We start from the raw sequence: 72,089 nt of genomic DNA, 5'->3' as shown, positions 1-72,089 counted from the left end.
AGTGATGTCAGAAGAATTGCTAATGATCGCAAAATGATGCGACAGTGATGTAGTAAGAATTGCTAATGAACTCAAAATGATGCTAACAGTAATGTAGTGATAGTTGCTAATTAACTCAGTGATGCTTACAGTAATGTAGTAAGTGTTTCGAAAAACCTCAAAGTGATGCTGACAGTCATGTAGTAAGAGTTGCTACGAACCTCAAAATATTGCGAGAGTGATGTCGGAAGAATTGCTAATGAACTCAAAATGATGCTAACAGTAATGTAGTGATAGTTGCTCATTAACTCAGTGATGCTTACAGTAATGTAGTAAGAGTTTCGAACAACCTCAAAGTGATGCTGACAGTCATGTAGTAAGAGTTGCTACGAACCTTAAAATAATGCAACAGTGATGTTGGAAGCATTGCTAATCATCTCAAAATGATGCGACAGTGATGGAGTAAGAATTGCTAATACACTTAAAATGATGCTAACAGTAATGTAGTGATAGTTGCTAATGATTTCAAAGTGATGCTGTCAGTAATGTAGTAAGTGTTTCGAACAACCTCAAAGTGATGCTAACAGTCATGTAGTAAGAGTTGCTAATAAACTCAAAATGATGCTAACAGTAATGTCGGAAGAGTTGAAACTCACCTCAAAATGATGCTACAGTGATGTAGTAAGAATTGCTAATGATCTCAAAATGATGCGACAGTGATGTCGTAAGAATTGCTAATGAACTCAAATTGATGCTAACAGTAATGTAGTGATAGTTGCTATAAACTCAAGTGATGTTTACAGAAATGTAGTAAATGTTTCAAACAACCTCAAGGTGATGCTGACAGTCGTGTGGTAAGAGTTGCTACTTACCACAAAATAATACTACAGTGATGTCGGAAGAATTGCGAATGAACTCAAAATGATGCTAAGAGTAATGTAGTGATAGTTGCTAATGATCTCAAAGTGATGCGACAACGATGGAGTAAGAATTGCAAATGAACTCAAAATGATGCTAAGAGTAAAGTAGTGATAGTTGCTAATGATCTCAAAGTGATGCTGACAGTCATGCAGTAAGAGTTGCTTCGAACCTCAAAATAATGCGACAGTGATTGCAGAAGAATTGCTAATGATCTCAAACTGATGCGACAGTGATGGAGTAAGAATTGCTAATGAACTCAAAATGATGCTAACAGTAAAGTAGTGATAGTTGCTAATAAACTCAAAGTGATGCTGACAGTCATGTAGTAAGAGTTGCTACGAACCTCAGTTTAATGCTACAGTGATGTCGTAAGAATTGCTAATAAACTCAAAATGATGCTAGCAGTAATGGAGTGATAGTTGCTAATAAACTCAAAGTGATGCTGACAGTCATGTAGTAAGAGTTGCTACGAACCTCAGTTTAATGCTACAGTGATGTCGTAAGAATTGCTAATAAACTCAAAATGATGCTAGCAGTAATGTAGTGATAGTTGCTAATAAACTCAAAGTGATGCTGACAGTCATGTAGCAAGAGTTGCTACGAACCTCAGTTTAATGCTACAGTGATGTCGTAAGAATTGCTAATAAACTCAAAATGATGCTAGCAGTAATGTAGTGATAGTTGCTAATAAACTCAAAGTGATGCTGACAGTCATGTAGTAAGAGTTGCTACGAACCTCAAAATAATGCGACAGTGATGTCAGAAGAACTGCTAAAGATCTCAAATTGATGCAACAGTGATTTAGTAAGAATTGCTAATGAACTCAAAATGGTGCTAACAGAAATGGAGTGAAAGTTTCGAATAACCTCAAAGTGATGCTGACAGTCATGTAGTAAGTGTTGCTACGAACTTCAAAATAATGCGACAGTAATGTAGTAAAAGTTGCTACGAACCTCAAAACATTGCGACAGTGATGTCGGAAGAATTTCTAATGAACTCAAAATGATGCCAACAGTAATGTAGTGATAGTTGCTAATTAACTCAGTGATGCTTACAGTAATGTAGTCAGTATTTCGAACAACCTCAAAGTGATGCTGACAGTCATGTAGTAAGAGTTGCTTCTAACCTCAAAATGAGGCTAACAGTAATGTAGTGATAGATGCTAAAAAACTCAGTGATGCTGACAGCAATGTGGTTTGAGTTGCGAGTAAATTAAAAATGATGCTGACAGTAATGTAGTAAGTGTTGCTACTAACCTCATAATGATGCAAACAGTAATGTAGTGATAGTTGCTAATGAACTCAAAGTGATGCTGACAGTAATGTAGTGATAGTTGCTAATGATCTCAAAGTGATGCTGACAGTAATGTAGTAAGTGTTTCGAACAACTTCAAAGTGATCCTGATAGTCATGTAGTAAGAGTTGCAATTGACCTCAATTTAATGCGACAGTGATGTCGTGAGAATTGGTAATAAACTAAAAATGATGCTAACAGTAATGTAGTGATAGTTGCTAATTAACTCAGTGATGCTTTCAGTAATGTAGTAAGTGTTTCGAACAACCTCAAAGTGATGCTGACAGTCATGTAGTAACAGTTGCTTCTAACCTCAAAATGATGCTAACAATAATGTAGTGATAGTTGCTAATAAACTCAGTGATGCTTAAAGTAATGTAGTAAGAGTTTCGAATAACCGCAAAGTGATTCTGACAGTCATGTAGTAATGGTTGCTACGAACCTAAAAATAATGCAACAGTAAAGTAGTAAGAGTTGCTTCGAACCTCAAAATAATGCGACAGTGATGTCAGAAGAATTGATAATGATCTCAAACTGATGGGACATTGATGTCGTAAGAATTGCTAATGAACTCAAAATGACGCTAACAGTAATGTAGTGATAGTTGCTAATCAACTCAGTGATGCTTACAGTAATGTAGTAAGTGTTTCGAACAACCTCAAAGTGATGCTGACAGTCATGTACTAAGAGTTGCTACGAACCTCAAATAATGCGACAGTGATGTCAGAAGAATTTCTAAAGATCTCAAAATGATGCGTAAGTGATTAAGTAAGAATTGCTAATGAACTCAAAATGATGCTAACAGTAATGGAGTGAACGTTTCGAATAACCTCAAAGTGATTCTGACAATCATGTAGTAAGAGTTGCTACGAACCTCAAAATAATGCGACAGTGATGTCGGAAGAATTGCTAATGATCTCAAAATGATGCGACAGTGAAGTCGGAAGAATTGCTAATGAACTCAAAATGATGCTAACAGTAATGCAGTGATAGTTGCTAATTAACTCAGTGATGCTTACGGTAATGTAGTAAGTGTTTGGAACAACCTCAAAGTGATGCTGACAGTCATGTGGTAAGAGTTGCTACTAACCTCATAATGATGCTAACAGTAATTTAGTGATAGTTGCTAATGAACTCAAAATGATGCTAACAGTAATATAGTGATAGTTGGTAAAAAACTCAGTGATGCTTACAGTAATGTAGTAAGAGTTTCGAACAACCTCAAAGTGATGCTGACAGTCATGAAGTAAGAGTTGCTACTAACCTCAATTTAATGCTGCAGTGATGTAGTAAGAATTGCTAATGAACTCAAAATGATGCTAACAGTAATGGAGTGAAACTTTCGAATAACCTCAAAGTGATGCTTACAGTCATGTAGTAAGTGTTGCTACGAACCTCAAAATAATGCGACAGTAATGTAGTAAAAGTTGCTACGAACCTCAAAATATTGCGACAGTGATGTCGGAAGAATTGCTAATGAACTTAAAATGATGCGACAGTAATGTAGTGGTAGTTGGTAATCAAGTCAGTGATGCATACAGTAATGTAGTAAGTGTTTCGAATAACCTCAAAGTGATGGTGACAGTCATGTACTAAGAGGTGCTACGAACCTCAAAATAATGCTACAGTGATGTCAGAAAAATTGCGAATGATCTCAAAATGATGCGAACAGTAATGGAGTGAACGTTTCGAATAACCTCAAAGTGATGCTGAAAGTCATGTACTAAGAGTTGCTACGAATCTCAAAATAATGCGACAGTAATGTCATAAAAGTTGCCACAAACCTCAAAATATTGCGACAGTGATGTTGGAAGAATTGCTAATGAACTCAAGATGATATCACATCGACATCACTGTCGCATTATTTTGAGGTTCGTCGCAACTCTTACTACATGACTGTCAGCATCACTTTGAGGTTGTTCGAAACACTTACTACATTACTGTAAGCATCACTAAGTTTATTAGCAACTATCACTACATTACTGTTAGCATCATTTTGAGTTCATTAGCAATTCTTCCGACATCACTGTCGCAATATTTTGAGGTTCGTAGCAACTTTTACTACATTACTGTCGCATTATTTTAAGGTTCGTAGCAACTCTTACTACATGACTGTCAGCATCACTTTGAGGTTATTCGGAACACTTACTACATTACTGTAAGCATCACTGACTTGATGAGCAACTATCACTACATTACTGTTAGCATCATTTTGAGTTCATTAGCAATTCTTCCGACATCACTGTCGCAATATTTTTGAGGTTCGTAGCAACTTTTACTACATTACTGTCGCATTATTTTGAGGTTCGTAGCAACTCTTACTACATGACTGTCAGCATCACTTTGAGGTTATTCGAAACACTGACTACATTACTGTAAGCATCACTGAGTTGATTAGCAAGTATCACTACATTACTGTTAGCATCAGTTTGAGTTCATTAGCAATTCTTCCGACATCACTGTCGCAATATTTTGAGGTTCGTCGCAACACTTACTACATGACTGTCAGCATCACTTTGAGGTTATTCGAAAGTTTCACTCCATTACTGTTAGCATCATTTTGAGTTGTTGAGCAATTCTCACGACATCACTGTAGCATTAAATTTAGTTCATTAGCAACTCTTACTAAATGACTGTCAGCATCACTTTGAGGTTATTCGAAAGTTTCACTCCATTACTGTTAGCATGATTTTGAGTTCATTAGCAATTCTTACTACATCACTGTCGCATCATTTTGAGATCATTAGCAATTCTTTTGACATCACTGTTGCATTATTTTGAGGTTCGTAGCAACTCTTGCTACATGACTGTCACCATCACTTTGAGGTTATTCGAAACACTTACTACATGACTGTAAGCATCACTGAGTTGATTAGCAACTATCACTACATTACTGTTAGCATCATTTCAAGTTCATTAGCAATTCTTCCGACATCACTGTCGCAATATTTTGAGGTTCGTAGCGACTTTTACTACATTACTGTCGCATTATATTGAGTTTCGTAGCAACTCTTACTACATGACTGTCAGCATCACTTTGAGGTTATTTGAAACACTTACCACATTACTTTAAGCATCACTGAGTTGATTACCAACTATCACTACATTACTGTTAGCATCATTTTGAGTTCATTAGCAATTCTTCCGACATCACTGTCGCAATATTTTGAGGTTCGTAGCAACTTTTACTACATTACTGTCGCATTATTTTGAGGTTCGTAGCAACACTTACTACATGACTGTCAGCATCACTTTGAGGTTATTCGAAAGTTTCACTCCATTACTGTTAGCATCATTTTGAGTTCATTAGCAATTCTTACTACATCACTGTCGCATCATTTTGAGATCATAAGCAATTCTTCTGACATCACTGTCACATTATTTTGAGGTTCGTAGCAACTCTTTCTACATTACTGTCAGTATCACTTTGAGTTTTTAGCAACTATCACTACATTGCTGTTGGCATCATTTTGAGTTGTTGAGCAATTCTCACGACATCACTGTGGCATTAAATTGAGTTCATTCGCAACTCTTACTAAATGGCTGTCAGCATCAATTTGAGGTTGTTCGAAACTCTTTCTACATTACTTCAAGCATCACTGAGTTTCTTAGCAACTATCACTACATTACTGTTAGCATCATTTTAAGTTCATTAGCAATTCTTCCGACATCACTGTCGCAATATTTTGAGGTTCGTAGCAACTTTTACTACATTCCCGAGCAATATTTTGAGGTTCATAGCAACTCTTACTACATGACTGTCAGCATCACTTTGAGGTTCTTCGAAACACTTACTACATTACTGAAAGCATTACTGACTTGATTAGCAACTATCACTACATTACTTTTAGCATCATTTTGAGTTCATTAGCAATTCTTCCGACATCACTGTCGCAATATTTTGAGGTTCCTTGCAACTTTTACTACATTACTGTCGCATTATTTTGAGGTTCGAAGCAACTCTTACTACATGACTGTCAGCATCTCTTTGAGGTTATTCGAAACTTTCACTCCATTACTGTTAGCATTATTTTGAGTTCACTAGCAATTCTTACTACATCACTGTCGCATCATTTTCAGATCATTAACAATTCTTCTGACATCACTGTCACATTATTTTGAGGTTCGTAGCAACTCTTACTACATGACTGTCAGCATCACTTTGAGGTTGTTCGAAACTTTCACTCCATTACTGTTAGCATCATCTTGAGTTCATTTGCAATTCTTCCGACATCACTGTCGCAATATTTTGAGGTTCGTTGCAACTTTTACTACATTACTGTCGCATTATTTTGAGGTTCGTAGCAACTCTTAGTACATGACTGTCAGCATCACTTTGAGGTTATTCGAAACGTTCACTCCATTACTGTTAGCATGATTTTGAGTTCATTAGCAATTCTTACTACATCACTGTCGCATCATTTTGAGATCATTAGCAATTCTTTTGACATCACTGTTGCATTATTTTGAGGTTCGTAGCAACTCTTGCTACATGACTGTCACCATCACTTTGAGGTTATTCGAAACACTTACTACATGACTGTAAGCATCACTGAGTTGATTAGCAACTATCACTACATTACTGTTAGCATCATTTCAAGTTCATGAGCAATTCTTCCGACATCACTGTCGCAATATTTTGAGGTTCGTAGCGACTTTTACTACATTACTGTCGCATTATATTGAGTTTCGTAGCAACTCTTACTACATGACTGTCAGCATCACTTTGAGGTTATTTGAAACACTTACCACATTACTGTAAGCATCACTGACTTGATTACCAACTATCACTACATTACTGTTAGCATCATTTTGAGTTCATTAGCAATTCTTCCGACATCACTCTCGCAATATTTTGAGGTTCGTAGCAACTTTTACTACATTACTGTCGCATTATTTTAAGGTTCGTAGCAACTCTTACTACATGACTGTCAGCATCACTTTGAGGTTATTCGGAACACTTACTACATTACTGTAAGCATCACTGACTTGATGAGCAACTATCACTACATTACTGTTAGCATCATTTTGAGTTCATTAGCAATTCTTCCGACATCACTGTCGCAATATTTTGAGGTTCGTAGCAACTTTTACTACATTACTGTCGCATTATTTTGAGGTTCGTAGCAACACTTACTACATGACTGTCAGCATCACTTTGAGGTTATTCGAAAGTTTCACTCCATTACTGTTAGCATCATTTTGAGTTCATTAGCAATTCTTACTACATCACTGTCGCATCATTTTGAGATCATAAGCAATTCTTCTGACATCACTGTCACATTATTTTGAGGTTCGTAGCAACTCTTTCTACATTACTGTCAGTATCACTTTGAGTTTTTAGCAACTATCACTACATTGCTGTTGGCATCATTTTGAGTTGTTGAGCAATTCTCACGACATCACTGTGGCATTAAATTGAGTTCATTCGCAACTCTTACTAAATGACTGTCAGCATCAATTTGAGGTTGTTCGAAACTCTTTCTACATTACTTCAAGCATCACTGAGTTTCTGAGCAACTATCACTACATTACTGTTAGCATCATTTTAAGTTCATTAGCAATTCTTCCGACATCACTGTCGCAATATTTTGAGGTTCGTAGCAACTTTTACTACATTCCCGTACAATATTTTGAGGTTCTTAGCAACTCTTACTACATGACTGTCAGCATCACTTTGAGGTTCTTCGAAACACTTACTACATTACTGAAAGCATTACTGACTTGATTAGCAACTATCACTACATTACTTTTAGCATCATTTTGAGTTCATTAGCAATTCTTCCGACATCACTGTCGCAATATTTTGAGGTTCCTTGCAACTTTTACTACATTACTGTCGCATTATTTTGAGGTTCGAAGCAACTCTTACTACATGACTGTCAGCATCTCTTTGAGGTTATTCGAAACTTTCACTCCATTACTGTTAGCATTATTTTGAGTTCACTAGCAATTCTTACTACATCACTGTCGCATCATTTTCAGATCATTAACAATTCTTCTGACATCACTGTCACATTATTTTGAGGTTCGTAGCAACTCTTACTACATGACTGTCAGCATCACTTTGAGGTTGTTCGAAACTTTCACTCCATTACTGTTAGCATCATCTTGAGTTCATTTGCAATTCTTCCGACATCACTGTCGCAATATTTTGAGGTTCGTTGCAACTTTTACTACATTACTGTCGCATTATTTTGAGGTTCGTAGCAACTCTTAGTACATGACTGTCAGCATCACTTTGAGGTTATTCGAAACGTTCACTCCATTACTGTTAGCATCATTTTGAGTTCATTAGCAATTCTGACTAAATCACTGTCGCATCATTTTTAGATCTTTAGGATTTCTTCTGACATCACTGTCGCATTATTTTGAGGTTCGTAGCAACTCTTACTACATGACTGTCAGCATCACTTTGAGGTTGTTCGAAACACTTACTACATCACTGTCAGCAACAATGAGTTGATTAGCAACTATCACTACATTACTGTTAGCATCATTTTGAGTTCATTAGCAATTCTTCCGACATCACTGTCGCAATATTTTGAGGTTCGTAGCAACTTTTACTACATTACTGTCGCATTATTTTGAGGTTCGTAGCAACTCTTACTACATGACTGTCAGCATCTCTTTGAGGTTATTCGAAACTTTCACTCCATTACTGTTAGCATCATTTTGAGTTCACTAGCAATTCTTACTACATCACTGTCGCATCATTTTCAGATCATTAACAATTCTTCTGACATCACTGTCACATTATTTTGAGGTTCGTAGCAACTCTTACTACATGACTGTCAGCATCACTTTGAGGTTGTTCGAAACACTTAATACATTACTGTCAGCATCACTGAGTTGATTAGCAACTATCACTTCATTACTGTTAGCATCATTTTGAGTTCATTAGCAGTTCTTCCGACATCACTGTCGCAATATTTTGAGGTTCGTATTAACTTTTACTACATGACTGTCGCAATATTTTGAGGTTCGTAGCAACTTTTACTACATTATTGTTGCATTATTTTGAGGTTCGTAGCAACTTTTACTACATTATTGTCAGCATCACTTTGAGTTTTTTAGCAACTATCACTACATCACTGTTAGCATCATTTTGAGTTCATTAGCAATTCTTACTGCATCACTGTCGCATCATTTTCAGATCATTAACAATTCTGATGACATCACTGTCGCATCATTTTCAGATCATTAGCAACTCTTACTACATTATTGTTGCATTATTTTAAGGTTCGTAGCAACTCTTACTACATGACTGTCAGCATCACTTTGAGTTTATTAGCAACTATCACTACATTACTGTTCGCATCATTTTGAGTTTATGAGCAATTCTCACGACATCACTGTAGCATTGAATTGAGTGCATTAGCAACTCTTACTACATTATTGTTGCATTATTTTAAGGTTCGTAGCAACTCTTACTACATTACTGTCAGCATCACTTTGAGTTTATTAGCAACTATCACTACATTACTGTTCGCATTATTTTGAGTTTATGAGCAATTCTCACGACATCACTGTAGCATTGAATTGAGTTCATTAGCAACTCTTACTAAATGACTGTCAGCATCACTTTGAGGTTGTTCGAAACTCTTACTACATTACTGTAAGCATCACTGAGTTTCTGAGCAACTTTCACTACATTACTGTTAGCATCATCTTGAGTTCATTAGCGATTCTTCCGACATCACGGTCGCAATATTTTGAGGTTCGTAGCAACTTTTACTACATTACTGTCGCATTATTTTGAGGTTTGTAGCAACACTTACTCCATGACTGTCAGCATCATTTTGAGGTTTTTCGAAAGTATCACTCCATTACTGTTAGCATCATTTTGAGTTCATTAGCAATTCTTACTACATCACTGTCGCATCATTTTGAGATCATTAGCAATTCTTCCGACATCACTGTCGCATTATTTTGAGGTTCGTAGCAACTCTTTGTACAAGACTGTCAGCATCACTTTGAGGTTATTCGAAACGTTCACTCCATTACTGTTAGCATCATTTTGAGTTCATGAGCACTTTTTTTCTAAATCACTGTCGCATCATTTTGAGATCTTTAGCAATTCTTCCGACATCACTGTCGCATTATTTTGAGGTTCGTAGCAACTCTTAGTACATGACTGTCAGCATCACTTTGAGGATATTCGAAAGTTTCACTCCATTACTGTTAGCATCATCTTGAGTTCATTCGCAGTTCTTCCGACATCACTGTCGCAATATTTTGAGGTCCGTAGCAACTCTTACTACATTACTGCAAGCATCACTGAGTTTCTTAGCAACTATCACTACATTACTGTTTGCATCATTTTGAGTTAATGAGCAATTCTCACGACATCACTGTAGCAATATTTTGAGGTTCGTAGCAACTCTTACTACATTACTGTCAGCATAACTTTGAGTTCATTAGAAACTATCACTACATTACTGTTAGCATCATTTTCAGTTCATGATTAATTCTCACGACATCACTGTAGCATTAAATTGAGTTCATTAGCAACTCTTACTAAATGACTGTCGGCATCACTTTGAGGTTGTTCGAAACTCTTACTACATTACTGTAATCATCACTGAGTTTCTTAGCAACTATCACTACATTACTGTTAGCATCATCTTGAGTTCATGAGCAATTCTTACTATATCACTGTCGCATCATTTTAAGATCTTCAGCAATTCTTCTGACATCACTGTCTCATTATTTTGAGGTTCGTAGCAACTCTTACTAAATGACTGTCAGCATCACTTTGAGGTTATTCGAAACACTTACTACATTACTGTAAGCATCACTGACTTGATTAGCAACTATCACTACATTACTGTTAGCATCATTTTGAGTTCATTAGCAATTCTTCCGACATCACTGTCGCAATATTTTGAGGTTCGTAGCAACTTTTACTACATTACTGTTGCATTATTTTGAGGTTCGTAGCAACTCTTACTACATGACTGTCAGCATCACTTTGAGGTTATTGGAAACTTTCACTCCATTACTTTTAGCATCATTTTGAGTTCATTAGCAATTCTTACTAAATCACTGTCGCATCATTTTGAGATCATTAGCAATTCTTCTGACATCACTGTCACATTATTTTGAGGTTCGTAGCAACTCTAACTACATTACTTTTGCTTTATTTAAAGGTTCGTAGCAACTCTTACTACATTACTGTCAGCATTACTTTGAGTTTATTAGCAACTATCACTACATTACTTTTAGCATCATTTTGAGTTCATGAGCGATTCTCACGACATCACTGTAGCATTGATTTGAGTTCATTAGCAACTCTTATTAAATGACTGTCAGCATCACTTTGAGGTTGTTCGAATCTCTTACTACATTACTGTAAGCATGACTGAGTTGATTAGCAACTATCACTACATTACTGTTCGCATCATTTTGAGTTCATAAGCAATTCTTCCGACATCACTGTTGCAATATTTTGAGGTTCGTAGCAACTTTTACTCCATGACTGTCGCATTATTTTGAGGTTCGTAGCAACACTTACTACATGACTGTCAGCATCACTTTGAGGTTGTTCGAAACTCTTACTACATTACTGTAAGCATCACTGACTTGATTAGCAACTACCACAACATTACTGTTAGCATCATCTTGAGTTCGATAGCAATTCTTCCGACATCACTGTCGCAGTATTTTGAGGTTCGTAGCAACTTTTACTACATTACTGTCGCATTATTTTGAGATTCGTAGCAACTCTTTGTACATGACTGTCAGCATCACTTTGAGGTTATTCGAAACACTTCCTACATTACTGTAAGCATCACTGACTTGATTAGCAACTATCACTACATTAATGTTAGCAATATTTTGAGTTCATTAGCAATTCTTCCGACATCACTGTCACATTATTTTGAGGTTCGTAGCAACTCTTACTACATGACTGTTGCTTTATTTAAAGGTTCGTTGCAACTCTTACTACATTACTGTCAGCATTACTTTGAGTTTATTAGCAACTATCACTACATTACTGTTAGCATCATTTTGAGTTCATGAGCAATTCTCACGACATCACTGTAGCATTGAACTGAGTTCATTAGCAACTCTGACTAAATGACTGTCAGCATCACTTTGAGGTTATTCGAAACTCTTACTACATTACTGTAAGCATCACTGAGTTTCTTAGCAACTATCACTACATTGCTGTTAGCATTATCTTGAGTTCATGAACAATTCTTCCGACATCACTGTCGCAATATTTTGAGGTTCGTAGCAACTTTTACTACATTACTTTCGCATTATTTTGAGGTTTGTAGCAACACTTACTACATGACTGTCAGCATCACTTTGAGGTTATTCGAAAGTTTGACTCCATTACTGTTAGCATCATTTTGAGTTCATTTGCAATTCTTAATACATCACTGTCGCATCATTTTGAGATCATTAGCAATTCTTCCGACATCACTGTCGCAATATTTTGAGGTTCGTAGCAACTTTACTACATTACTTTCGCATTATTTTGAGGTTTGTAGCAACACTTACAACATTACTGTCAGCATCACTTTGAGTTAATGAGCAATTCTCACGACATCACTGTAGCATTAAATTGAGTTCATTAGCAACTGTTACTAAATGACTGTCAGCATCACTTTGAGGTTGTTTGAAACTCTTACTACATTACTGTAAGCATCAATGAGTTTCTTAGCAACTATCACTACATTACTGTTAGCATCATCTTGAGTTCATTAGCAATTCTTACTAAATCACTGTCGCATCATTTTAAGATCTTTAGCAATTCTTCTGACATCACTGTCGCATTATTTTGAGGTTCGTAGCAACTCTTACTACATGACTGTCAGCATCACTTTGAGGTTATTCGAAACACTTACTACATTACTGTAAGCATCACTGACTTGATTAGCAACTATCACTACATTACTGTTAGCATCATTTTGAGTTCATTAGCAATTCTTCTGACATCACTGTCGCAATATTTTGAGGTTCGTAGCAACTTTTACTACATTACTGTCGCATTGTTTTGAGGTTCGTAGCAACTCTCACTACATGACTGTCAGCATCACTTTGAGGTTATTGGAAACTTTCACTCCATTACTTTTAGCATCATTTTGAGTTCATGAGCAATTCTTACTACATCACTGTCGCATCATTTTGAGATCATGAGCAATTCTTCTGACATCACTGTCACATTATTTTGAGGTTCGTAGCAACTCTAACTACATTACTGTTGCTTTATTTAAAGGTTCGTAGCAACTCTTACTACATTACTGTCAGCATTACTTTGATTTTATTAGCAATTCTCACGACATCACTGTAGCATTGAATTGAGTTCATTAGCAACTCTGACTAAATGACTGTCAGCATCACTTTGAGGTTGTTCGAAACTCTGACTACATTACTGTAAGCATCACTGAGTTTCTTAGCAACTATCACTACATTACTGTTAGCATCATTTTGAGTTTATTAGCAATTCTTCCGACATCACTGTCCCATTATTTTAAGGTTCGTAGCAACTCTTACTACATCACTGTCAGCATCACTTTGAGGTTGTTCGAAACTCTTACTACATTACTGTTAGCATCACTGACTTGATTAGCAACTACCACTACATTACTCTTAGCATCATCTTGAGTTCATTAGCAATTCTTCCGACATCACTGTCGCAATATTTTGAGGTTCGTAGCAACTTTTCCTACATTACTTTCGCGTTATTTTGAGGTTCGTATAAACTCCTACTACATGACTGTCAGCATCACTTTGAGGTTATTTGAAAGTTTCACTGCATTACTGTTAGCATCACTGACTTGATTAGCAACTACCACTACATTACTGTTTGCATCATTTTGAGTTCATGAGCAATTCTTCTGACATCACTGTCACATTATTTTGAGGTTCGTAGCAACTCTTAGTACGTGACTGTCAGCATCACTTTGAGGTTATTCGAAACGTTCACTCCATTACTGTTAGCATCATTTTGAGTTCATTAGCAATTCTTACTAAATCACTGTCGCATCATTTTGAGATCATTAGCAATTCTTCTGACATCACTGTCACATTATTTTGAGGTTCGTAGCAAGTCTTACTACATTATTGTTGCATTATTTTAAGGTTCGTAGCAACTCTTACTACATTACTGTCAGCATCACTTTGAGTTTATTAGCAACTATCACTACATTACTGTGAGCATCATTTTGAGTTCATGAGCAATTCTCACGACATCACTGTAGCATTGAATTGAGTTCATTAGCAACTCTTACTAAATGACTGTCAGCATCACTTTGAGGTTGTTCGAAACTCTGACTACATTACTGTAAGCATCACTGAGTTTCTTAGCAACTATCACTACATGACTGTTAGCATCATCTTGAGTTCATTAGCAATTCTTTCGACATCACTGTCGTATTTATTTTTAGGTTCGTAGCAACTTTAACTACATTACTGTCTTATTATTTTGAGGTTCGTAGCAACTCTTAGTACATGACTGTCAGCATCACTTTGAGGTTGTTCGAAACTCTTACTACATTACTGTAAGCATCACTGAGTTTCTTAGCAACTATCACTACCTTACTGTTAGCATCATCTTGAGTTCATTAGCAATTCTTCCGACATCACTGTCGCAATATTTTGACGTTCGTAGCAACTCTTACTACATGACTGTCAGCATCACTTTGAGGTTATTCGAAACACTCACTACATTACTGTAAGCATCACTGAGTTGATTAGCAAGTATCACTACATTACTGTTAGCATCATTTTGAGTTCATTAGCAATTCTTCCGACATCACTGTCGCGATATTTTGAGGTTCGTAGCAACACTTACTACATGACTGTCAGCATCACTTTGAGGTTATTCGAAAGTTTCACTCCATTACTGTTAGCATCATTTTGAGTTCATTAGCAATTCTTTCTACATCACTGTCGCATCATTTTGAGACCATTAGCAATTCTTCCGACATCACTGTCGCAATATTTTGAGGTTCGTAGCAACTCTTACTACATTACTGTTGCATTATTTGAGGTTCGTAGCAACTCTTACTACATTAATGTTGCATTATTTTTAGGTTCGTAGCAACTCTTACTACATTACTGTCAGCATCACTTTGAGTTTATTAGCAACTATCACTACATTACTGTTAGCATCATTTTGAGTTGTTGAGAAATTCTCACGACATCACTGTAGCATTAAATTGAGTTCATTAGCAACTCTTACTAAAAGGCTGTCAGCATCACTTTGAGGTTATTCGAAAGTTTCACTCCATTACTGTTAGCATCATCTTGAGTTCATTAGCAATTCTTCCGACATCACTGTCGCAATATTTTGAGGTTCGTAGCAACTTTTACTACATTACTGTCGCATTATTTTTAGATTCGTAGCAACTCTTAGTACATGACTGTCAGCATGACTTTGAGGTTATTCGAAACTTTCACTCCATCACTGTCGCATCATTTTGAGATCTTTAGCAATTCTTCCGACATCACTGTAGTATTATTTTGTGGTAAGTAGCAACTCTTACTACATGACTGTCAGCATCACTTTGAGGTTGTTCGAAACACTTACTACATTTCTGTCAGCATCACTTTGAGATCATGAGCAACTATCACTACATTACTTTTAGCATCATTTTGAGTTTATTAGCAATTCTTACTCCATCACTGTCGCAACATTTTGAGATCATTAGCAATTCTTCCAACATCACTGTCGCATTATTCACGTTCGAAGCAACCCTCACTACATGACTGTCAGCATCACTGATTTTATTAGCAACTATCACTACATTACTCTTAGCATCATTTTGAGTTCATTAGCAATTCTTATGACATCACTGTAGCATCATTTTGAGATCATTAGCAATTCTTCCGACATTACTTTCGCATTATTTTGAGTTCATTAGCAATTCCTACGACATCACTGTAGCATTATTTTGAGGTTATTAGCAACTCTTACTACATTACTGTCAGCATCACTGAGTTTATTAGCAACTCTCACTACATTACTGTTAGCATCATTTTGAGTTCATTAGCAATTCTTCCGACATCACTGTCGCAATATTTTGAGGTTCGTAGCAACACTTACTACATGACTGTCAGCATCACTTTGAGGTTATTCGAAAGTTTCACTCCATTACTGTTAGCATCATTTTGAGTTCATTAGCAATTCTTACTACATCACTGTCGCATCATTTTGAGACCATTAGCAATTCTTCCGACATCACTGTCGCAATATTTTGAGGTTCGTAGCAACTCTTACTACATTACTGTTGCATTATTTTGAGGTTCGTAGCAACTCTTACTACATTACTGTTGCATTATTTTGAGGTTCGTAGCAACTCTTATTACATTACTGTCAGCATCACTTTGAGTTTATTAGCAACTATCACTACATTACTGTTAGCATCATTTTGAGTTGTTGAGAAATTCTCACGACATCACTGTAGCATTAAATTGAGTTCATTAGCAATTCTTACTAAAAGGCTGTCAGCATCACTTTGAGGTTATTCGAAAGTTTCACTCCATTACTGTTAGCATCATCTTGAGTTCATTAGCAATTCTTTCGACATCACTGTCGTATTTATTTTTAGGTTCGGAGCAACTTTAACTACATTACTGTCGCATTATTTTGAGGTTCGTAGCAACTCTTAGTACATGACTGTCAGCATCACTTTGAGGTTATTCGAAACGTTCACTCCATTACTGTTAGCATCATTTTGAGTTCATTAGCAATTCTTACTAAATCACTGTCGCATCATTTTGAGATCATTAGCAATTCTTCTGACATCACCGTCAAATTATTTTGAGGTTCGTAGCAAGTCTTACTACATTATTGTTGCATTATTTTAAGGTTCGTAGCAACTCTTACTACATTACTGTAAGCATCACTGAGTTTCTTAGCAACTATCACTACATGACTGTTAGCATCATCTTGAGTTCATTAGCAATTCTTCCGACATCACTGTCGTATTTATTTTTAGGTTCGTAGCAACTTTAACTACATTACTGTCTTATTATTTTGAGGTTCGTAGCAACTCTTAGTACATGACTGTCAGCATCACTTTGAGGTTGTTCGAAACTCTTACTACATTACTGTAAGCATCACTGAGTTTCTTAGCAACTATCACTACCTTACTGTTAGCATCATTTTGAGTTCATTAGCAATTCTTCCGACATCACTGTCGCAATATTTTGAGGTTCGTAGCAACTCTTACTACATGACTGTCAGCATCACTTTGAGGTTATTCGAAACACTCACTACATTACTGTAAGCATCACTGAGTTGATTAGCAAGTATCACTACATTACTGTTAGCATCAGTTTGAGTTCATTAGCAATTCTTCCGACATCACTGTCGCAATATTTTGAGGTTCGTCGCAACACTTACTACATGACTGTCAGCATCACTTTGAGGTTATTCGAAAGTTTCACTCCATTACTGTTAGCATCATTTTGAGTTCATTAGCAATTCTTTCCACATCACTGTCGCATCATTTTGAGACCATTAGCAATTCTTCCGACATCACTGTCGCAATATTTTGAGGTTCGTAGCAACTCTTTCTACATTACTGTTGCATTATTTTGAGGTTCGTAGCAACTCTTACTACATTACTGTTGCATTATTTTGAGGTTCGTAGCAACTCTTACTACATTACTGTCAGCATCACTTTGAGTTTTTTAGCAACTATCACTACATTACTATTAGCATCATTTTGAGTTGTTGAGAAATTCTCACGACATCACTGTAGCATTAAATTGAGTTCATTAGCAACTCTTACTAAAAGGCTGTCAGCATCACTTTGAGGTTATTCGAAAGTTTCACTCCATTACTGTTAGCATCATCTTGAGTTCATGAGCAATTCTTCCGACATCACTGTCGCAATATTTTGAGGTTCGTAGCAACTTTTACTACATTACTGTCGCATTATTTTTAGATTCGTAGCAACTCTTAGTACATGACTGTCAGCATGACTTTGAGGTTATTCGAAACTTTCACTCCATCACTGTCGCATCATTTTGAGATCTTTAGCAATTCTTCCGACATCACTGTAGTATTATTTTGTGGTAAGTAGCAACTCTTACTACATGACTGTCAGCATCACTTTGAGGTTGTTCGAAACACTTACTACATTTCTGTCAGCATCACTTTGAGATCATGAGCAACTATCACTACATTACTTTTAGCATCATTTTGAGTTTATTAGCAATTCTTACTCCATCACTGTCGCAACATTTTGAGATCATTAGCAATTCTTCCAACATCACTGTCGCATTATTTACGTTCGAAGCAACTCTCACTACATGACTGTCAGCATCACTGATTTTATTAGCAACTATCACTACATTACTCTTAGCATCATTTTGAGTTCATTAGCAATTCTTATGACATCACTGTAGCATCATTTTGAGATCATTAGCAATTCTTCCGACATTACTTTCGCATTATTTTGAGTTCATTAGCAATTCGTACGACATCACTGTAGCATTATTTTGAGGTTATTAGTAACTCTTACTACATTACTGTCAGCATCACTGAGTTTATTAGCAACTCTCACTACATTACCGTTAGCATCATTTTGAGTTCATTAGCAATTCTTCCAACATCACTGTCGCAATATTTTGAGGTTCGTAGCAACACTTACTACATGACTGTCAGCATCACTTTGAGGTTATTCGAAAGTTTCACTCCATTACTGTTAGCATCATTTTGAGATCATTAGCAATTCTTCCGACATTACTTTCGCATTATTTTGAGTTCATTAGCAATTCCTACGACATCACTGTAGCATTATTTTGAGGTTATTAGTAACTCTTACTACATTACTGTCAGCATCACTGAGTTTATTAGCAACTCTCACTACATTACTGTTAGCATCATTTTGAGTTCATTAGCAATTCTTCCGACATCACTGTCGCAATATTTTGAGGTTCGTAGCAACTCTTACTACATTACTGTTGCATTATTTTGAGGTTCGTAGCAACTCTTACTACATTACTGTTGCATTATTTTGAGGTTCGTAGCAACTCTTACTACATTACTGTCAGCATCACTTTGAGTTTATTAGCAACTATCACTACATTACTGTTAGCATCATTTTGAGTTGTTGAGAAATTCTCACGACATCACTGTAGCATTAAATTGAGTTCATTAGCAACTCTTACTAAAAGGCTGTCAGCATCACTTTGAGGTTATTCGAAAGTTTCACTCCATTACTGTTAGCATCATCTTGAGTTCATTAGCAATTCTTCCGACATCACTGTCGCAATATTTTGAGGTTCGTAGCAACTTTTACTACATTACTGTCGCATTATTTTTAGATTCGTAGCAACTCTTAGTACATGACTGTCAGCATGACTTTGAGGTTATTCGAAACTTTCACTCCATCACTGTCGCATCATCTTGAGTTCATTAGCAATTCTTTCGACATCACTGTCGTATTTATTTTTAGGTTCGTAGCAACTTTAACTACATTACTGTCGCATTATTTTTCGGTTCGTAGCAACTCTTAGTACATGACTGTCAGCATCACTTTGAGGTTATTCGAAACGTTCACTCCATTACTGTTAGCATCATTTTGAGTTCATTAGCAATTCTTACTAAATCACTGTCGCATCATTTTGAGATCATTAGCAATTCTTCTGACATCACTGTCACATTATTTTGAGGTTCGTAGCAACTCTTACTACATTACTGTTGCATTATTTTAAGGTTCGTAGCAACTCTTACTACATTACTGTAAGCATCACTGAGTTTCTTAGCAACTATCACTACATGACTGTTAGCATCATCTTGAGTTCATTAGCAATTCTTCCGACATCACTGTCGTATTTATTTTTAGGTTCGTAGCAACTTTAACTACATTACTGTCTCATTATTTTGAGGTTCGTAGCAACTCTTAGTACATGACTGTCAGCATCACTTTGAGGTTGTTCGAAACTCTTACTACATTACTGTAAGCATCACTGAGTTTCTTAGCAACTATCACTAACTTACTGTTAGCATCATCTTGAGTTCATTAGCAATTCTTCCGACATCACTGTCGCAATATTTTGAGGTTCGTAGCAACTCTTACTACATGACTGTCAGCATCACTTTGAGGTTATTCGAAACACTCACTACATTACTGTAAGCATCACTGAGTTGATTAGCAAGTATCACTACATTACTGTTAGCATCATTTTGAGTTCATTAGCAATTCTTCCGACATCACTGTCGCAATATTTTGAGGTTCGTCGCAACTCTTACTACATTACTGTTGCATTATTTTAAGGTTCGTAGCAACTCTTACTACATTACTGTAAGCATCACTGAGTTTCTTAGCAACTATCACTACATGACTGTTAGCATCATCTTGAGTTCATTAGCAATTCTTCCGACATCACTGTCGCAATATTTTGAGGTTCGTAGCAACTCTTACTACAAGACTGTCAGCATCACTTTGAGGTTATTCGAAACACTCACTACATTACTGTAAGCATCACTGAGTTGATTAGCAAGTATCACTACATTACTGTTAGCATCATTTTGAGTTCATTAGCAATTCTTCCGACATCACTGTCGCAATATTTTGAGGTTCGTCGCAACACTTACTACATGACTGTCAGCATCACTTTGAGGTTATTCGAAAGTTTCACTCCATTACTGTTAGCATCATTATGAGTTCATTAGCAATTCTTTCTACATCACTGTCGCATCATTTTGAGACCATTAGCAATTCTTCCGACATCACTGTCGCAATATTTTGAGGTTCGTAGCAACTCTTACTACATTACTGTTGCATTATTTTGAGGTTCGTAGCAACTCTTACTACATTACTGTCAGCATCACTTTGAGTTTATTAGCAACTATCACTACATTACTGTTAGCATCATTTTGAGTTGTTGAGGAATTCTCACGACATCACTGTAGCATTAAATTGAGTTCATTAGCAACTCTTACTAAAAGGCTGTCAGCATCACTTTGAGGTTATTCGAAAGTTTCACTCCATTACTGTTAGCATCATCTTGAGTTCATTAGCAATTCTTCCGACATCACTGTCGCAATATTTTGAGGTTCGTAGCAACTTTTACTACATTACTGTCGCATTATTTTTAGATTCGTAGCAACTCTTAGTACATGACTGTCAGCATGACTTTGAGGTTATTCGAAACTTTCACTCCATCACTGTCGCATCATTTTGAGATCTTTAGCAATTCTTCCGACATCACTGTAGTATTATTTTGTGGTAAGTAGCAACTCTTACTACATGACTGTCAGCATCACTTTGAGGTTGTTCGAAACACTTACTACATTTCTGTCAGCATCACTTTGAGATCATGAGCAACTATCACTACATTACTGTTAGCATCATTTTGAGTTTATTAGCAATTCTTACTCCATCACTGTCGCAACATTTTGAGATCATTAGCAATTCTTCCAACATCACTGTCGCATTATTTACGTTCGAAGCAACTCTCACTACATGACTGTCAGCATCACTGATTTTATTAGCAACTATCACTACATTACTCTTAGCATCATTTTGAGTTCATTAGCAATTCTTATGACATCACTGTAGCATCATTTTGAGTTCATTAGCAATTCTTCCGACATTACTTTCGCATTATTTTGAGTTCATTAGCAATTCCTACGACATCACTGTAGCATTATTTTGAGGTTATTAGTAACTCTTACTACATTACTGTCAGCATCACTGAGTTTATTAGCAACTCTCACTACATTACTGTTAGCATCATTTTGAGTTCATTAGCAATTCTTCCGACATCACTGTCGCAATATTTTGAGGTTCGTAGCAACACTTACTACATGACTGTCAGCATCACTTTGAGGTTATTCGAAAGTTTCACTCCATTACTGTTAGCATCATTTTGAGTTCATTAGCAATTCTTTCTACATCACTGTCGCATCATTTTGAGACCATTAGCAATTCTTCCGACATCACTGTCGCAATATTTTGAGGTTCGTAGCAACTCTTACTACATTACTGTTGCATTATTTTGAGGTTCGTAGCAACTCTTACTACATTACTGTCAGCATCACTTTGAGTTTATTAGCAACTATCACTACATTACTGTTAGCATCATTTTGAGTTGTTGAGAAATTCTCACGACATCACTGTAGCATTAAATTGAGTTCATTATCAACTCTTACTAAAAGGCTGTCAGCATCACTTTGAGGTTATTCGAAAGTTTCACTCCATTACTGTTAGCATCATCTTGAGTTCATTAGCAATTCTTCCGACATCACTGTCGCAATATTTTGAGGTTCGTAGCAACTTTTACTACATTACTGTCGCATTATTTTTAGATTCGTAGCAACTCTTAGTACATGACTGTCAGCATGACTTTGAGGTTATTCGAAACTTTCACTCCATCACTGTCGCATCATTTTGAGATCTTTAGCAATTCTTCCGACATCACTGTAGTATTATTTTGTGGTAAGTAGCAACTCTTACTACATGACTGTCAGCATCACTTATAGGTTGTTCGAAACACTTACTACATTTCTGTCAGCATCACTTTGAGATCATGAGCAACTATCACTACATTACTGTTAGCATCATTTTGAGTTTATTCGCAATTCTTACTCCATCACTGTCGCAACATTTTGAGATCATTAGCAATTCTTCCAACATCACTGTCGCATTATTTACGTTCGAAGCAACTCTCACTACATGACTGTCAGCATCACTGATTTTATTAGCAACTATCACTACATTACTCTTAGCATCATTTTGAGTTCATTAGCAATTCTTATGACATCACTGTAGCATCATTTTGAGATCATTAGCAATTCTTCCGACATTACTTTCGCATTATTTTGAGTTCATTAGCAATTCCTACGACATCACTGTAGCATTATTTTGAGGTTATTAGTAACTCTTACTACATTACTGTCAGCATCACTGAGTTTATTAGCAACTCTCACTACATTACTGTTAGCATCATTTTGAGTTCATTTGCAATTCTTCCGACATCACTGTCGCAATATTTTGAGTTTCGTAGCAACACTTACTACATGAATGTCAACATCACTTTGAGGTTATTCGAAAGTTTCACTCCATTACTGTTAGCATCATTTTGAGTTCATTAGCAATTCTTACTACATCACTGTCGCATCATTTTGAGATCATTAGCAATTCTTCCGACATCACTGTCGCAATATTTTGAGGTTCGTAGCAACTCTTACTACATTACTGTTGCATTATTTTAAGGTTCGTAGCAACTCTTACTACATTACTGTCAGCATCACTTTGAGTTTATTAGCAACTATCACTACATTACTGTTAGCATAATTTTGAGTTGTTGAGCAATTCTCACAACATCACTGTAGCATTAAATTGAATTCATTAGCAACTCTTACTAAATGACTGTCGCATTTTTTGGAGGTTCGTAGCAACTGTTACTACATCACTGTCAGCATTACTTTGAGGTTATTCGAAACTTTCACTACATTACTGTTCGCATCATTTTGAGTTCATTAGCACTTCTTCCGACATCACTGTATCATTATTTTGTGGTTAGTAGCAACTCTTACTACATGACTGTCAGCATCACTTTGAGGTTGTTCGAAACTTTCACTTCATTACTGAAAGAATCACTGAGTTTATTAGCAACTATCACTACATTACTGTTAGCATCATTTTGAGTTCATTAGTAATTCTTACTACATCACTGTCGCATCATTTTGAGATCATTGGCAATGTTTCCAACATCACTGTCGCATTATTTTGAGGTTCGTAGCAACTCTTACTACATCACTGTCAGCATTACTTTGAGGTTATTCGAAACTTTCACTACATTACTGTTAGCATCATTTTGAGTTCATTAGCAATTTTTACAACATCATTGTAGCATTATTTTGAGTTCATTAGCAACTCTTTCTCCATTACTGTCGCATCATTTTGAGATCATGAGCAATTCTTCCGACATCACTGTTTTGAGGTTTTGAGGTACCTTTGTTTGTAACCTCTTCCCCACTGATCCTGGATCTGCTCGAGGTTCCTGCCTGTTAAAAGGAAGGTTTTTATCACCACTGTTGCAGGATGTGCTGCTGATGGAGAATTGTTGGCTATAAACTCATTGAACTCACTCCAAGTCAATAGTTTTGAGCAAACTCACGACTCCTGATGTTTAACTCAATTGTTTGTTAAACACAGAGATCCAGGTGTAGTCCCTCTATGTTCATCCACTAAACTAGAATAGAGTTCTCCTCTTTCCATGGTGGAACAAAGAAGGGGGAGGGTCAATAAGAATATGATCTTTGGACGTTACAGCATCTAAAGACTCAAATCCATATTTCAGGATACATATTTGAGAGGGAGGAAACAGTGATGGGAGGCTGGAGGCTTGAAGGGCTTGATTTTTAGTGGCCAGTGAAGCCACCTTTTGCTGGCTGAGTTCCAGAGACTCATGGAGGCTCTTTGTGGAGGATTTCCACGAGAGAGTCCAGCATCGAAACTTGTTAGTTTCCTGTCAACTGAGTCCAGGATCTCCCCGAGGTCCTTATTGGGTGATGAGGGTGCGCTGGACGGTCGGCTTCTTTTGGGAAGTGGGGTCACCACGTTACCGGTCCTCCCCATGACGGGTCGGTGGCAGCACTCGTCTACGTTCTCCTGCAGACTTTCTGCGGTTCCTTCTTCCAGATTTTATTGATGAGGATTGTTGTGGATGAGAGAATTGAAAATTCTTACTGCAGTTTGAGGTTTTGATGATTCAAACTGTGTAGATTGGCGTTAAGAAGTTAGCTTGTTAGGATAAATTCAGGTGTGAGCCACCACACTGAATCAGGCACAGGTAGGACGTTCACCCTGACATAGAACATCAACAGTTTAACGTTGCTGGCAGGACTCCAACCTGAGCAGGGACACCCCAATGGATTTCTAGTCCATCGCCTTCACCACTCAGCCACAACAACCACATTCACACACACATTTGAAGAGGATGGATATCCACAAAATGATCTTAATTTCTGTCACAAGCCCATTTGTGTGAGGTCCTATTTTCTCTTTTTCAGCATTCCTTTGTTTCCAGGTCTCTAATAAGTGCAGAATTACAAAGACAAGCAAGCTGGATCCATCCTGGGCAGGTGATATGAGCCATTGACCACTGGCCAGAGACCCTGGCACAGACGTTGGGGATGGTGAGAGAGAGCATTTCTACAATTATATTCTACATTTATAGAAGTCTACAATCCTACAATTTCATTGAGCAGACGCTTTTGTCCACAGCCACGTACGTACATCACATGTATAGAATATATATGTTCCTCTTTCATCTACTGATTAACCACTAAATGCAGTCAAATGCCAGTAAATTCTGAGCATTTATTCATTATTCATGATTATTCATTATTTTTGAATCCATTTTCACTGTCACTCTTCTGTTCATTTTCAGTTTGATTCATAAAAATGAACAAACTTTGACGTGTTTTCTTCTCTTGTGTGTCAACAACTTTGGATTGAATCTCCTGACAAACAGACCACATGACCAGGAGGAAGTGTTGTTGGTGAGTTTGGCCCCTGAGCTCAAGACAGTTGGGACCAATAAAGGACAGCTTCCAATGCAGCTGTGAAGCCTCGTTGTCAGCTGGGAGGAACGACAGGTGTCTCCCTCTAGTGGCTCCTCACAGCAACACCAGCCTCATTTCATTCACATGCATCCACCACCTCACTACCAAAGGCCAGTTGGGCCTGGACAGACAGGAGAGTTTCAAGTGTTGGACAAAGGTCTTTAAGATGTTCTTATTAATTCTATAACATCTGAGATTAAAATCTATGGAATTACAACCAACAAGCAGCCAAACACCTGATCAGATGCTCCCTCATCAGGCTGAGAAGAATCAATCTAAACTGGGATGAAGAAAATTAACTGAGAGGAGAAACCTCCTGATTGGATGACATGGACCCACCTGATCCATGTCAGCCTTGTTGGAGCAGAAAGAGGTGGATCAGAGGAATCAGTGGATCAAGACTCAGGTGGCAGATGAAGAATCTCTGTATTCACAATGGAGTCAGAGAAATCTTCCAACGTGAGAGAACGTGACAGACCATTTTATACTGAAGACAGGCTGTGTGTGTGTGTGTGTGTGCATGTGTGTGTGTGTGTGTGTGTGTGTGTGTGTGTGTGTGTGTGTGTGTGTTTATGTGCAGACTTTTCCCTGGAACAACGTTTTTTATTTGAAGCAAGAAAGCAAGAGCCTCCAGATCAAAGTCAGAATTGATGATGATGTCATCAGGGCTTTGATAGTGTATTTATTTGTACCTAGAATTCTGTCTTTGATCTCAGGAGGATGTGAGAGAAACTCAACTTTAAAAAGTATATGAGAGCATTCAGCTTGGTTAGAAAACATTTTGACTGTTCAACAGTAGAGTTTGTTAGAAACAGTTTACAACACTCAGAATTAAATTGAAGATACAAAAACCTTCCACACTTAAATCCTGTCTCTAACTTCAAACTGGGGATGAACATTTTTATAATCAATCTGTCTCTATGTGATGGCCCTGCCATGGACTGGTGACCTGTCCAGGATAAACCCCGCCCCTCACCTGAGGGATAGGCTCCACCCCCACGAACCATTGCAGATCATCAATAACCAAAGCTACTAAGGAGGATTACAGAGTTTGGGAGTCAGTGACTTAATAGAGTCTAACAAAGGGTTGGACCTGAATGAGACAGTCACCCTTCAACATGGGGCCATGGCAGAGTGAACCAAGAACACTACAATGGGGGTGAGAGTGGAGCCATGATGGACTCACAGTTCATCACCTCCACCATCATGTGGACCACCTGATCACCTCTCCCTCAACCTCTAAATAACTCATTCCCTGACCAGGAATCGAACCCGGGCCGCGGCGGTGAAAGCGCCGAATCCTAGCCACTAGACCATCAGGGACCACACTGAGCTCTCCAACAACAGAGACTATAGACAATGACTCAAGAACACAGGACTCTGTGGTCTCAGCTTGAGATGCAGAAGGTCCACCAAGACCACCAGACACCTCAGCCCCCTAAAGACAGTCCACCCCCAGGATCCTGCCCCCTCTGCTCCAACTCAGCCCTCCATTCATAACGTGACTTTCGCTACGTCCGAACTGCCAAGTACCAACCTACGTCCTCCTGCTACGACCTGAACATGGCGGCACCACTCAGACACCCGAGAAGATTGGTGGGGAAGCACGACCTCTGCTGGCAGAGCACAGACACCGCAATTAGGTAGACAGCACCAACGAAAGCCCCACCTGCTGGCCTGACTGTGGTACTGCACTCCACTCTGAACGCACCCTTCACTCATTCTCTATTATTAAGCACGTTAACGCACCTGTAAAGGTGTGTTCACATTATATACATATTATATATTTATGCTTGGCCGTTTTTGATGAACTTGGGCGGTACTCTGGTGCAAAGATGAGGTCATGGAGCTGATCTGGGAGCAGTCCTGATGTTAAATGCTGTGATGAAGGACAGTGTAGAGGAAAAATGCGTCAAATTTAAATTTTAAACAGTTTAACGTTGTTGGCAGGACTCCAACCTGAGCAGGGAGACCCCAATGGATTTCTAGTCCATCGCCTTCACCACTCGGCCACAACGACCACATTCACACACTTTTGTAGGAGACTGAAATTAGACAATGAAAGTTCATGTCAGCACAGTCAAACATTTTTTGTCCTCTCTCAAAGACAAACTATTTGTGTGTGTGTGTGTGTGTGTGTGTGTGTGTGTGTGTGTGTGTGTGTGTGTGTGTGTGTGTGTGTGTGTCAGTGTTGTGACTGAGCGGTGAAGAAGACGACCTTCTGACTCCATTTTCTTTGTTGCTCTTCTATCAGTTCCTCAGTTTCTCTCATCAAGTGAAGCAGCTTTGACAGGTTTACTTCTCTGTGTGTTCACAACTTTGGTCTTTAAACTCCTGACAAACTCACCACGTCACACATTTGGTGAATTAAAGCAACAAATAATGACATCATGATGATTCAGGTTCGGGGGGCACGGCCTGGAGGAAGAGTGGCCGTCTAGCAGAGTTGCTGGTTCAGTTCTCACTTCAGCTGGTGACCATGTTGAAGTGTCCTTGAGCAAGACACTGAGCCCCTCATTGCCCCTGATGACCAGCATCCAAGACCAACAAGCTTCTGATTGGCTCTGATTCTCTGAGCCAAAATCCAACACAGGAAACAGAAACTCTTGAGGTTGTCTCACTTTTTTTAAAGAAACTCAGCACAGGACAGTGATAGGAGGCTGGTTTCCTTGATGTGGGCTTCACCTCCACTGTTGTCCACATTTAAATGCTGGCTGATGCTGGTCCCCTGTTGAAACCTGGACCAGACCAGGGACCTTCAGACCTTCGGTCTAACGCTGTTCCAGCATTGGATGAAAAAGTCTGGTCCTCTCATCTTCTTCAACATTGACTTGTTCTACCAGGACAAGAGAATCTGAGCTTGGGTGTCATTTAGCAGTCAAAGGCTTGTTAAACTGGTCAACATCAGCTGGTGTTCACTCTGATGATGTAGCGATGGTCTGGATTCTTCCTTCTGGAGCACCAAGCTGCTGGGAAGAAGCCTGATGATGTCAGAGTTGTGTTCAGTGGCTCCTGCTGGGTCCATTTCTGACAAATGGGCTCCAAAGAGTTCAGCTGTTTCAAAGGCTAAGAGAAAGCAGCACATCATGGCGGTCAGGAGACGAGGTGGCCGAGTGGTTAAGGTGATGGACTGCTGATCCATTGAGCTCTGCAGGCGTGGGTTCCAATCCCATCCTCGTCGTAGGAGACTTTGGTTTCTGCTCCTAGATTCTGGAACGACTCTGAACTGTGAGGCTTTGCAAGAGGAGATTCTGCAGCACCTGAGAGCTGCAGTTCCAGGACCCCACAGCACCACCTACTGAATTGGATGATAAAATGCATTTGTTGGACTTTTGTTTTTTGGTGACAGCGCCACCTATCAAATTAGATGATAGCAAAATACTACTTTCTAACTGTAGTATTAAAGGTTTATTCATTCATTTTAAACTTTTTGGAGGAAACACCTGTAAATTAACCAGCAGTTACTGGTGATGCTTCACAGTTTCCAAGCTCAAACGGCCTCCTGCTTGTTGGACTCACAATTTCCAAAAAATGTAGACATCAAAAGTCAAATCATGTTTTTGTTTGGTTTTGTGTTGTTTTGTTTTTTACTGGAGGAAAACTTCAAATTGTGATGATGTGTCTGACTTAGAAACTGAACCCCCAAAAATCAAAAAGTCTCCTTCTTCTGGGCCGTGATCTCTGAGCTGATCATGATTGATCTCATCAATAATCCTTGGCAGCCGACCAGTCACACACAGCCCCCCCCCCACACACACACACTGAGACATGCAGCAGCTCACAGTAACTGCCTCAGTCACACAGCAGATAGACTCCTTTCTATAACAAGATAAGCAGTAGAAAATGGATGGAAGTGATGATGAACTGATGAACAGGTGATTTGTCCAAAAGTCAACATCAGATTCATTTCCAATCTGTGGAAGCAGTTTCATCTTGAGGTTCCAGGTAAGAACAGCCAGCTGTGGGCTGACACACATCTCTTCAGGAGCACTTCTATGCTCCAAACTTGCCAGGTTGAATTGTGTCTGTATTCTGAGGGCAGCAGGAGGACGGAGGAGTGAGGACACACACATGTGGAACTGAGAGCAGCTGTGTGTGGGATTTCCCCAGCAAAGATAAAACCAGCTCCTTCATGCTGGCTATGAAGGCTCACAGTCACACTGACCCAGCTACAAATACTTTGATATGCAACAGACTGGTTTCTCTTCTGGTAGTTTGTTATCAACTGTTGTCACATTTATGGATCAATTTAGCTGGTAAGATGAAGGCTCCAAAGGACCAGCTGGAGATGCCAGGGATTGAACCCGGGGCCTCATACATGCGAAGCATGCCCTCTACCACTGAGCTACATCCCCTCTGTCAGAGTCACTGTTTAACTGATGCAGCAACACAAACACAGACACAACATTTTTCTCCTTCATTTTAGGGATAAAAAGGAAGTCAGCCTGTGATCTCAAAGGCTCTGTGATCTCAGTAGTTTCACTGTGATGTCAGCCCACACAGCCTTAGACCACAGAGGCAAGTAAGGCTCCAGGAAGCTGAGGCTGCTCCGTTCTCAGTCCAGTCCAGAGTGAAGGTTTTCCTCTCTGAAGCTTTCCAATCCAGCCCAGATCCTCTCTGACTAGCAGGAGTCTTTGACCAGGAAATGAGAATTATATTGAACGTCTGCTCATCCTCAGAATGAAGTAAAAGTATTTGTGTTCCTAAAATAATCTTCAGATGTTAAGATCAATTATTAACATTGATTGACAGCTCTAAACTGACCCATCATCACTATACAGTTGCAAACTGAGGACTGGAATATTTAGAAATCCACAGTTGCTCATAACAACTGGTAGTACAAGTACACAGTAGAGACGACTGTAGGAAGTAGCAGTTGTGAGCCTTGAAAAAAATGCAGTAAAGACAGGAAGCCCCATCACATTGTCAGTGTTTCAGTGACTGGCATTGTGAAGAGACTGAGACAAAGTCACGTTATGAATGGAGGGCTGAGTTGGAGCAGAGGGGGACAGGATCCTGGGGGTGGACTGTCTTTAGGGGGCTGAGGTGTCTGGTGGTCTTGGTGGACCCTCTGCATCTCAAGCTGAGACCACAGAGTCCTGTGTTCTTGAGTCATTGTTTATAGTCTCTGTTGTTGGAGAGCTCAGTGTGGTCCCTGATGGTCTAGTGGTTAGGATTCGGCGCTCTAACCGCCGCGGCCCGGGTTCGATTCCCGGTCAGGGAATGAGTTATTTAGAGGTTGAGGGAGAGGTGATCAGGTGGTCCACATGATGGTGGAGGTGATGAACTGTGAGTCCATCATGGCTCCACTCTCACCCCCATTGTAGTGTTCTTGGTTCACTCTGCCATGGCCCCACGTTGAAGGGAAACTGTCTCATTCAGGTTCAACCCTTTGTTAGACTCTATTAAGTCACTGACTCCTGCAAGGACAAACTCTGGTCAGTGTGGTCCCTGATGGTCTAGTGGCTAGAGTTGGTGCTCTCACTGCCACAGCCTAGGGTTCAAGTCCTGGTCAGGGAAGCTGTGGATACCCTGAGGTTCTAGCCAACTATGGACTGATAGCTGACCTCCCCTCCTCTCTAAAATCCTGGAGAAAGCAGCTGCTAATCAGCTGAGTGACTTCCTCCATAACAAGAGTTGATTTGAGGGTTTCAGTCTGGTTTTAGAGCCCAGCACAGAGACAGCACTGGTAGAAGTCACTGGATATATAAATATATATTATAGATAAATATCGGCCGACTCATCAATGGCTGAGGAATACATTCAGTCAGTAGCATGACAGTCCTCTGAAGCTGTAACGTGAGCCCACTTCTACCGACTAGAGGAGAGGTAAAATTACACCTGAAATCTGAGGTTTGTCCCTCAAAAAGAACCGCGATGTACTAAAAGTTTCCTCCCCAGAATGATTCTATCAACAAACACTTTAAATTGATATTCTGGAGTTTTATTTCAGTCGCCTGGAATTTGCTGTGGAGTGAGTAAGATGGTATTTAAATGGCAGGCCTATCCACTCGCGCTAGCACGAGCATTGCAGATAGCGTCAGCAGGACCAGACCCAATGGGTCCAGAACTGTCTCCAGTTGCTGGGAGCACCCTGGTGAGCTGGGAAGGCCAAAGGTCCAGAAAAGTGAACCTCCACTTCAAGACTGCAGCTGCTCCAGAAAGCAGCTGCAGTCTTGAAGTGGAGGAAGAAGTGCATGGACAGGAACTAGGAGGAGAGACCACATCACCAATCCAGAACAGAGTTTAAAATCCTTCTCCTCAGTCTTAAAGCTCTGAAAGGAACATTCCAGCTAAAAAGGAACCTCAGATGTGTTCTTGTGTTTTTATTATTTCGAACGATGGCAGGGATTTGGTTTGAGAGCATCCATGTCTAACTAGGTTTTGGTGCATACTGCTAATTAGCTCCCACCGCAGGTCGTGGGGGCAGCAGATAAACAGACAAATCATAACAAGAACATCCACTCCAAATAGTCAAACACCAGGGTGGTGATCAAGTAGAGCCTCTGCATGTCAACAAAAGCACTGACAACTTTAAAAGAGAACAGAAAGTTTATTAAAAGACAAGTTTATAAGGACAGTTAAAGGTGTGTAGACGGCTGTTTACACTTTAATTCAGCTGTAGAAGAAGAAGACCTTCACTGTGAAAACTCATCCTGTGTTACAGCCGCCCCTCCAGGACGGTCAGGGACCAACTTCAGTCCTGGTCCTGATACACCGGAAATCCAACCAATCCCTCCCATAGGAACCATGTATTTGTTAAAGCAGCGCTCGCTGTGTCTGTGTAGGAGCCGGTACTGAGCGTATACTGCATGTGTACTACTACTAAAGGTACTTCACCGGAGGCTCCAGCTGATGTCACATATTTCTCCATCAGCTGGATGACATCACTGATATCAGAGACTCCGCCCACTCATTTATTTTCACACATCTCAAAGACAATTCAGTGTTTGATCAGGGATCAATACATCAATATAAAGATCAGTACTTGGTGCCAAGTGGATCTTTGATGGTGACCTAAGAGAAATCAGATCAGCCCTCACACCCTCCTGTCCAATGGTGGCTCCATGATTTCAGCTTCATCCTGTCTCTTTCCTGATGTGTTTTCCCTTCTGCTTTCAAAAACTCTTTACACCCACAACCTTCATGTCTGGCCTCCACCACCATGATTAGTTTCAGTTTCTCCTCAGCTTCAGTCACACAACACAGGATGGACAAAGGAAGTTTCTCTGTTGCGTCGTCTCAAGTTTTCCTGACCTGAGGAGCTTTGTTAACTAACTCAGCAAGACTGATGTCTCTCAGCTGTGTGTTCTCATCATTGTTCTCCATGTAGACACGTTGTCTCCACTGACCATAATCCACTCACCTTCCTTCATTCGTTGCAGTGTCCCAACCAGAGACCAGTCAGGTGGTCTCTGTTCCTGCAGTCATACTGGATATTCGCTATGTGAAGGGGACCAACAAAGTGGTGGTGTACGTGTTGTCTAGAGTTCCTCAGTGTGGTATTTGATTGTGACCGGTTTTCCTCTCTCTGGTTCTCCTCTTGTCTTTTCCTAGCCTCTTAAATTGCAACAAGAGATGCTGGACCACCGGAGCAGGCCACTGGTTCCCCTCCTGATAGTTTGACCTTATCTGAGCAGTCCAATGGGGGACGTATATGGTTTTTAGAGGTTTAGTGAATTATCATTTTGGGATTCAAGAAAAATTACATTCATGGTATTTTGGTAGCGGGATTCCCTTCAGGACCCTGTTCTTGTAGGGGGGTGTGATGGTCCCTTGGCTGATGTCTTTCATGATGTTTCTTGTGTTGCAGCAGGGAGCTGGAGAGTGGGGAGCTGTTCATTCCTCCTAGTTGGTTAGTTGCTCTCTTCATAAAGAACCCGCCTTGCCGGCCAGGAGCCGCTCTTCCTCCTCATCCATTGTCACTTTCATTTTCAGCAGCCAACATCTCTTCCTTACAGCTCCCTTACACTCATGCAACCATAACATTGACTCCATTGCCTGTCAAATCCCATGGCTCTTTTTGTTCTATTTTGTTTTGTTGTTGTTTTCTTGGTTAAAAAAAACATTATTTGGCTTCCTACCCACATCTCCCACTGTTTTGCCATTGCTTCAGAGCCAAGTCGTGAGAAATGGTTTCTCCCCAGTGTGGGTTCTCATGTGACTTTTCAGATGTCCCTATTCTGAGAATTTTTTACCACAAACTGAGCAGGGGAAGGGTTCTCCTCAGTGTGCATTCTCGTGTGTCTTTTCAGACATCCCTTTTCTGAGAATCTTTTGCCACACACAGTGCAGGGGAATGGTTTCTCCCCAGTGTGCATTTTCATATGTCTTTTCAGATGTCCCTTTTCTGGGAATCTTTTATGACATACTGAGCAAGGGAATGGTTTCTCCTCAGTGTGCACTTTCATGTGTCTTTTCAGACATCCCCTTTCTGAAAATCTTTTGCAACAAACTGAGCAGGGGAATGGTTTCTCCCCAGTGTGCATTCTCATGTGTCTTTTCAGATGTCCCTTTTCTGAGAATCTTTTACTACACACTGAGCAGGGGAATGGTTTCTCCCCAGTGTGTGCTCTCATGTGTGATTCTAGATGTGCCTTCACTGAGAATCTTGTGCCACAAACTGAGCAAGGGAATGGTTTCTCCCCAGTATGTGTTCTCATGTGTCTTTTCACACATCCCTTATCTGAAAATTTTATGCCACAAACAGAGCAGGGGAATGGTTTCTCCCCAGTGTGCGTTCTCGTGTCTTTTCAGACATCCCTTTTCTGAAAATTTTTTGATACAAAGTAAGCATGGAAAAGGTTTCTCTCCAGTGTGTGTTCTCATGTGTCTTTTCAGACATCCCTTTTCTGAAAACGTTCTGCCACAAACTGAGCAGGGGAATGGTTTCTCCAAAGTGTGTGTTCTCATGTGTGATTTCAGATTCCCCGTTGAGAATCTTTTACCACAAACTGGGCATGGGAATGGTTTCACTCCAGTATGTGTTCTCATGTGTCTATTCAGACATCCCTTTACAGAAAATCTTTTGCCGCAAACTGAGCAGGGGAATGGTTTTTCTCCAGTATGTGTTCTCATGTGCGTTTTAAGATGTCGCTTTTCTGAGAATCTTTTGCCACACACTGAGCATGGGAATGGTTTCACACCAGAGTGTGTTCTCATGTGAGTATCCAAACTACTTCTGTAACGAAAACCTTTACTGCATGTTGAGCACCTAAATGGACGCTCATCCTCACTGACTTCTGTCTCAGATTCAGAAGGACCAAAGGTCACGTTCCTGATGATTTCTGATTCTCTTCCAGTTTTTAGTTTTTGCTCTTTTGAGCTGCAATGACTCACTTCCTGTCCTGGGCTCAGTTTCTGAAGCAAATTCCTCCTTGAGCCAAAGGGTTCCTTGTGCTCAGAGGTGGCCGTGTCATCAGGTCTGACCCAATCATCCTCACTGACTTCAGTCTCAGCTTCAGAAGAGTCTGACATCTGGTCTTCAGTCTTAGGTTGTACAAGTGTATCTGGATCTACCTTGCTGGCTGGTTCTGGTTCTGGTCCTCCACTCTCTTCTCCATCAGCTTCTGTTTTCAGAGGATGAATTGGGCTCCTGCTCAGAGACTCTTCTTTCAAGTTCTCCTCAGTTAGACTCTGATGAAGCTGTGGGAACTGAGGTTTCTCTTCGTCCCCTTCACTCTTCACAGGGACCAGAGTGAAGGGGAACGTGGTGATATCAGCCTCCTCCTGCCCTTGAAGCTGCGCTCCCTCCTCACTGGTCCAGAGCTCCTCCCACTCCTCTTTAATGTGGGGGGGGCTCTGGGTCCTGCAGCTCAGGGGGAACCTCTTCTTTAATCACCAGCAGCTGCTCCACATCTGCAGGACACAAACAGCAACATCAGAAATCTCTTCATTTGACTCTGAAACAGCGGAGCAACAGACAGAAACAGAAATCAACTCAATGAAAAGAGACGTCCTGCTACTGACGACCAGTCAGCAAACTGGGAACAGAAACGCTGGCTTCAGATGCTTGGATCAACGTTGTGTCACCCAGGTCAAAGGTCATAGGTCCCCTCTGCTGAATGCCTTTGTCCATTCATAATCACATTCACTCGTTGGAATGTTAGTGTCTATAATGGGACAAATGGACAATTCTTGAACGGCCAGTCCAACCCAAGGTCGCCAAGAAAAATCTTTCTTTTTTTAAAGTAGGCCTTTATAATATCCGTGTCAGCCTACATCTTAATGTCAAAAAAGAAGCAACATGCACAGCATCCTGGGCCAGCCTGACACACACACACGACACGGCAAGGCTGAGTGAAGCAGTCCTAGTCCCCTATTATCCAGCTAGAACCCTTCGCTCCCAGGATGGAGGGTTACTGGTGGTTCCTAGAGTTCTAAAAGTAGAATGGGAGCCACCTCCAAATTGTCCTGACTATTCATTGTGTCGACACGTCGTGACGTGAACATCAAGGACTGTGATTGGTCCGTTCAGAGGAGTCGCCGAATGCATTTAGAGGTGGAAGAACCTCCACGACAAAATGTGCGTCTCCGGAAGAAAATGGCCACAAGTCGTGTTTTTCATGTTCAAGGTTTTAAGTTTGATTCATGAAAACAAAGTCGTTCAAAGAGAAGCACTGGACTTTCTGTTGGAAATAGTTTTGTTTTGGAATCTGACAAGAGCCCCCGAAACCATAGAAAGACACAGCCACACCCCCTAGCAGCTTGGAGGTGAGCTGTAGAGCAACGCATTCCCTCAACACAGAACTGGGCACTGGGCTTCTCTCTCCTCCTCTCTGTCCTCCTATATGTGTCATACATAAATCACACACATTACTAACTCCTCTTCTCCCCTCATCCCAGATCCTGGTGCTGCTGAGGAGGCTGCAGACCTGAAGAGGCTCAAGCTGCCACCCGTAGCTCCACCTGCTCACGTCCCCGTCTGTCCATCAGTCTCTTCCTTTCTCTCTCTCTTTATCTCTGTCCCTCTCTTTCCTTCTGCATATCTGTCTTCCTCCATTCTCTGTCTTTGTCTCTGCCCTGCTCTCCTGCTCTCTTTCCCCCCAACCAGTCAAAGCAGAAGGCCGTCCCCACTGATCCTGGATCTGCTCGACGTTCCTGCCTGTTAAAAGGAAGGTTTTCATCACCACTGTTGCAGGATGTGCTGCTGGTGGAGAATTGTTGGGTGGAGGTTCATTGAAGGAGTTTGGTGCTGGACCTGCTCTACTAGTAAAGAGTCATGAGAGAACTTTGTTGTGATTTGGTTCAAACAAATAAAATTGACTTGACTTGAACGTGATGATAGTGTGGAAAAACTGTCAAAAAGAATGAAGACAGGTGAGAAAGAAAAGGGAGGATTAAAAAGAAGAGATTAAAGAAAAGCTATGGTCCTGCTGAGTGTTGTGATGCTCATGTTTAGCTGTCAAGCTAGCAGCTCTGGACTCACTGATCTGGACTGAAACTGCATTGAAATGAAACAACAGAGCTTCACTGGTGTCTGCAGGAGGTTTGCCTTTGGATTTTGTCCCCTAAATCGACTGTAACATTGGTTCATTCTGACGGGACTCATTTGGATATCATGTGACTTGCTGGAGACAGAGAGACTGCTGACACGTGTGTGTGTGTGTGTGTGTGTGTGTGTGTGTGTGTGTGTGTGTGTGTGTGTGCTGACTGAGTCCCACCAACATTGTGCTGCCTGCTCTTTGACTTTGTCTCAGGGGTTTTTCCAGTTGGTCTGGACCACTTGGTCTGATGAAGCTCCAGCTAGAATTCCTAGACTTTGTTTCCTGAGCTACTAAAACCTCCCTTTATGTTGGGAACAATGCAGCAGGTCCCTGGGGGACTCACCTGCTCTGTCCAGCCTGACTCGGGGCTTCAGCACGGCATCGAGCAGCAACCTCTGCCGGCGGTTCTCCCGCTCGTACTCCGCCACGGTTTCCTCCAGCAGAGCCACGATCTGCTCCGCGGCCGCCGCCAGCCGCTCGGTGAGCAGCGCTCTCAGCACCGGGACTCCAGCCGCTGAGTCTCCTTCTCCCAGCTGCAGCAGGAAGTCTTCAGCGGCGGCGAGGATCCGCTCCTGGACCGACACCCGCAGCAGCTGCGCGGCGCACATGTTGAGGTTCTACCGGCGCCACTCAGCCTTCAGGAGACAAAGACCGAGGCCGGGGGTTCACGGACTTCTCCTTCTTTCCTTGTTGTTTGAAAACCTCCCGCGTCTTCGTCTCGTTCTGTGAAGCGCGTTTTGATGACGTATGTGGTGACGTCCGAAGCCTCTTCAGCCGGCAGTGACCACCTGACTGATTCAGGACCTGCTTCTCCGGCTTGGCGTGAGATTCTAAATGTAAAGCAGTGAAACGCCGTGGTTTCCTCCCTCCTCGTCCTAAAGCGTTCGCTATTTGATCAAAGGAAGGAGAAACAAGTGACTCGATGTTGTGGAGGCTGAACTCAGAGTTGAGAGAACTTTCATTCTGATCTGAGAGCAGCAACAAAGCCACTGAGAAAAACTGAACCACTGTCAGAGTCGGCACAGCATCAGCAGTCAGGCTGTGTTCACACTGGGAGAAACCATCGGACAGAAACCTCCCTCAGTCACACTGAAGGAACCTGAACTGACTGCTGCAGCTGGGACACACACACACACACACACACACACACACACACACACACACTCAGCAGGAAACATGAACAGAGAGATAAAAGCACAGGATGCCTCCTCCTCCTCCTTCCAGAGATCAACTGATCTCCAGATTGACTTCAGTTCTTTGATCAGAATTCTTCTTCCTCCTTGATAGATTTATTGATACTTTGTCATAGACGGTCCATTCCTATTGGAGGATGTTAAAGAGCAGAAGAACCAGGTTCCCATGTATGGAACTAGAATATTTATAGACTGTATTGCAGTCGTTTCCAATATCCATCCATCCATTGTCTTCCACTTATTCCTGTTAAGGGTCATGGGGGTGGAGCCTATCGCAGAGTCTACAGGTGAGAGGCGGGGTTCACCCTGGACAGGTCACCAGTCCATCACAGGACCAACACATAGAGACAGACAACCATTCACTCTCACAGTCACACCTACAGTCAATTTAGAGTATCAATCAGCCTCGTCCCCTCTTGATGTCTTTGGACTGTGGGAGGAAGCTGGAGTACCAGAGAGAACCCACACAGGAACAGGAGAACATGCAGACTCACACAGAAAGATCCTGTGCTCCAGCCGGGACTGGAACCCTGAACCTTCTTGCTGTGAGGTATTTTTATCTCACAAGTGGAAAAATGTAGAATCTTCATGTCATTACATGTCGTTCTCCATTGGGTCACTAGGGGGCAGCACCTACCTGCATCACCAATATGAGCCTTCAGTCTGTCAGGGGGTAGAATTCAGTCACCACCAATGACATCAGAGTCAGAGTTTAGACATCAAAGACAGACATTAAAGCCTCTCTGATAAAACAAAAATATACTGCAATATTTTTTTCCAAAGTGAGACCCTCTTTATTCTCTAGTTTAATCTGCTGCAATAATAATGAGCATCTTTGTCAGTCTACTGATGAATGTCAGATATCTTTGATGACCAAACCTGGACGTTTGTCTCAGTTTGACTGGAAGTCTCATTCATTCATTTCTCCTCCATGATTTCCTGCAATGATTTCCTGGTTCTGCTCCATTCAGGTTCAGAGAGCTGAGATTAAAATCACTCAGGAATAAAAGAGGAGACACCAACAAGTCAGCATGGAAGAGGAGCAGCTTTTCAAACTGGTCACCCTGGCTGCTGGTCTGGGCCTCCCTTTGCCTCGGTGCTCCTTGAACCAGTGAAGGTCCTGGTCCAGTCTTCTCCACTGAGTCCTGGTCAACAGGGAGCACCTCCCCACCAGAGAGGTGCAGGGCAAAGGAAAGGAAAACTCCAACCAGAATGAACGCTGCACTAAAAACTGCCCTCCATTTCTTGAGGGGAACGTTGGGTCTTCCTCAGGTAAACGGCAGTCAGCAGTGGCTCAACATCTGAACTGAGCCCAGACCAGGTCAGCTGATCATTCACCAGCTCAGCCCCTCCCACTCATGACGAAGACCTTGAAAACCCCAACATCACCTCCTCCACCTCAGTCTGGCGTGTGTGGATGGAGGGCTGTGACGTCAGCAGCGATGACATCACTGACACAAACACACTGATCTCTGACTGGTCTGGTCTGAGTGGGATTCAGTGACATCACACAACCTGCACCAGATGAAGGGGCGGGGCATCCAGGAGCTGTGACATCACTGGTGACTCTTGTTGGGCCGCCTTCTTGGCCAAAGTGGAGGAGAACAGGACCCAAATACAGACGGGGGAGAGGAGCGTTCAACAAAAGGAGGCTTGAATGATGAAAAGACAAAGAACAACAAAGGAACTCAAAGCACCAACAGAGGAGAAAAGACAAAGTAGCAAACAAAAGCCAAACTTCCACTGGAAACTTGGAGGAGCTGGAACAGGAGGGAGAGAACATGAGGCTGAGAACCCTGGAGAATGAGAGGTGGACAAATCCACCAGCGCAGCATCAGGAGAGCAAAGAAACCAGAAGGAGCTTTGAGGAGCTGCTGACATGCAGCCAGGGAGTGTCTGCCTGAGATGGGAGGAGCTGCTCATCCACCCTGATGGAGAAGCAGCCATCTTGCTCTTCTGACGCCAACCGGCAGAAGGAACAGAGGAGGTGAGGGGCCTCACGTTGTCATGGCAACATGGAAACATTCCACTCTGTCAGCGATGCCTCCATCAGACGCACTTTGTCTTTGTGAAGATCAAAGTGAAAGGAAATAATAAAATAAAACAATGAAGGCTGCATGAACTGAGTGACACACTTGAGGATGACATCAGCGAAATGTGTGATGTCACACTGCTGAGTCGTGAGGTCACCACCAGAGAACAAATGAGTGATGAGATGCTGATTATTTACTCTCTACTTTAAATGATCTCACTCTCTTCCAGCTTGAAGAAGTTTGAGGATGAATGAAGTCAAGAACTGGAAAAATGGAGAACGTTCATGTCATTACATGTTGTTCTCCACTGGGTCACTAGGGGGCAGCACCTACCTGCAACTCCTGTGAGCCCTCAGTCTCACCTCATTTTCAGGCTCCAACTAAAATGAAGCTTCAACTCTTCTGAATCCTCTCCACCTGTCAGATCTGTTTGAAACTTCCAGGTTTGATCAACATCCCAGTCTGAACACATCTACAGGTCAGCAGTGACCACAGCGCCACCTACTGGCAGCAGGAAATGACAGATTTGACACTGAGATGTCCTCGTCACGGCGTGATGGAGAGTTCTGATGATTCATCAGCACAATCAGACTCTGAGAACTCCTCCCTGCATGGTTGATGAGGGTCAAAGTTCCCATGTGTCTCACTTCAGGTGGAGGACCAGAGATTTTAGGCTCATGTGAGTGGTTGATTCTAATGCAAGAATAACAGACCACAGACTAGTCAGTGAATAAAACTGCCGACTTCTTTATAGACAGAAAATGTCAGAAAAACAAAAACTATTGGTTCCAAACCCTTTACATCCACACACATTCAATAAAGGAGTCTCCCTCCAACCAACAGACAGAAACCAGACCTCAGGAGAATCAGGTTATTGACCTCTTTTGAGTCTTATTTGAAGTTAACCCGACTTATTTGAGTTGAGGTTAAATTTGGTGGCTGGATTTCTATGATTGTTTGTTTACTTCACGGTGTCTATTTGAGTTTCCTCAGTCTAGGTTCTCATTTGATCTTGGTTCAGCCTATTTATGAGTTTTAGTTCTACGTTCCCTCTTCCTGTTGGGTTGTTTCACCGGCTCTATCCAAGCTTGAACTCCCTTTCAACAACCCACTCATGGAACACCGATTTGGCACACAATCAGGAAACGTGAACAAAACAAAGTCATAAAAATAAAACTCAGGGCCAAAGTATTTCAATTTACAACTCAATCTCACAAATCAATAATCAGAGTCTCTCCCGTTCATCACCAGTCTTTTCGTTCAGTCCGTTATCAGTCCAAAAGAAATTCAAGGTGTCTCTGTGAAACCTGTCAGTTCTGTCCTACCACAATCCCACCGTCAGGGTCAGTGTCACCTGGGTGGGTGAGGTTTGCAGCGCCATTTTCCACTCCGACTCTCTCTCTCCTGTGGGTGGCTCGCCATCTTTTCTCCACAGCGTCAGGTGTGTTTGCACACCAGTGATCCCGCCTACAAAACCTGGCCAAATCCTCGTTCACAACGCAATCAACACAATCCAGAATCATGGACAGCAGTTGAGTCCAGTGTCTTCTCAAAAAATGAAGGGACCAAGGAGAAGACCTCAAAAGAGTCTGCTTTGTTTACTCTTTCCTCTCTCATTCTCGAGTCGTCCGTCTGCTTTAGTTTAGTTTATTTATATTTGTACAGCACTTTTCATCCAGAGACTGCAACACAAAGTGCTTCACAGAACTGAGAGAAAACAGGCAACGTTAAATAAAATATAAAACAATACAATAAATACATGTTAAGAACCCGGCCTTCCCAACCCACATGACCACATACATGCACACACTACCCCCCACACACACACACGCATACACACAACCACACACTGACTGTAAGTAGGAACATGGCAGGGCACTGAAAATCCTAGTGAGGAAAGACCACCTATGGGGGCCATCCTCACCAGGAGGTGCCACAGCCCACAACCACAGGGAGCGCCGCCACCCAGACCCCCCGACCCGGACAGACCGGGTACACTCCACATATAATGCAGAGCCCCCCAGCTCTCCGGGCCTGGACGATCCCAAGGACGACGCCCCTGTGGGCGGACCAGACACACCTCCCAGTGTGGAGGGCCCCCACCAGGACACACTGGAGCTAAAAACTAAAAGACTCAAAGAAGGTAGAGTAGGAAAGAACAGAAATTACAATGATATTAAAGTATCAGAATGACATAAAATATATATAAAATCTAAAAGTTTTAAGAACTAATAAAAAAGTAGAATAAAATAATTAAAAGACTAAAGTAACAATAAGATATCGTGATAAAATGAAAGGATAAGAGAGACTAAGTCAGTTAAAAGCTAAGCTAAAAAGGGGAGTCTTGAGCCTCCTTTTAAAAACATCAACAGTCTCGCGGTCCTTCAACACCTCACTGGCGCTGTCACCTGTCCCCACCTGCCTAAAGACTGCCACTATTGTCCCTGTCCCCAAGTGCTCCACAGTGACAGGCCTAAATGACTACCGACCCATTGCACTCACCCCAGTAGTCATGAAGTACTTGGAGAGGCTGGTCAAGGCCCACATAGAGGCCTCCATCGACGTCTCTGTGGACCCCCACCAGTACGCCTACAGGCAACACCGCTCCACTGATGACACCATTTCACCAGTGGTCCACAGAGCCCTCACCCATCTGGAGAGCAGGAACTCCTATGTCCACCTTCTCTTCCTGGACTTCTCCTCTGCCTTCAACACCATCATCCCACATGGGGGACCTGTTCAGTGGACCTGAGGACTGGTGACCTGTTCAGGGTGAACCCTGCTCTCACCAAATGTCACCCCCCCATAACCTTTAACAAATCAGTGGTACAGAAAATGGATGGAGTGACTGATTCACTGCAGAGGCACAGTGATGTTATTAATGGAGGAGTCTTTTCATTAAAGACTGAAGCTCCATACAAGACAGAGTCTGTAGACCAGAACATCACAACCTGGGAAGCTCTCACTTCTTTGGACAGACAGCTTTGATTTCATCTTCTACCTCTGTAAAATTGAAAGTAAAGTAAATGGAGCACCTGTGAAGGTAAAACTGATGATGTCATGACTTGTTCAGTCCTGCAACGTTAAAGTCCAACACGCTTTTGATTGTCTCTGATTCTCTGTGGCAAAATCCTACAAGAGGAAACAGAAAATCTTGAGGTTGTCTCACTTTTTTTTTAAAGAAACTCTGCATAGGACAGTGATAGGAGGCTTGTTTCCTTGATGAAAGAGACTGGTGCTCTCATCTTCTTCAACATTGACTTGTTCTACCAGGACAAGAGAATCTGAGCTTGGATGTCATTTAGCAGTCAAAGGCTTGTTAAACTGGTCAACATCAGCTGGTGTTCACTCTGATGATGTAGCGATGGTCTGGATTCTTCCTTCTGGAGCACCAAGCTGCTGGGAAGAAGCCTGATGATGTCAGAGTTGTGTTCAGTGGCTCCTGCTGGGTCCATTTCTGACAAATGGGCTCCAAAGAGTTCAGCTGTTTCAAAGGCTAAGAGAAAGCAGCACATCATGGCGGTCAGGAGACGAGGTGGCCGAGTGGTTAAGGTGATGGACTGCTGATCCATTGAGCTCTGCAGGCGTGGGTTCCAATCCCATTCTCGTCGTAGGAGACTTTGGTTTCTACTCCTAGATTATGGAATTACTGTGAGGCTTTTAACTGACAGACACCAGTTGAGTCAACTTCCCTTTCACAACCTGACCAAAACAACTCTGACACCCAGAGCTCACATGTGTCAATCACCTCTGGAGAAGGTCCCGCCCCCACAGAGCAAAAATCCTCCCATCAGTGAAGAAAACTGCAGACACCTCTTGGATGAGAGCTGAAGCGTCTTCTAGAAACCTGAAACAGTCCACTTGGAACGTTTAAATAATTCTACAATATTGATTCAATATTCATTGAGCATTTGTCCAAAGCCACGTGCATGTCTCACATGTATATAATATATATGTGACACTCTTTCATCTACTCATTGACCAAAAATGCAGTCTCATACCAGTAAATTTGTGCAGAAGAAAACGTTATTTGTGCTGCTTCTTTATTCATTTATTTAGTTTAGTTAGTATTTTTTAATGTGTTTTCTTTCAAGTCACATTTTGTCCATTAACTTCATAATCAGAGTCGCCATCTCATCACATGACTAAAGTCTGGGTTCTGTATTGGTGGTAAAATATCCTTCCATGCCCCTCACTAGTTTGCACACAGAAAAGCATATTTTACTGGTTTCAGATCTCTTAGCTTGTTCTCTCTCTTAAACCTGCTGAGGCAGCTTTCATTGTGTGATTCATTTTAAAATATAAAGATGGAACAGAACCATTGGAATCAGATGTCAGGACATTTGAAGGAATGTCAATCTCCTGTTGAAATGTTGCAGTGTGCAGCTGAGGCTCTCTGGCAGTGGCACCAGGAGCCACAATGGCAGAACCTGGACCCTCCTGGAGGAGAACCACAGGTGAGGGCCTTCTTGGCTCCAGATTGATGGAAATCAAGTGTCTGAGGCTGTTAGCAGCCATGAAGTTGATCTGGTTGGCACTGGTATTTGTTCTTGCTGCAGCTCAGGAGTGATTCAGGAGAAGAGTTTCAGAACAGCCAAAGTTGGGGACTGGAATTTTAAAATTTCCCCTGGAACCAAACAACCTGGGGAGGTAAAACCTCCAATCCTAGCCACTCAGATGCAGCAGCAGAAGAAGCTGTCATCCACCCTGACAGTCAGAGCATCAAGTCAAGGAAACATCACCATCTTGTAGTTCCAAACCTCCACCTGTCAGATTCAGCTACTTCTTATTGTGGGACTTTAAACTTGAACACAATGGAATTTGGACAAGGAGTTTTCCTTCCAGTCCAAACATCATCGTCCAGCCTCCAACCAGAGGTCCATCAGTTATCATGGAGCCACAGGTGGAGTCTGGATTCTTTTCTAGAATGAGACGGCAATGAGAGTCCTGCCAAGTGACATCACTGACATGAATGGATGACTTCAGTCACGTGACTGGAGGACACCCAGATAGCAAAGGTCCACTCATGTGTGTCCTCACTGCTCCACAGGTCTGTCAAATGTTCTGTAAAATAGTTGGACCCAGCAGAGCTGCTAGATTAGGAGTTGATGGAGTCGTTGCAGATACCAGGGTCCAAAGTCCAGCTTGAACCTGGTTTGTGCAGTTCTTTGTCAAGCTAGCAGCCATTCTTTTCACTGCCAAGCTAAAGTGACTTCTGTCAACAAAGGTCAACATACAAAAGGATATTTCTACTGTCAGTTCAAGATTTTGATCAAACTCCTTTTTCAGAGCTGGAACCTTCCTCTTGTGTCAGCTTTCTGTTCCCATCTCCATGGTAACGGTCAGTTTTGACCCACGTCTTCAATCAGCTGTCAAATAAACTAAAACAGTTTTCTATCCTCCAAGTTGTTTCCATCTCTTGGTGACCTTGTTAGGCTTCCTTATCCATGGAAATATTGGTTTGAAGATTTAGTTGTGGGCCTCTGGACCTTTTTTTAGTCACTAAACCCTGGATTTATTTTTTCAGCAACAGAACTTTAATACAAACACAAAATGAAAAGCAGAACAAGCCAGAACCCTAAATATGGATTTGCAAGGTCAACAAACAACAACCAGTCAAGCAAACCAAACCATCAGAAACCAACTACAAATTGTTTGAGTCATGACAAAGTCCAGGACCCACTTTTCACCCTACAATGTAAACCAATGGGAGGCTGTCTCCTCAGACACACATAGCCTCAAACTGACGCTTCTCTCGTCTACACTGTAACTCTCTCCACTTCACAAATAACTTCACTACATTCCTGACAAAAATGCCGACGAAAATATGTTACATTCAACTTTTGACCACAATCTGGGGATTGATGAGCCTTTTTCAAACAACAAACTCTCCAAAAATCCTCTCTCCTCTCCACTCTGACAGAGAGCAGCGGGGGAGGGGCTCTTAAGAGGCTCAGCTCTGATTCTCACTTGGTGTCACACTGAGGCTTCTACCTCCTAAACTACAAGTCCCACCGCTCTCATAAAATACATCCTTGGATTCAGGACGACTCCTGCTACTTTTCTGCAGTGGACAGAAGGAGGCTCAGGCCCTAACAACACTGCCTCCAGCTTTAATTAAGACCTCAGTTTTGTTCTCTGCCTCCATGACAGGTTAATGGACATCAACTGGTCCTGAGTCACCGGGAGACACGGCGATGTCCAGCTGAGTGACATCAGCAGGACTGTGGAGGTTTATACTGAGTCTCCTGACGACAAGTGGCAGTACAGAGATATTAAAGAGGGTCTGAGCTAAAACTGAACCTTGGGGAACTTCAACCTTTGATCTCAGAGTTCTATTTTTAATCTTAGAATTCTTTCTTTGATCTCTCCTTGATTTCTCAATGATTTCTTTGTGGACTCCAATTGTCTCTGATCTCTCAGTGAGACAAAGACAGAGCAGCTCCAACCTCAGCCTCCAGGAGGCCCTGATCCTCAAGTGGTCAGTCCTCTGTGTTGTGGCTGCAGCAACCCTGGTTTGAATCAGGGTCCCAGCAGCAACATTCCTACTGACTAGTGTTTGTTGTTCAACTGGACAGTTTGTCTGGTGAAGCTCTCTCAGACACTCCTTTCTTCATCCTCCCTTCAGGCTCAGCAGCATCAGAGTCAATGTGTCTGACTCAGACCAGAACCCTCAACCTGGAGGCTGTGGTGCAATGAGAACACATCTGACAACCAATCAGAGGAGGGTCTGTTTGACTCCTGAAAACTCCATTAAAGCTGAGAGGAACTTGTTCTTCATCTCCAAATTCCCTCCCTGCACGTTGTCTGTCCAGAAATCCTTCAAGTCCAAGTTGAACCTTAGACTAAAAGCTCCCAGTAGGTAATGCAGGCTCCACCTCACTCCTGGTTCTGGAACCTCACCAGTTCTTGCTCTCTCACCACTTGGATCTCATGTTCCTGACATCTCTGAGCTTGTTTCCTATCCACCTGTCTCATGTTGATGAGGTCATCCAGCCTGATGATCTCTAGGTTCTCCTTTGAGTGGTTCCCTCTGGGAGAGTTCTCCCTCTGTAACTTGTGTGTGTGTTTGCTCGTATCCTGTTTCTCCTTGACAGCACTTTAGTGTTTTTACCACTGGTGTCTCATCTGTGGTTCACCTTTTATTTTACTTCTTTGTCAAAGATGAAGGTGTTTGTGGTCATTCATCAATCATGTGATGGCTCATGTGACTGTGAGTCTGATGAAGAGCTTGTAGCGTCTCTCACTCTGAACACTTCAGGCTATTGAAGCTACTCAGATGTAGCCTGACTAGCTCAGTCGGTAGAGCATGAGACTCTTAATCTCAGGGTCGTGGGTTCAAGCCCCACGTTGGGCGTTTATCTTGAACATCCCTGCTTGTTCTCCCACTTTCTGCAGCTGTGGGGCTTTGATTGGAATTGAAAGAAAAATCACTGAATAAACAACACAAACACAGGCTGTGTCTGAAGTTCCACACCTGCACCTGACTCAGAATGAAAAACCAGTGTGGACTCAATTGTATCCACTGTCAATCCTGATTCTGGAGAAATTTCTTTGTGTGTTTTGATGGACGCGAGCCAAGCAGAAATTTCCCACAATGCAATAGGGCGGCGTTTGGTCAGTGTTGAGCAGGCGTCAGTCTGACAATGATGTCATATTATTGTGTCATCACCTGACCAGACCCAAAAGTAGGCTCAGGTATCAGTTTCTTCTCAATGCTAATGTCTGCTAGCTTAGTCTGCTACTTTGATGGCTCTGCCTGCTCAAAGGTCCAGACCCAAAAGTAGGCTCAGGTATCAGTTTCTTCTCAATGCTAATGTCTGCTAGCTTAGTCTGCTACTTTGATGGCTCTGCCTGCTCAAAGGTCCAGACCCCTGGATGTGGTGGTTCCTACCTGAACGTAGATTCTGTCAGCTCATGTTGTTAAATCAACTCACCTGGAACACCAGTAGATTTCAATGGACTGACAATGAGTCTCATTGAATGGGTGTCTCGTCCAACGAGAAACAATCAGTCTCAGGTTGAAGCTCATCAATGAGGTCTTGTGGATCAGTGGCTTGCATGAATGAATGAGTTGGAAGACTTCTTGGAAATTAAAGAGGATTTAATACAATTAAGAAAACCCTTAAGACAGAGTGATAATTCCAGCAGAGTAATTAAGGCCCATATTGAGTAGCAGGTATGAATTAGCCTGGATTTATCTGAGCTTCAAGTAGATGGCAAAGAGGCAGGTGGAAAGGTGTGTAGGATGAACGATGGTGACCTCCAACCAAATGAAGAGGACTGAGTGGAGGCTGACCAGCTCTATGGAGTCAGGCGGAGTTTGGCAGCGAGACAGGAGTCCAGGCCTGAATCGGTGAAAACCAACGTAACCGGCTGACGTTCTCAGCTGGATTCTCCCATCGATGTACGACGCCTCTCCAACGAACTGGTGGGAGGACGGCCTCCAAAGCCTCCACCTCGTCGACCATGGCTCCCGCTGAGATTCGCTCGATGAAGAAGGGAAGCGCGTTGATGGGCTACCCTCTGGTCTCAGGCTGCTGGCTGCCTGGACTAAGCTGCTCTTCTCCGACACAAAGGTGGCTTCTCTCTCTTCAAGGCTCACAGGAGGTCAAGAGTGTAGCGACCGTGAGCCGAGATCGATGATGAATTACAAAAACAGAAAATCAAAAAATAAATTAGAGGAATAGAAAAGAAATGGGGGGGGGGGGCGGACCAGCTGCTCTAGGAGCTCACACACAAAGGGCAGAAACAAGAAGCACTGAAGAGAGCGCCAGCAGTGGATGGTGCCACCACTGTTACAGTAAACTGGTCCGCCTCAGAGCAGTGACCTTTGACCTGTGAGGGGTTGTTGGCCAATCAGCACACTTTGCTGTCTTCAGTCCTTCTCAGATATCAACAAATGAAGCTGGTTGAACAGACAGCAATCATCATCACTCAGAGACATCACCTGGAGAGGAAGACTGCTCCGAGTTCTGACAATGACAGTGAAGAGGCAAGGAGAGCTGGACAACCACAGACAGTGAAACATTCGGAACATCATGTTGATACACGTGTGTGTGTGTGTGTGTGTGTGTGTGTGTGTGTGTGTGTGTTTACATGCAGACTTTCCCTTGTGACAGCTGATTTGGTTTGGAATCCATCTTAGTCAGGAAATTTGGAGAAAATTCTATCATGTCGTTGGAGTTATTTTGATTTACAACACTGCAAATAAAATCATCTCCCCTCCAAAAAGCCTCCTCTTCAACTTTGTACTCAAGTTGTCTCCTCATCAGGCACCACAGGATCCAGTAGGTTCAGTCAAAACAGTCATTAGAGATTGAAAAAATGTCCATCAAAGACAAAATAAGGCTTCAAATAGGTTTCCAATTTTATTTGATGTTGACACATTTAGTCCATTTAATATCAGGACTGCTCCCAGATCAGCTCCATGACCTCATCCCTGCACCAGAGTACCGCCCAAGTTCATCAAGGATGGCCAACATGAGCAGTTCTAGATTCACCTCCATCTTTGGAGGCTGTTGAATTTCCTCCTGAGGACCGTCAGGCTGTTTCCTTACTTTGCTGTGACCCAACAGCAGACAGCAACAAGGACTGTGGTGCACTTGGTGATTGGATGCACTGAAGTCACGTGACTGAAGTCATCCAGTCATGTGACTGAAGTCATCCAGTCATGTCAGTGATGTCACTCTGCAGGACTGTCATTGCCGTCTCATTCTAGAAAAGAATCCAGACTCCACCTGTGGCTCCATGATAACTGATGGACCTCTGGTTGGAGGCTGGACGATGATGTTTGGTCTGGGGGGGTTAAGATGGTGGGGGCTGTTTCAGTTCTAGTGCTGAAGGCTTTCTCCATGACAGTCAGACTCTCCTCTGTCCTTCATGGTCCCTCAAATGTGCAGTGTGGACCTCACACACTGAATTTAGCCTGAAAACTCTTCATGAACAGCAGGAGACTCAGAGTCTCTGTGGCGCTCGGCTGTTAACAGAGAGGCTGGTGGTTGGAGCCCCCCAGGGACCAGGACCAGGCTCTACTGGTGCTGAGGACTCTGTTGATCAGCTGCTGAGTTGCTACTTGATGTCAACATTGGTCTGTTTCATCCTGAGTAGTTTGATCCTAGCAGAGTCGCTGCATCGATGATCTGAATGTGGACGGACAGATTGACCCTCCACAGCAGACGCCTGTCACAGATCTCTGGATGAGACACTTTGAGGTAAAGCCAGGTTCTGCCAGTCCCACTCACATGTTTCAATCACATGTTCAGAGATGGGTTTGTTGTTCCTGAATCCATTTCTTATTTTCTGATCACCTTGTGGATTGTTCATCATTCTCCTCATCACCATACTTTAGGTTGCAGTACGAACACCTGAGTTAGTCTGGGGTTGCAGGAATCATACAGCATCCAAATAATAGCAGGCTGAAACATTTATTTAAAAGAGTTTAACATGGTTACACACACACACACACACACACACACACACACACGTTTCCAGTCATGTCATTGTGGGTTCATTTCATCAAGGCTCACAAACGGGGGAGGGTAACTTCACACACTCGTACGTTTCAGGTCTGACCTGAGTGGGGTCCTTCCACGTGGTTCTGACTCAAGGTGTTTCTATGACACTGTGGCAACACCTGGCATCAGCTCAACTTTGACTTTTACACTTCTAACTGTACGCTGTGTGAGCTGTTCCATGTTTTAAAGCCATATTTCCAGTGTGGCCCACTGCAAATCTTTGGAATGGCTCATGCCAGTTGCTGACGCCTCAGAACGACTGTGCTGTGATCTCAGTTTGAAGTTCTGTGCCATTGGAGAACCTGTCTTACCACGAGGTCACCTTGTTAGCCTGTGAATGTCTCCACCTACAGCGATGACTTCTGTCAGCTCCAAGTGTCTTCTTGTCTGGCATCTGAATTTCAGGTGAGAGACCCTCTGACTCCTGCAGCAGCAGTAGAGACAGAGGAGCCCTGAAGCTCAGAGGTTCCATGAGGGATCAAAGCCAGACGAGACGGCCACAAAGGTAACAGGACATTGTGGACTCAGTCGTCACCACTAATCTGTGTTGACAGTATTTAATGACATTCTGCTGCCAAAAACAGATCATGATTCTATACATTTGAGAGGCCTCACAGTTCAGGTTTCAGGTCTGTATCCACTGTAGAGGCCAATGAGAGCAAAAGAGCAACAGGGTCAAAGGTCAACAGGCCTCGTGTCTCAGCCAGGCCTCAAAGGGTTAAGTGAGCCTTTTGGAGCTCCTTTGAAAAAAGGCCTGACACCAATCTTGTTCAGGACCAACATGAAGAAGGATCTTTGGAACATTTTCACATCTTTAGACCGCCTTGACTCCTTTTTATAGCAGGAGTCACTGAACAGCACAAAGCTGCTATTGCAGCCATCAGGCCTCATTTCTGATCAGTTATTATTGTTGAAACAAAGCTGAATATCAATTATTGATTTTTATTGTCATCATTTTGAACACCTGATGAGAGAAACACAATAAAAACATTTGAAAAGGAAGGATCAGAGTGTTGTTGTACTGCAATACTACAGTACAGCATCAGAGACACTCAGTTATTGATTGCCTGAATGATTGATTTCCCCAGAAGAGGAACAGCTTTGTTGGAGCAGTAAAAATACACACATCAGAACGACAAAGTTACATTGGAAAAGAAACTACATGACATTACCAGCACAATATATTAAGAACAGTTAGGATCAATTTAACTGGCCAGATAGTTAGGACTTCTTTAATGATATCCTTGATGAACCCAGACAACAGAGTGGTTTGTTCCCCTCAATCATAAATCTGTAAATATAGCGTGAAGTGATGGAACTAAAAGGCCACCTCTGAGTGCAGGAGTGAGCCTCTGTGACGGATGTGACGTCAGCAGACCGCCATTAGTTTGAGTCATTGTTTATATTCTTAATGCTGATTGGTCGATCTATAATGGTGACAAATGGACTTCGTAGGTAGAATAAACATCCAGAAATTAAATGAATTTGTAGATTGTCTTATTAATCAAAAGATGAAGTATTAAAAATATTTGGTTTTTTTTCCTCGGAGTGAGCGACAACTACCGGATTTTCTCACAGAAGAACGGGGGCCGACTTCCCCGGAAGCAGATGTTTGTAATTCCTGGGGCACTAAAATCCATTTCATATTATTCTTTATTGAACAGCGAATATTATGGAAATAAAATTTATATTTCTCGCCAGAAATGTCCTTAAAATGCTTTTTAAAAATCAAACCTATCTTGAAATGACACTCGTCCATAATGGCGTCCTTAGCAACCAACATAGCAACAGTAGAAATGTGACACTGTAACGACTCTCTTCTGAGAGGTGAAAGATTCATGGTAATAACGAACAAACCAAAGATTAAACACAAGAACTGAGCAAAGATTATGAAAACAAAATGCATATTTCTCTCTAGAAATGTCATCAGAATGCTTTATTAAATCAAAACTATCTTGGAAGAAGGCACTTTCCTCCGACAATGACAGGAGCGGCGGCCATGTTTTTGTTTTGAGAGGCCCGCATGAAAGAGTCACATGACCTACCAGCGCTCCAATAGAAAAGAAGAGGGGAAAAAAACGTACACATTTCACAATTTTTAGGCCTTCATCGTAGAACTGATAGGTTTTGACCTGTGGACAGACGGAGCCTTTTCACGTTTTGACATGAGACTGGGTTGTCAAAAGCAAAGAGCAGACAGCAGGACATCAAAAGAAAAGATCCAGACACTAAAACTACAAGTAGAAACAAGAAGAAATACTAAAAGCTTTGGAAAGATACTACAAGGTTGGATATACATTATTATATACACTACTATTCTCATTGACTCCTAAAGAGGGACAGGAAACATTAGAATGTGGATCAGATCAGCTGATTTCAGTGTTGAGTCCATCCCTCCATCCACTTTCTGTTCTATCCTTTAAAGGGTCGTGGGGGGGGGGGGCGATCCCAGGTGACATTGTTCAAGAGGCAGGGTTCACCCTGGACAGGTCACCAGTCCATCAGGAGAAATGAGGTGGTCGGTGTCATGCAACCTAAACTAAAACATTCGTCAGATCAAATTCAGATTAAAGCAAAAGTCTCCAGATCAAAGTCAGAATTCCTGATGATGTCATCAGGGCTTTGACAGTAGCTAGAATTCTGTCTTTGATCTCAGGAGAACATGAAAGAAACACAATTGAGGAAAGTAGAAGAGAGCATGGCAGCATGATGGTGCAGTGGTGAGCACTGTGGCCTCACAGCAAGAAGGTTCTGGGTTTGAGTCCAGGCTTGGGTGGGGAATCTTTCTGTGTAGAGCCTGCATGTTCTCCCCATGAATGCGTGGGTTCTCTCTGGTACTCCGGCTCCTTCCCACTGTCCAAAGACATGTAATTGGGGACGAGGCTGATTGGACACTCTAAATTGACCGTAGGTATGAATGTGAGTGTGAATGGTTGTTCGTCTCTGTATGTTGACCCTGTGATGGACTGGTGACCTGTCCAGGGTGAACCCCGCCTCTGGCCTGTAGATGCTAGGATAGGCTCCACCCCCCCCTCCCTCAACCATCAATGTAAGTCTTTTGTTAATTGCATGCCACATGAAATTATTCGTGGTCACTTTCCTAGCAACAGTCTCACAGTGGCAAGACAAGAACACTTCTACTTTTAATGTTGACAGTTTGTTCAACACTAAACTTCATCCAGTACCATGTTGTCAAACACTGGAACCTCCACAGCACCTGAACAGGGACTTGAACCCTGGACCCTCAGATTAAAAGTCTGATGCTCTACCGTCTGAGCTACTCAGGTTCTTTCTACAGCATTGAGACAGGAACAGAAACACCCGTGAAGGTCAAACTGATGCTTTCTTGACTTGTTCAGTCCTCCATGTTGAAGTCCACCATGCTTTTGATTGGCTCTGATTCTCTGTGGCAAAATCCAACAAGAGGCTCCAAAAATGTCCTGAATGTCACAAGAATGCACAGGACAAGATGTTAGTTTCCTTCATGTCTGCAGTTCCTCCACTGGAAAGTAAAGTCAATGCTGCTCCTCTGCTGAAACCTGGGATTGGACCAGGGACCTTTAGATCTTCAGTCTAAGGCTCTCCCAACTGAGTTGGTTCAGTTCTGAGGGAGGGCCCTGCTTCTCTCATTTATAATCTCTTCCACTCTCACTGGACCTTAGAGAGGATTGGAGCTTCTGAAGTCCTGACACATTGAACAGTTCTCCAGGACCATTTTTGATGGATGTCTGGATCACACCAGCCTTTTTTGTTTGTCTTCTTGCACCACCGTGCCGCCCCTACTAGTCGTCTACATATCAGTGTTCTCAGTATTGCACGAACATTCACATCAGTATTGTGCAAATATTTTATTTCCTGGCTCTTCAATCCTCCTATTATGAAGTTGATTGCTTCAGCGACCAGGAGACGTTATCATTGGCAGCTAGTTTGCTATTATTGCTGCTGCTGTTGTTGGTTGTGTGTCTGTCTTCCATCCCCCTGTCCCTCTGTCTTTCTCTCTGCTTGTCTTTCACCCTCATCTTGTTCCCATCTTTTTGTCATTCTCTCCCTCCTTTCTCTCTGTCTTTTGTCTTTCCTTCTCTATATTTGTCTTCTGCTGTCTGTCCTGTCCTGCTCTCTTTCAACAACCAACCAGTCAAAGCAGACGTCCGGTTAAAAAAATATGATAAAAGAACTCTTGGTTTGATTTGGCTTGAGACATGAAGAAGATAGGATTGTTTTCCTTTCATTTTAGAAGCTTTTCCAGATTCATGAAAAGATCATCAATCAGTGCAGTATTTCAGACAGACTTCTGGTCCGTGAGGACGAGGAATCCAGCACAGATCCACAGAACTCCAACTGTCATCTTTGATGGTTCCTTTACAGTCTATAGGGTGGAGAGATCCTCCTGAGTCTGGCTTGGAATGTTTGTCTGTGGATGTGTTGGCCCTGTGATGGACTGGTGACCTGTCCAGGGTGAACACGGCCTGTCGTCCAAAAGCTGCTGGGATAGGCTCCACCCCCTCATGACCCTGAACAGGATAAGCAGAAGACAATGGACAGAAGTCCTGACACATTGAACAGTTCTCCAGGACCATTTTTGATGAAGGTCTGGATCACACCAGCCTTTTTTGTTTGTCTTCTTCCAGTGTCCTCAACATTGTGTGAGCCAATAATTCCACATCTGTACCAGACACACCTCTGGTTGGTGGATTGATGGATCTTTCTGTTCTAACAGTGTCTTTTATCTTGCTCTTATCTTTTCTTTGTATCTGCATTCTGTGGTGCACGGTGGCTCTGGAAGAGCGCTCTAACTATTGTCACTGTACCCCCCCCCCCTACAATGAAAATAAAAGATTCTGATTCCGATTCTGACACACACACACACACACACACACACACACACACACACGTGTATCAACATGATGTTCCGAATGTTTCACTGTCTGTGGTTGTCCAGCTCTCCTTGCCTCTTCACTGTCATTGTCAGAACTCGGAGCAGTCTTCCTCTCTAGGTGATGTCTCTGAGTGATGATGATTGCTGTCTGTTCAACCAGCTTCATTTGTTGATATCTGAGAAGGACTGAAGACAGCAAAGTGTGCTGATTGGCCAACAACCCCTCACAGGTCAAAGGTCACTGCTCTGAGGCGGACCAGTTTACTGTAACAGTGGTGGCACCATCCACTGCTGGCGCTCTCTTCAGTGCTTCTTGTTTCTGCCCTTTGTGTGTGAGCTCCTAGAGAAGCTGGTCCGGCTCCTCCCCCTTTTGTTTTCTATTCCTCTAATTTATTTTTTGATTTTCTATTTTTGTAATTCATCATCGATCTCGGCTCACGGTCGCTACACTCTTGACCTCCTGTGAGCCTTGAAGAGAGAGAAGCCACCTTTGTGTCGGAGAAGAGCAGCTTAGTCCAGGCAGCCAGCAGCCTGAGACCAGAGGGTAGCCAATCAACGCGCTTCCCTTCTTCATCGAGCGAATCTCAGCGGGAGCCACGGTCGACGAGGTGGAGGCTTTGGAGGCCGTCCTCCCACCAGTTCGTTGGAGAGGCGTCGTACATCGATGGGAGAATCCAGCTGAGAACGTAAGCCGGTTACGTTGGTTTTCACCGATTCAGGCCTGGACTCCTGTGTCGCTGCCAAACTCCGCCTGACTCCGTAGAGCTGGTCAGCCTCCACTCAGTCCTCTTCATTTGGTTGGAGGTCACCATCGTTCATCCTACACACCTTTCCACCTGCCTCTTAGCCGTCTACTTGAAGCTCAGATAAATCCAGGCTAATTCATACCTGCTACTCAATATGGGCCTTAATTACTCTGCTGGAATTATCACTCTGTCTTAAGGGTTTTCTTAATTGTATTAAATCCTCTTTAATTTCCAAGAAGTCTTCCAACTCATTCATTCATGCAAGCCACTGATCCACAAGACCTCATTGATGAGCTTCAACCTGAGACTGATTGTTTCTCGTTGGACGAGACACCCATTAAATGAGACTCATTGTCAGTCCATTGAAATCTACTGGTGTTCCTGGTGAGTTGATTTAACAACATGAGCTGACAGAATCTACGTTCAGGTAGGAACCACCACATCCAGGGGTCTGGACCTTTGAGCAGGCAGAGCCATCAAAGTAGCAGACTAAGCTAGCAGACATTAGCATTGAGAAGAAACTGATACCTGAGCCTACTTTTGGGTCTGGACCTTTGAGCAGGCAGAGCCATCAAAGTAGCAGACTAAGCTAGCAGACATTAGCATTGAGAAGAAACTGATACCTGAGCCTACTTTTGGGTCTGGTCAGGTGATGACACAATAATATGACATCATTGTCAGACTGACGCCTGCTCAACACTGACCAAACGCCGCCCTATTGCATTGTGGGAAATTTCTGCTTGGCTCCCGTCCATCAAAACACACAAAGAAATTTCTCCAGAATCAGTATGGATAGTGGATACAATTGAGTCCACACTGGTTTTTCATTCTGAGTCAGGTGCAGGTGTGGAACTTCAGACACAGCCTGTGTTTGTGTTGTTCATTCAGTGATTTTTCTTACAATTCCCAATCAAAGCCCCACATTGCTAATGAACTCAAAATGATGCTAACAGTAATGTAGTGATAGTTGCTAATAAACTAAGTGATGCTGACACTCATGTGGTTAGAGTTTCAAGTAACCTAAAAATGATGCAGACAGTAATGTAGTAAGAGTTGCTAATAACCTCAAAGTAATGCGACAGTGATTTCAGAAGAATTGCTAATGATCTCAAAATGATGCGACAGGGATGTAGTAAGAATTGCTAATGAACTCAAAATGATGCTAACATTGATGGAGTGAAAGTTTCGAAAAACCTCAAAGTGATGCTGACAGTAATGTAGTAAAAGTTGCTACGAACCTCAAAATATTGCGACAGTGATGTCGGAAGAATTGCTAATGAACTCAAAATGATGCTAACAGTAATGTAGTGATAGTTGCTAATCATCTCAGTGATGCTGACAGTGATGCCGTAAGAGTTGCTACGAACCTCAAAATAATGCGACAGTGATGTGGGAAGAATTGCTAATGATCTCAAAATGATGCGACAGTGATGTAGTAAGAATTGCTAATGAACTCAAAATGATGCTAACAGTAATGGACTGAAACTTTCGAATAACCTCAAAGTGATACTGACAGTCATGTATTAAGTGTTGCTAAACCTCAAAATAATGCGAAAGTAATGTAGTAAAAGTTGCTACGAACCTCAAAATTTTGCTACAGTGATGTCGGAAGAATCGCTAATGACCTCAAGATGACGCTAACAGTAATGTAGTGAAAGTTGCTAAGAAACTCAGTGATGCTTACAGTAATGTAGAAAGAGTTTCGAACAACCTCAAAGTGATGCTGACAGTCATTTAGTAAGAGTTGCTAATGAACTCAATTCAATGCTACAGTGATGTCATGAGAATTGCTCAACAACTCAAAATGATGCTAACAGTAATGTAGTGATAGTTGCTAATAAACTCAAAGTGATGCTGACAGTAATGTAGTAAGAGTTGCTACGAACCTTAAAATAATGCAAAAATAATGTAGTAAGAGTTACTACGAACCTCAAAATAATGTGAAAGTGATGTCACAAGAATTGCTAATGATCTCAAAATGATGCGACAATGATTTAGTAAGAATTGCTAATGAAATCAAAATGATGCTAACAGTAATGGAGTGAACGTTTTGAATAACCTCAAAGTGATGCTGACAGTCATGTACTAAGAGTTGCTACGAACCTCAAAATAAAGTGACAGTAATGTAGTAAAAGTTGCTACGAACCTCAAAATATTGCGACAGTGATTTCAGAAGAATTGCTAATGAACTCAAGATGATGCTAACAGTAATCTAGTGATAGTTGCTTAGAAACTCAGTGATGCTTACAATAATGTAGTAAGTGTTTCGAACAACCTCAAAGTGATGCTGACAGTCATTTAGTAAGAATTGCTAATGATCTCAAAATGATGCGACAGTGATGTAGTAAGAATTGCTAATGAACTCAAAATGATGCTAACAGTAATGGAGTGAAACTTTCGAATAACCTCAAAGTGATACTGACAGTCATGTATTAAGTGTTGCTACAAACCTCAAAATAATGCGAAAGTAATGTTGTAAAAGTTGCGACGAACCTCAAAATATTGCGACAGTGATTTCAGAAGAATTGCTAATGAACTCAAGATGATGCTAACAGTAATCTAGTGATAGTTGCTTAGAAACTCAGTGATGCTTACAATAATGTAGTAAGTGTTTCGAACAACCTCAAAGTGATGCTGACAGTCATTTAGTAAGAATTGCTAATGAACTCAATTCAATGCTACAGTGATGTCGTGAGAATTGCTCATAAACTCAAAATGATGCTAACAGTTATGTAGTGAAACTTCCAAAATAACCTCAAAGTGATGCTGACAGTCATGTACTAAGTGTTGCTACGAACCTCAAAATAATGCGACAGTAATGTAGTAAAAGTTTCTACGAACCTCAAAATAATGCGACAGTAATGTAGTAAAAGTTGCTACGAACCTCAAAATATTGCGACAGTGATGTCGGAAGAATTACTAATGAACTCAAGATGATGCTAACAGTAATGTAGTGATAGTTGCTAATCAAGTCAGTGATGCTTACAGTAATGTAGTAAGAGTTTCGAACAACCTCAAAGTGATGCTTACAGTCATGTAGTAAGAGTTGCTACTAACCTGAAAATAATGCGACAGTAATGTAGTAAAAGTTGCTACGAACCTCAAAATATTGCGACAGTGATGTTGGAAGAATTGCTAATGAACTCAAGATGATGCTAACAGTAATGTAGTGATAGTTGCTAAGAAACTCAGTGATGCTTAAAGTAATGTAGAAAGAGTTTCGAACAACCTCAAAGTGATGCTGACTGTCATTTAGTAAGAGTTGCTAATGAACTCAATTTAATGCTACAATGATGTCGTGAGAATTGCTCAAAAACTCAAAATGATGCTAACAGTAATGTAGTGATAGTTGCTAATAAACTCAAAGTGATGCTGACAGTAATGTGGTAAGAGTTGCTACGAACCTTAAAATAATGCAACAATAATGTAGTAAGAGTTGCTACGAACCTCAAAATATTGCGACAGTGATGTCGGAAGAATTGCTTATGATCTCAAAATGATGCTAACAGTAATGTAGTGATAGTTGCTAATCAACTCAGTGATGCTTTCAGTAATGTAGTAAGTGTTTCGAATAACCTCAAAGTGATGCTGACAGTCATGTAGTAAGAGTTGCTACGAACCTCAAAATAATGCGACAGTAATGTAGTAAAAGTTGCTACGAACCTCAAAATGTTGCGACAGTGATGTAGTAAGAATTGCTAATGAACTTAAAATGATGCTAAAAGTAATGTAGTGATAGTTGCTAATCAACTCAGTGATGCTTGAAGTAATGTAGTAAGTGTTTCGAATAACCTCAAAGTGATGCTGACAGTCATGTAGCAAGAGTTGCTACGAACCTCAAAATAATGTGACAGTGATGTCAGAAGAATTGCTAAAGATCTCAAAATGATGCGACAGTGATGTCGGAAGAATTGCTAATGAACTCAAAATGATGCTAACAGTAATGTAGTGATAGTTGCTAATCAACTCAGTGATGTTGACAGTGATCTAGTAAGTGTTTCGAACAACCTCAAAGTGATGCTGACAGTCATGTAGTAAGAGTTGCTACGAACCTCAAAATAATGCGACAGTGATGTCAGAAGAATTGCTAAAGATCTCAAAATGATGCGACAGTGATTTAGTAAGAATTGCTAATGAAATCAAAATGATGCTAACAGTAATGGAGTGAACGTTTTGAATAACCTCAAAGTGATACTGACAGTCATGTAGTAAGTGTTGCTACGAACCTCAAAATAATGCGACAGTGATGTAGTAAAAGTTGCTACGAACCTCAAAATATTGCGACAGTGATTTCAGAAGAATTGCTAATGAACTCAAGATGATGCTAACAGTAATCAAGTGATAGTTGCTTAGAAACTCAGTGATGCTTACAATAATGTAGTAAGTGTTTCGAACAACCTCAAAGTGATGCTGACAGTCATTTAGTAAGAATTGCTAATGAACTCAATTCAATGCTACAGTGATGTCGTGAGAATTGCTCATAAACTCAAAATGATGCTAACAGTTATGTAGTGAAACTTCCAAAATAACCTCAAAGTGATGCTGACAGTCATGTACTAAGTGTTGCTACGAACCTCAAAATAATGCGACAGTAATGTAGTAAAAGTTGCTACGAACCTCAAAATAATGCGACAGTAATGTAGTAAAAGTTGCTACGAACCTCAAAATATTGCGACAGTGATGTCGGAAGAATTACTAATGAACTCAAGATGATGCTAACAGAAATGTAGTGATAGTTGCTAATCAAGTCAGTGATGCTTACAGTCATGTAGTAAGAGTTGCTACGAACCTGAAAATAATGCGACAGTAATGTAGTAAAAGTTGCTACGAACCTCAAAATATTGCGACAGTGATGTTGGAAGAATTGCTAATGAACTCAAGATGATGCTAACTGTAATGTAGTGATAGTTGCTAAGAAACTCAGTGATGCTTAAAGTAATGTAGAAAGAGTTTCGAACAACCTCAAAGTGATGCTGACAGTCATTTAGTAAGAGTTGCTAATGAACTCAATTTAATGCTACAGTGATGTCGTGAGAATTGCTCAAAAACTCAAAATGATGCTAACAGTAATGTAGTGATAGTTGCTAATAAACTCAGTGATGCTTTCAGTAATGTAGTAAGTGTTTCGAATAACCTCAAAGTGATGCTGACAGTCATGTAGTAAGAGTTGCTACGAACCTCAAAATAATGCGACAGTAATGTAGTAAAAGTTGCTACGAACCTCAAAATGTTGCGACAGTGATGTAGTAAGAATTGCTAATGAACTTAAAATGATGCTAAAAGTAATGTAGTGATAGTTGCTAATCAACTCAGTGATGCTTGAAGTAATGTAGTAAGTGTTTCGAATAACCTCAAAGTGATGCTGACAGTCATGTAGCAAGAGTTGCTACGAACCTCAAAATAATGTGACAGTGATGTCAGAAGAATTGCTAAAGATCTCAAAATGATGCGACAGTGATGTCGGAAGAATTGCTAATGAACTCAAAATGATGCTAACAGTAATGTAGTGAGAGTTGCTACAAACCTCAAAATGATGCTGACAGTAATGTAGGAAGACTTGCTAATGAACTCAAAATGATGCTAACAGTGATGTCATAAGAGTTGCGACTAACTTCAAAATAATGCTTCATTGATGTAGTGAGAGTTGCTTATGACATTAAAATGATGCTGCAGTGATGTGAGCTTCATCAAGACCCAGGCCACTATTTGTGGTCATGCATCATTGTGGCTGAACAATGGTCCAACTTCATCAGTCAGTCAGTCAGAGACATTAGCATTTGTCGGTCTGGCCTGCTGCCAAAGACTAACACTGCTTTAGTTGATTTACCTGTGCAGCCATGTCACGCTCCTCTCGGCCACCTCCACGGTCAGACGCCAGGTTAAACCAGCCAATGGCGTAAGAATCACTCTCAGAATCTGAAGCGCTCGTAGCTGCAGGGTTTTTCCACACAGCTTCTGTTGAGAGACAAAGTCCATCACTTGATTAACTCTCACCAACAGAAATGTGCAGTTTTCCACTCAGGACAGCTGCTGCATGCTGCTGTTTGTAAAAAGAAGGTCCAGTGGATCCGTTCAGTTCTACATTATTCAGCAGAGAGATGTCACCATTGAATAATGAGCATATTTCCTAAAATTATAGCTCAACCACAGAGGGACCAGGCTACTAGAATGACCTCTGTTTACTAGAAGTGCTTCTCCTATGGTGGTGAACTCCTCAGCTGTCAGTGGAGTCAAATCTGTCTTAGAGAGGCCAGAGGTTCCCACACTGGTTCCCTCTCATCATGCAGCCCTGACAGCTGTGTGTGCTGTTCCAGCGTGTTGGCACCTCACTGATGAGTTTCAGGGTTGGCCCCCCCATCTGTTGCTGCACCTGAGCCAGCTTCTCCTTGGCTGTAGTGCTGATCTGAAGGATGTGACAGTGTTCCTGGCTTTGTGTCTGATGATGGAAGTGGGGATCTGATCACAGGATTTTCTGACTCCTAGATTCAGACGATGTGCAGTGCAGACTGAGTGGTGAATTTGGAGCTGTCTAGTGGATGCTGTCATGTTTGGTGCTGCATCGCTCACAAGACACTTGACTTTGTTGGTGATGGCCCAGTCCTCCATCATGCCTCTTTGGACTGGGGCCAAACTGTCAGCAGGGTGACTTTGTGGAAAGTCTTGCACTCCCAACACATTCATTCTCACGAATGCAGTGACAGGTCAGAGCCAAGGGAGCCTCCATGTCCACAGATGTCCACAGATGTCCACATGGCAGCTGGACTTCCTTTTTCACTCCTTCCCGTTCCTCCTGGTACTTTTTGGCCACCGTTTGTTTGATGGTCTGAAAATGACACCCAGAGTAAATCAATACATTGAAATTAGAGATGAAATAAACTGGAGATATCAACGACTGCTTTAGATCATTTCCACACAAACCTTTCTGGTTGGCAAACATATGAGGCTCAAGGACCTGAACCAGTTCCCTGAACCCTTCCCTCTCAACAGTGCTGAGGGGCTGGCAGTCCTTCAGGATGAAATTCAGCAGAGCCTCATCCAGCATCTGCTTCCTGGAAGCTGGATGGTTAAAGATGAAGGAGAGAAGAAATGAATAGGAATTAATGATCAATGAAGCAACTGTGAGTCAGTTGGAGAGTGGCTGTATACCTGAGTTCATCCTGGTGGATCTGGGACTTCATTCTCATGCCTGGCCCCCATCATGCCTCAGCACTGAAGAGGTGCTTTTGTTGAGATGAGACGCTTCTGTCCAACAAATGCCACATTCAACCTGCAGAAAAGAACATGAGTACTCAGCTAAAAGTTCCTTTCTTCATGGTGACTGGTGTTTCTTAGTCTGAGACCACCAGGTTTCCAATGAGGTGTATCGGATACGTTGTTGTGTGCCGCTGAAATCCGTCCAATTCCGGCGTTGTTTCCTCATGAAATATGTTTGCCTTAAAGCTCATTAAAGTGTTGAACCACAATATCGTTCACCATAACTGAGTCAACTTCAAGATCACCTACTTCTACATTCCAGTCCCGGCTGCTCCTGTTCTGCTGCAGTCCAGAAAACAACAACCCGATACAATTGGCGCTCCTTCCCACAGCTCCGGCCCGGATCCGCATGGTTCCGCTGACTGACTGTGAGACGCGCTCCCTCCAGAGTGGCACAGCCCGATGGGGGTCCTTATCTGGCACGGGGGCGTAAAACAGGTGCGACTGGAAAGCCTGGTTTATTCTGCGTCGAGGGAACGCGTTGCTCTGCAATTCACCGCCAAGCCGCTAGGGGGTGTGGCTTTGTCTTTGTATTGTTTACGGGCTCTTGTCGGAATCCTTGGTTTTCTTCCGGTCACAGACAACAATTGTTGGCCATTTGTCAGTCTTTGTAGTGCCGCGAAGAGGCATTGTAGAGGTGGTCGTACTTAAGCACCTCCTCGATAATCCTCTCTTCGGCTTGGTCCATTTTTTCTTGGAGCTTTCACCACAGAAACTTTGAAAATGGCGGTGTTGCTTTGCCGCGACTGAACCGGAAATAACGTTCTGAGCGGGACCAATCACAGTCCTCGACGTTGACGTCACCACGCGTCGACGCGATGCGTAAGCAGGATTTTTTGGAGGCGCGATTCAGGCTACGGCGTACGGTCTGCGTCGACGGCGTAGGTACGAATACTACTCGACACAGAAGCATGAATCAGGCTTAAATCAGGCTTTATAGTCCAACAGGAAGTTAGCATGTCAGGGATGAGACACCCTGATCGTCCAACAGGAAGTTAGCATGTCAGGGATGAGACACGCTTATCGTCCAACAGGAAGTTAGCATGTCAGGGATGAGACACGCTTATCGTCCAACAGGAAGTTAGCATGTCAGGGATGAGACACGCTTATCGTCCAACAGGAAGTTAGCATGTCAGGGATGAGACACCCTGATAGTCCAACAGGAGGTTAGCATGTCAGGGATGAGACACGCTTATTGTCCAACAGGAAGTTAGCATGTCAGGGATGAGACACCCTGATAGTCCAACAGGAGGTTAGCATGTCAGGGATGAGACACGCTTATTGTCCAACAGGAAGTTAGCATGTCAGGGATGAGACACCCTGATAGTCCAACAGGAAGTTAGCATGTCAGGGATGAGACACGCTTATCGTCCAACAGGAAGTTAGCATGTCAGGGATGAGACACCCTGATAGTCCAACAGGAGGTTAGCATGTCAGGGATGAGACACGCTTATCGTCCAACAGGAAGTTAGAATGTCAGGGATGAGACACCCTGATCGTCCAACAGGAAGTTAGCATGTCAGGGATGAGACACCCTGATAGTCCAACAGGAAGTTAGCATGTCAGGGATGAGACACCCTGATAGTCCAACAGGAAGTTAGCATCTCCATGGTTCCCTTGACCAGAAGCCAGTGGGATCGTTCCATTCTGACATCTTGATTGACATTTGTCCTTCTCTTAGCTAAATAGCTGGCAATCATTTGAAAAAAACCTTGATTTACTTTTTGTATTTTGATCTTCAGCTCATTTGCATACTTTTGTTAAAATTCTCCCCTTTTTGTCTTTTTTTTTCTGCTGTTTTTAGCACAAAGTCCACCTGGTGCCTAAAGACCAGTTCAGCATGGACTACGTTGAACCTTCAGTCTGCTGCATCAGCACCCATGGACGGTTCCCCCCTGACAGGAGGATTCTGGTGAGGAACATTAGTGGGACAGCGCTCTTGTTAGAACGGTTCTGATCCACCTTCCCTCCCCCTGTAGCTCCTCCTGTGTCCCCTCAGTGCTCTTGTTAGAACGGTTCTGATCCACCTTCCCTCCCCCTGTAGCTCCTCCTGTGTTCCCTCAGCGCTCTTGTGAGAATGGTTCTGATCCACCTTCCCTCCCCCTGTAGCTCCTCCTGTGTCCCCTCAGCGCTCTTGTTAGAAGGGTTCTGATCCACATTCCCTCCCCCTGTAGCTCCTCCTGTGTCCCCTCAGCGCTCTTGTTAGAACGGTTCTGATCCACCTTCACTCCCCCTGTAGCTCCTCCTGTGTCCCCTCAGCGCTCTTGTTAGAACGGTTCTGATCCACCTTCCCTCCCCCTGTAGCTCCTCCTGTGTCCCCTCACGTTTCCAAACTCCCTCCCACTGGCTGGTGCTGAAGGAGGGCCAGAGCTCCTCCTACAGGAGCCCATCCTGGCCTCCCCCGCTGCAGCTCCTCCACTGACCTCCCACCAGAGAGATGAGCCCTCTGGTTCAGAGGTGACAGACCACCTCTGGGAGCAGACAACAGAGACCACATCAGGCTGGACTCCGTGCAGGTACGGAGGCTGACGGCTGCTGAGTGAGTGAGTTTACGACGCTCCCACCACTGCTGCTGGATTGATTTAACACATCTGGAATATTTAGATTTATTCTGGGTCAACATCTGCATCTGTTGAAGTCCTCAGTCTCCATGCAGGTGGTGTTGTTCCAGATAAAAGGTCTCAATAACAGCATCACTCCAGGTGAAACCATTCCAAAGAAGGCTAAGTGGAGCTGGCATATCAGCCCCCAATGGAAGCCTGCTGCTGCTGCCAAGCTCTCCATGTCATCATGGAAAAGTTGATTGTTCAACTCAATGTTTTTCCCATTGGGAGGAGATTTGTTGTTCCACCATGAAGTCTTTTCTTGTGATGAGTTTGTGTGTTGTAGTAGCATGAAGATATCTTGTTATCATGATCAACTCCTCTGGCCTGGTGGAAGAACGCTGCTGTGTTTGGATTCAGACGAGTCAAATCTGAACCAGGGACTTGTAGTTTTATCCTCGGTCTCCGGACTCATAAAATGGAGACCGGCCCAGTTTGACACTTTTGAACTCCTCCATGATGTTCAAATCTCATGACTGAGATTCGTGATTGGAAACATCGGCGGTTCAGGAAAGAAAACATGTACCATTGAACATCGCTCTCATCCTTCTACTCAGAACGCTGCGGTGGACTCCACCGTGTCCAGGCTTTGGGCAGATACGTCTTCATCCTCCACCACCACCAGCCGCTCCACCCCACCCACCCTGTGCAGGTCTACATTACCAGGGTCGGATCTGGCAGGGTGGAGGATCTTTGATTCATCTTAGCTTTCCTGATCCGGCTGTTTGAGAAACATTCAAATGGAGATGGTTGTTTGTGTCTTTCAGGCCACGCCAACGCCTCCTTCTGTCCCCACGCTTACGGCTGCCGAAACGTGCTGGTGTCTGAAAACCAGATCATTCTGGATGTGCCGGACCACCAGGTCCTCCTCACCTGCAGGTTCCTGCAGGCAGAGCACTGTGGTGGTAGGTTTCCTGCTCCTCTGCTGGACTGATACCCTCTCCCTTTCCCCACACGTATCTGCTGTTTCTACTCTGTGCCTCCTTCTCCTCTGTCAGGCCTGGACTTCTTCCTTCTGTCTCTCCAGGATCACGTCCTGGTGGTGCCTGAGAGCAGCTCCAGCTCCAGCTCCCTGAACCAAGAACCACTGGAGAAATCTGACCACTTCATCAGCAACTGTGGCCTCAACAGCTTTCATGTCAAGTCGGTGTCTCTCAGCCTGAGTTGGTCCCTGTTCTGTATCCCTGAATGTTCTAGAGGAACTAAACTGGGCCTGACTGGGACGCTTCTGTCTGCTCAGATTTGGGTTGTGAATGCATTCAGATGTCATTTACAAGCATTGGAACTAAAGACCTGAGCCTCAAGAATATTTAGTTCTTCATTTACTTTCTCTTGCAGGGTTTCATTTTGTGCAAATTTTCTTTTGAAGATCTTTGTTTTTTTGTTGTCCTTCCATTTAGCAAGTTTGGCTAAGAACCGTTTCCCCACGAAACTAATTTTCCTAAAATGTCTCGCTAACGTTTCCTTTTTCTCTGTCGTCCCTCCTGTCCTTGGTCTCCATTCTGTCTCAGCTCAGCTGTGTCTCTTGGGCTCTCTTCACCAACGGCGCCCTGCCTTGTGCCTGCCATGAGGTTGGAGCTGAGAGTGACACCTGCGAGTCATTTGGTGGTCGGTGCCGCTGCAGGCCCCACGTGATTGGCCGAGACTGCTCCATGTGGGCCGCGGGCTGCTGGGGATTCCCCACTGCAGACGTGAGTGTCAGATTGGATGAATGATGAGTAACAAGGGCTTTTAATGATGAGTGAGAGGACGGACCAAACCAACCTGTCCAACCATCAGAGGACAGTTTGTTGTTCTAGTTTCAACTCTTACTACATTACTGTGAGCATCATTTTGAGTTCATTAGCAATTCTTACTACATCACTGTCAGCATCATTTTTGAATTCATTAACAATTCTTCCTACATAACTGTAGCATAATTTTGAGGTTTTTAGCAGCTCTTACTAGATTAATGTGAGCATCATTTTGAGGTTATTCGAAAATTTCACTCCATTACTGTTAGCATCATTTTGAGTTCATTAGCAATTCTTCCAACATTACTGTCACATTATTTTGAGGTCCGCAGCAACTCTTACTACATTATTGTTGCATTATTTAAAGTTTCGTAGCAACTCTTACTACATTACTGTCAGCATCACTTTGAGTTTATTAGCAACTATCACGACATTACTGTTAGCATCATTTTGATTTTATTAGCAATTCTTAAGACATCACTGTAGCATTAAATTGACTTCATTAGCAACTCTTACTACATGACTCTCAGCATCATTTTTAGGTTACTCGCAACTTTCACTACATTACTGTTAGCATCAGTTTGAGTTCATTAGCAATTCTTACTACATCACTGTCGCATCATTTTGAGATCATTAGCAATTCTTCTGACATCACTGTCACATTATTTTGAGGTTCGTAGCAACTCTTACTACATTATTGTTGCATTATTTAAAGGTTCGTAGCAACTCTTACTACATTACTGTCAGCATCACTTTGAGTTTATTAGCAACTATCACGACATTACTGTTAGCATCACTTTGAGGTTGTTCGAAACTCTTACTACATTACTGTAAGCATCACTGAGTTCATTAGCAACTATCACTACATTATTGTTAGCATCATCTTGAGTTCATTAGCAATTCTTACGACATCACTGTCGCATTATTTTGAGGTTCGAAGCAACTCTTACTACATTACTGTCAGAATCACTTTGAGGTTGTTCGAAACACTTACTATATTACTATCAGCATCACTTTGAGTTAATTAGCAACTATCACTACATTACTGTTAGCATCATTTTGAGGTTAGAAGCAACTCTTACTACATGACTGTCAGCATCACTTTGAGGTTGTTCGAAACTCTTCCTACATGACTGTCAGCATCACTTTGAGGTTATTCGAAACTCTGACTACATTACTGTAAGCATCACTTAGTTGATTCGCAACTATCACTACATTACTGTTAGCATCATTATGAGTTCATGAGCAATTCCTCCGACATCACTGTCGCAATATTTTGAGGTTCGTAGCAACTTTTACTACATTAATGTCGCATTATTTTTAGGTTCGTAGCAACACTTAGTACATGACTGTCAGCATCACTTTGAGGTTATTCGAAACGTTCACTCCATTACTGCTAGCATCATTTTGTGTTCATTAGCAATTCTTACTAAATTACTGTCGCATCATTTTGAGATCTTTAGCAATTCTTCTGACATCACTGTCGCATTATTTTGAGGTTCGTAGCAACTCTTACTACATGACTGTCACCATCACTTTGAGGTTATTCGAAACACTTACTACATTACTGCAAGCATCACTGAGTTGATTAGCAACTATCACTAGATTACTGTTAGCATCATTTTGAGTTCATTTGCAATTCTTACTACATCACTGCCGCATCATTTTGAGGTTCGTAGCAACTGTTACTACATGACTTTCAGCATCACTTTGAGGTTATTCGAAACACTTAGTTGCTAATCAACTCAGTGATGCTTACAGTAATGTACTATCACTACATTACTGTTAGCATCATTTTAAGTTCATTAGCAATTCTTCCGACATCACTGTCGCAATATTTTGAGGTACGTAGCAACTTTTACTACATTACTGTCGCATTATTATGAGGTTCGTAGCAACTCTTAGGACATGACTGTCAGCATCACTTTGAGGTTATTCGAAACGTTCACTCCATTACTGTAAGCATCATCTTGAGTTCATTAGCAATTCTTCTGACATCACTGTCGCATCATTTTTAGATCATTAGCAATTCTTCTGACATCACTGTCGCATTATTTTGAGGTTCGTAGCAACTCTTACTACTTGACTGTGAGCATCACTTTGAGGTTATTCGAAACGTTCACTCCATTACTGTTAGCATCATTTTGAGATCATTACCAATTCTTCTGACATCACTGTCGCATCATTTTGAGATCTTTAGCAATTCTTCTGATATCAATGTCGCATTATTTTGAGGTTCGTAGCAACTCCTACGACATGACTGTCAGCATCACTTTGAGGTTGTTCGAAACACTTACTACATTACTGTAAGCATCACTGACTTGATTAGCAACTATCACTACATTACTGTCGCATCATTTTGAGATCATTAGCAATTCTTCTGACATCACTGTCGCAATATTTTGAGGTTTGTAGCAACTTTTACTACATTACTGTCGCATTATTTTGAGGTTCGTAGCATCTCTTACTACATGACTGTCAGCATCACTTTGAGTTTATTAGCAACTATCACTAGATTACTGTTAGCATCATTTTGAGTTTATGAGCAATTCTCACGACATCACTGTAGCATTGAATTGAGTTCATTCGCAACTCTTACTAAATGACTGTCAGCATCACTTTGAGGTTGTTCGAAACTCTTACTACATAACTGTAAGCATCACTGAGTTTCTTCGCAACTGTCACTACATTACTGTTAGCATCATCTTGAGTTCATTTGCAATTCTTCCGACATCACTGTCGCAATATTTTGAGGTACGTAGCAACTTTTACTACATTACTGTCGCATTATTATGAGGTTCGTAGCAACTCTTAGGACATGACTGTCAGCATCACTTTGAGGTTATTCGAAACGTTCACTCCATTACTGTTAGCATCATCTTGAGTTCATTAGCAATTCCTCTGACATCACTATCGCAATATTTTGAGGTTCGTAGCAACTTTTACTTCATTGCTGTTGCATTATTTAAAGGTTCGTAGCAACTCTTACTACATTACTGTCAGCATCACTTTGAGTTTATTAGCAACTACCACTACATTACTGTTAGCATCATCTTGAGTTCATTAGCAATTCTTCTGACATCACTGTCGCAATATTTTGAGGTTCGTAGCAACTTTTACTACATTACTGTCGCATTATTTTGAGGTTCGTAGCAACTGTTTGTACATGACTGTCAGCATCACTTTGAGGTTATTCGAAACGTTCACTCCATTACTGTTATCATCATTTTGAGTTCATTAGCAATTCTTACTAAATCACTGTCGCATCTTTTTGAGATCTTTAGCAATTCTACTGACATCACTGTCGCATTATTTTGAGGTTCGTAGCAACTCTGACTACATGACCATCAGCATCATTTTGAGGTTATTCGAAACTTTCACTCCATTACTGTTAGCATCATTTTGAGTTCATTAGCAATTCTTACTACATCACTGTCGCATCATTTTTAGATCATTAGCAATTCTTCTGACATCACTGTCGCATTATTTTGAGGTTCGTAGCAACTCTTACTACTTGACAGTGAGCATCACTTTGAGGTTATTCGAAACGTTCACTCCATTACTGTTAGCATCATTTTGAGATCATTACCAATTCTTCTGACATCACTGTCGCATCATTTTGAGATCTTTAGCAATTCTTCTGATATCAATGTCGCATTATTTTGAGGTTCGTAGAAACTCTTAGTACATGACTGTCAGCATCACTTTGAGGTTGTTCGAAACACTTAGTACATTACTGTAAGCATCACTGAGTTGATTAGCAACTATCACGACATTACTGTTAGCATCATTTTGAGATCATTAGCAATTCTTCGACATCACTGTCGCAAAATTTTGAGGTTCGTAGCAACTTTTACTACATTACTGTCGCATTATTTTGAGGTTCGTAGCAACTCTTACTACATGA

General features: G+C 41.8%; 4 non-coding genes across 4 annotated transcripts; 1 reads left to right on the top strand and 3 right to left on the bottom strand.

Moving 5' to 3' along the window:
• Positions 1-26,992: 26,992 nt before the first annotated feature.
• On the bottom strand, positions 26,993-27,064 carry trnae-uuc (transfer RNA glutamic acid (anticodon UUC)). Its single transcript has one exon. It is a non-coding gene; the product is annotated as a tRNA-Glu (tRNA).
• A 2,960-nt stretch (positions 27,065-30,024) lies between these two features.
• trnaa-cgc (transfer RNA alanine (anticodon CGC)) lies at positions 30,025-30,096 on the bottom strand. Its single transcript has one exon. It is a non-coding gene; the product is annotated as a tRNA-Ala (tRNA).
• Positions 30,097-47,737: 17,641 nt separating this feature from the next.
• trnak-cuu (transfer RNA lysine (anticodon CUU)) lies at positions 47,738-47,810 on the top strand. The gene has a single exon. It is a non-coding gene; the product is annotated as a tRNA-Lys (tRNA).
• Positions 47,811-54,184: 6,374 nt separating this feature from the next.
• On the bottom strand, positions 54,185-54,257 carry trnak-uuu (transfer RNA lysine (anticodon UUU)). Its single transcript has one exon. It is a non-coding gene; the product is annotated as a tRNA-Lys (tRNA).
• Positions 54,258-72,089: the final 17,832 nt, after the last annotated feature.

The sequence above is a fragment of the Aulostomus chinensis genome, chromosome 1 (genome assembly GCF_037954235.1).
Source record: "Aulostomus chinensis isolate RoL2024-O1b breed Wild chromosome 1, RoL_Achi_v1.0, whole genome shotgun sequence".
NCBI lineage: Eukaryota > Metazoa > Chordata > Actinopteri > Syngnathiformes > Aulostomidae > Aulostomus > Aulostomus chinensis.
The sequence above is the reverse complement of the archived record's forward strand: the minus strand, read 5'-3'. Positions and strand labels throughout refer to the sequence as shown.